The sequence below is a fragment of the Equus przewalskii genome, chromosome 30 (assembly GCF_037783145.1).
Source record: "Equus przewalskii isolate Varuska chromosome 30, EquPr2, whole genome shotgun sequence".
In the NCBI taxonomy this organism is placed as follows: domain Eukaryota; kingdom Metazoa; phylum Chordata; class Mammalia; order Perissodactyla; family Equidae; genus Equus; species Equus przewalskii.
This window is the reverse complement of record NC_091860.1, coordinates 13,599,719-13,671,807: the sequence shown is the minus strand read 5'-3', so window position 1 is coordinate 13,671,807 and position 72,089 is coordinate 13,599,719. Positions and strand designations below refer to the sequence as shown.

General features: G+C 42.7%; 2 long non-coding RNA genes across 2 annotated transcripts; one reads left to right on the top strand and one right to left on the bottom strand.

The window, feature by feature from the left end:
* The first annotated feature begins 19,364 nt into the window (after nucleotides 1–19,364).
* Nucleotides 19,365–27,043, top strand: LOC139080469 (uncharacterized). Its single transcript, XR_011534999.1, has 3 exons — nucleotides 19,365–19,706; nucleotides 19,818–20,284; nucleotides 23,292–27,043. It is a non-coding gene; the product is annotated as an uncharacterized lncRNA (long non-coding RNA).
* A 9,353-nt stretch (nucleotides 27,044–36,396) lies between these two features.
* On the bottom strand, nucleotides 36,397–37,755 carry LOC139080494 (uncharacterized). The gene is made up of 2 exons (XR_011535044.1): nucleotides 37,278–37,755; nucleotides 36,397–36,734 (listed from the first exon to the last, which is right to left on the bottom strand). It is a non-coding gene; the product is annotated as an uncharacterized lncRNA (long non-coding RNA).
* Nucleotides 37,756–72,089: the final 34,334 nt, after the last annotated feature.

Here is a 72,089-nt window from a genome sequence, read left to right as displayed (position 1 = left end):
TCTTTCAACCTTGTTCTCTTGATTTTTCCTTGTGTTTTTTTGTTTGTTTGAGGAAGATTAGCCCTGAGCTAACTGCTGCCAGTCCTCTCCTTTTTGCTGAGGAAGACTGGCCCTGAGCTAACATCCATGCCCATCTTCCTCTACTTTATATGTGGGACGCCTACCACAGCATGGCTTGTAAGTGGTGCCATGTCCATACCCGGGATCCGAACCAGCGAACCCTCGGCCCCCGCAGTGGAACGTGCATGCACCCTTAACCACTGTGCCACCGGGCCAGCCCCTCCTTGTGTTTTATAAGCTGCCTCAAATCCATTTTGGAAGAAAGCAGGTTATAAACAATTTAACATTAAAGATAGCCAGTGGGGCGTCTGATTCACTGAGGTCTTCAACAACACCCGTCGTCACAGCAAAAGGAACGATCCCATTTGCCCATCCTGGATTTCAGCCCGAGGTCTTGAGGATCCCTCTCTCCTAGACTTCATTAAAGTTGCTCTTCTCCTTAAGAGCTTCACTAAGTTTCTCCAAACGATCAGCTTTCAGCAGGTCCCACTAGAAGCTAAAAGAAGAATGGTGGGCAAGGAGAAAGGGGTGCCACAGAGGCTAAGAAGGCAAGAGAGCTGGAAGCTGCTTCTCATTCTTCCCACTCAGCGCCAGGCTTGACACGGTAATTGGATCATGATGATGACAATTATGAAAAATAAAAACCTTAATTTTTTTTCATAATTAAACCCACATGCAGATGATAATTGCTGTGACGAGTTTAATGCCCAGACTTGTTTCTCTTCCAAAAAAAAGTGAAAAAGCAGTCAGGCTATAACTTAGTAATGCTCTTAAACCTGACTTAATTAGGGGCAAAATATCTGATTTTCAAGGTATTTGGTGTCTTGTTCTCTCCAGCTGAAAGTGGTTTTATTTCTCTCTCCACACAGGATATTTCTAGGGAGACTATCATCAAAAACAACCCGTGGAAGGGCGGGTGTTTACTTTGTGTAAGATTTACATGTGTTCCAAGATCAAGTTTTAATTAACAAAGCATTGTATGGTCTTATCTGGCAAAATCGTGAAAATGCAAGTTGGCCATTAAAGTCATCCCTCATTGAAATTGCACAATGATCTTACACTCTCACACCGCCTCACGTCAATGCAAAGGACTGCATTTAGGAAGAAAATTTACGGCTGGGGTTAAAATAAACATGAGGACCCTGAGAAATTTACTGAAATTTACTGAGAAAGTAACTTTAGGGACTTTTTTCCGAAAATGGTTCAAGCCTTAAGCAACGGCAATTACACTTTTAATCTTACAGTAAATACTGTCTTTATAATTAAGAAAAACATCCCTTGTGCCTAGTCTTTTAAAAGGACCCCTCCTCATTTACCTAAATCTAGTGAAATCATAAGAAAAACTATGAAGGTGTCTACCTTGTGAAAGAAAAGCACGTAGGCATCAAAGGTAGAATTGAATATTGACAGAATCGGAAAGACAGATTGCTTTGTGTTGTTTCCTTACAGCAGAAGAGAATTTGAATCACTTACATTCTTGGCCGTTTTTCCACCCACACAGGGAACCAGGAGGAATGCGGGAATCAAAGAGAGCGGCATTCCTCTTTGCCACAAAGTGCTCACACTTGGCAAGTTGCAAAGATTTGGGTCATCGTTTTTAGAAGACTGCCAAGGAGTGAGGAGCTCAGGCTGAGCGCAAATAACAGTCTCCATGGTCCCTTCCAGCACTTGCATCTGTGGCATCGACAGCAGAGCATGTTGCAGGAAACAATCCAAATTTCTGTGTCCAGAGGGGAGGCATTTATTACTCAGGAGCACCCGCTTTGACATCGTAAGTAGGACAGGAGCCGTTCGCTTGGGCAGGATTCTGATGTCCTTTAAAATGTTTTCTGCCTCTAGTCCAATCGAATGAATGTGGAAGTGTATTTATTGCAACCACAAGGATGTGCAAATTTATTTAGAGTATTAACGTCCTTTCCGCAAGTCCTAGCTGTCAACGACTGCTTATTTTCCTGGAGTGCCTGAGGAGCCAAGAATGTTTTGTTTCTTAAACATGGTACCTGGAGAGTTAAAATAACAATCTTGTTAATGAGAAGACAATGGGGCTCCTGCTGTTCCGGGGTGTTTCCACAGGCCATACCTTTTAATTGCAGAGTGCTGGCAACTTAGCAGACTGTAATGAATACATTGTTCCTCTTTTTTGCACACAGCCCCTTCAGCGCGTTGGAAGGAGTTTGTTTTGTGTACAGAGCAGAGAAGATTCTTATTAAAAGCTGACGGAGGCATTTGGAATGAGGAGTTTATTTTGACTGGTGAGGTATGTCTTGATAGCTTGCATTCAGATGCAAGAGGAAAAAGACAGAAAGTGGATTAGCCTCAATCATCTGGGAGATGACATTTCTCCCCGTGTTTGAAGTATTTTATGAATTAAGAATGGGACTGATTTTGAAGCCTAAATTAATTTAATCTGTTTGCTTTTGTTTGATGCAGCAGCTGCAGTGACACACCCCACTTCTTTGAAAATCTTCAGCTTCAAGGGTCTAGGCTTGGAAGAGTGAGTGGGGCAAAGTGGCGGCGCCTTCCTTGGGTGGGGAAGGGAATGGGTTTTCAGTTCCCCCGGTGGACGTCTGGCATTCTCCGATGGAGTTTTGTCTCAAACGTCGAGCAAGTTCAAAAACCCTTTCCCTCCTAGCACATTTTCCTTAGGAAAAAAGCTTCAGGGGGAAGATGAAAGAGACAGACATGTTCCCATAGGTCATGGCCCATTGACAGTGACTGACACCCAGTTTGCCACACATTCGGTACTTCCCGCAGCATCTCCAGTTGTGTTTAGAATTGGGATTTCTTTGGTGTTGTTCAAGAACTTGATAATAACCATGCATATACGTCCCGCAATCTTCATAAATCCTCCTCGGAAGATAAGGACTGTGTCTTTCCTGGCAGGACGGAGAGAAAGTATCTTCACGCACTGTCTGAATGTTCTCGGGGAAATTTTCCAAAAACTCTCAGTTACTTAAGAAGACAGTAGGTTAACGGGTTCATCTCAATATCGATCAATCACCAAATCAGGTTGGCTTTTCACAGACTCATACACTGATGAGCATCAGCCAATTTCAGAGTTGAGGGAAGAAATGTGATATTTGCCTATCATGGTGCTTTATCAGATAACCTAATTCCCCCCCACCCCCCCAACTTGGTCTGGAAGGAAAACAGGCTGGCCGATTTGAGAAAAAGAGCTTCTAGAAATCCAGAAGAGACAAGAAGTGTCCAAGGACGGTCACATCAGACTGGGCAGCTTCTGGTGGCAGAACATTATTAAAAGTCCACATGGCATTTATGGGTTCACTCCTACGAGGACGTTCGAAGTTGCAAGGAGGATAAAAAAAACTTGATGAATTTTCTGATGAGTAACTCATTTGTTAGGCATTTGTCTTGTAAGGCAGGTCCAGCTGGACCTGTGTTCCGTGGTCTGCTACCTGAGGTGGACATGGGCCTGAATGCCCAGTTGCCTCTTTTCCACCAGGAGCAGCTGTTACAGAGATTCATAGCCCTGTCCCCTCCACCTGGGCCCAAGGTAAGCTCAGGACTTTAAGTGAGGTTAAAGGGGGGACCTTGTCTCCAGAGCAATTCAGCTTGTCCTGAGCAGTAATGCTCCCTGTGCATAATAAACACAACCCATCAGCAGCCTCCTTCTTAAAATTTTCTCTCTACATTGTGGAATAGTGTTTAATGTTGGCTTTTTAAAAAAAAATCACTGCTTACATCTTTGAAAAGAAACGATCGTTTCCTAAAATCAATGCAAACGTGTTGCCTTCGCTTTCACAAGTCTGTCCTTTCCAAGATACACATTCTTTCTCCGCTCAGACTAAATGGCACAGAAATTGGAGGCAAAAATATGTGAGCGAGCTTTTCTCCATTCTACAACTGGTTCGGGTAGACCATTGGCACAAACACCTCCACTGATCACGTTTTAAATGGTGAAGGATCGCCCCAAAATCCTACTGTAGGAGTTCAGGACAGCCACCCCCCAAATACGCTGCTTTGGTATGTTGGTTATTTTGAGCTGTAGGCACTTGAAAAATAGCAATCCAGGGAGAGGCTTTGTCTGAACTCCCTCATCTGCCTCAAGGCGGATCCTCCAAAAGGAACTCAGTTGTCATAGGTCCCCTCCCCGGGAGTTTCCTCAACCAGAGAGGATGGACTTGCCACAGGAGAGGAGCCTAGAAGTCAACACCACACTCAGACACACTGTCACAAGCTATCACACCTCCATCTATTCTTCTGAGGGCCCATTCATCTTTCCTAAACGTCTCTTACTCTCCCCTAAGAGCCCAACATCCCCTCTCCCCTTTCCCTATTAAGATGGTATTTAACTCTGAATTCCAATCCACTTCCGGGAGCCAGTCTTCCGTCCCTGAGTCTCTCCCATGTATACATGAGGGCTGCGCGTTAATAAACTTGTGTTCTTCTCCCCTTGTCTTTTATTACAGGAGTCTCCGCCAAGTACTCACAAGGGTAGAGAAAAAATTATTTTTCCTCCCCTCCAATGGGCAGTTTTATAATTCTCTGTTTCCTGGATCAAGTATTTCTACGTGGTGAGGAGGAGAGAGTAAAAACAGGAGTGGCAGTAAGAAGGAAAGGTGACCTGGTATGCCCAGGGTATCAGGCGTCGAAAACAACCATGAAGGGGGGCCGGCCCACCGGGTGGCATAGCAGTTGGGTTCATGCACTCCACTTTGGCGGCCTGGGGTTCGCCGGTTCAGATCCCGGGCGTGGACCTATGGGCCACTTATCAGGCCATGCTGTGGCAGGCATCCCACATGTAAAGTAGAGGAAGATGGGCATGGATGTTAGCTCAAGGCCAATCTGCCCCAGCAAAAAGAAGAGGATTGGCAGCGGTTGTTGGCAGTGGGCTAATCTTCCTCAAAATAAATAAATAAATAAAAAATAACCATGAAGTGGGGCCAGCCCCATGGCCTAGGGTTAAGTTTGGCAAACTCCCCTTCAGCAGCCCGGGTTTGCAGGTTCGAATCCCAGGTGTGGATTTACATCACTCATTAGCCATGCAGTGGCGGCAACCCAATATAAAGTAGAGGAGGATTGGCAGAGATGTTAGCTCAGGTCTAATCTTCCTCAGCAAAAAAATAATAATAATAATAACAATGAAGCTGGTGCAAGGGATGCTCCAGTCAGGCCCTGCTTTTTCTGCCTGCCTCTCTCTCTGTCCTGCCCTGCACGCCTTCACTCCGTCTCTCCCCTCCTCCTCTTCCAAGGAACTATTCGAGCAGGTTTCACTTCAAATAGCAGCTATGGCAAGTAACCAGACAGAGTTGGAATGTCTGCAGTGGGCTCAATCCTAACATGTGGCCAGGCCTGGCAGCTGCGAGCACTGCCAATCACTGGCCCTGCCCCAGTGCCTTTTCACGGCCACCAACCTGGCTGCCATGTCACCACAGGCTTTGGAGGCAGCTCCAGAGCATTCAATAGCAGTTGGTTTTAAAAGAGAGATTCCTACAGCTTGCAGGTCTGTTTGCCAAGCTTTAGGTCAGGAGCTGCTCTCTCCGTGATGTCAAGGGAAGGGCACGCCTGCTCCCGTGTTCCTCCACCTTCCAACAGAAGGGCGCACGGCTCTAGTTAAACGGCTCTTTACTGGCTAAGCAATCGCTTCATCGCCCAAGAACCATTCACGAGGTTTCCACAACGAGGAGATTCCTGACATGAAAAGCTCCACCCTGTATATGAAGTGTTTTGGATTCAGGTTTGGAAAGCTGTGTCTGCCACGTGGAATTGGAAAGAATCAGAGCCCCCTGACTTTTTGGACAGGCACTTTGGGCCTAGAAAGTTTGAAAACAATTTTAAGTCTCCTTAAACCAGTCGGTCTCCCTATGAGATGGCAAAATAACCCCAAATCTGCAGAAAAGGCCCTGAGAGGTTAATGACCTTCCCTCAGCAACGGGGACAACTCCCAAGGGAGCCCAGCAGGAATTCCAGGCTATTCTCTAGGCTCTTGCTCCCGTTTTCCTTTAAATCACACAATCTCTCTAAGCCTCAGTTTCCTTTTCCATGAAATGGAAATGATTGTTTCTGCATGATGGTTATTGTGAAGACACAGTGAAAGGCTTGTGTAAAGCAGTTAAAAGAGCTTTGCATTGTCAATGTTGTGCTGTAATTATTGTTACTGTTATACATCTCCTTCACTCTGGGAATTCATTTTTGAGGTTATATCTCCTTGTCTTTTTTTTTTCGTGAGGAAGATTGGCCCTGAGCTAACATCTGTAAGTGGGACGCCACCACAGCATGGCTTGATGAGTGGTGTGTACGTCCATACCCAGGATCTGAACCTGTGAACCCCAGGCCATCAAAGCAGAGCATGCAAACTTAACCGCCACACCACCGAGCTGGCCCCCTTCTTGTCTTTTTTTGTAAGAAAGTTATTGGCAAGCAACTGAAGGATAGCCTTAGCCAATACAAAATGAGAAACAGTTCTTGCAGGAACACGTACTCCGCCATCACTGGATTTTAATAGCAGTCCCACATTAGGAAGTAAAATACTCCCAATTAATACTCATCCAAGATTGTAGCGTTTGTCCAAATTTGCTTTTCTGTTCTCTTTGTGTGTGTGTTTGTGTGTGAAGGATATCAAGTCAACGAATTTTCTGAACACCTACTGCGTGTAAAATACCATAGATAAATGTTAGAGAAAGCTGTCTTAATTCAATGTTTGAACCCCCCATCAACATAATATAGTCCCTGTGCTAGTCTGTCATTTGCAAGTGACAGAATCCAATTGAGACTGGCTTAGGAATAATTTATTAGTTTGTGTACCCCACGGAGCAACAGAGGAGTTTGCTGGAGGAGAGAAGATGCTCCTAGAAAGAAGACAGACCTCAGCGCAGGCGGTTACAGTCCATCATAGCCCCCAACTCATAATATCGTCGTCATCATCATTCACACACACCACACCAGGAGTTCAACGAAAACAGCACGTCAACAAGAAATTCTTTTTTTTCTTTTTTATCTTTTTTTTTTAAGGTTATAAAAGTTAACATCCTTGTGAAATTACAGTTGTACATTATTATTAGTCATGTTGTAGGTACACCACTTCACCCCTGGTGCCCTCCCCCCACCCCCCTTTCCCCTGGCAACCACCGATCAGTTCTCTTTGTCCATATGTTAACTACCACCTATGAGTGAAGTCATACAGAGTTCGTCTTTCTCTGTCTGGCTTATTTCACTCAACATAATACTCTCAAGGTCTATCCATGTTGTTGTGAATGGGACGACTTTGTCCTTTTTTATGGCTGAGTAGTATTCCATTGTATATATATATACCACAACTTCTTTATCCAGTCATCAGTTGCTGGGCACTTAGGTTGGTTCCATGACATGGCTATTGTGAATAATGCTGCGATGAACATAGGGGTGCAAGGAACTTCTGGAATTGCTGATTTCAGGTTCTTAGAGTAGATACCCAGTAGTGGGATGGCTGGGTCAAAAGGTATTTCTATTCTTAACTTAAGAAATTCTTTTTTAAGTTGATAAAATAATGATACTTGAATCTTCAGGGAATTAAATCAAAGTGGACAAACGATCTTCCATAGGGAACAGTATTTCAATGCTTCTGCTCAGCCTAATTCTAGAAACCTAGTACCTTTGAACAGAGGGAGAGATGGGAAGAACAAAGATGTGCTGCTTCTACCCTCGGTGGTCTCATGGAGCTGCCGACGGCCGGGTTCTTGCTCCTCCAGGCCCCACTCCAGGCCAGCTGCTGCCCTGCCCGGCCCATACTGGGCCGTGGATGAGGCATTTTTTCCCTGTCAGCTCTCCCTCCCAACAGTAAGCTCTACGAGGGACAGCAGTGAGTCTGGCCTGCTCACAATTTAAGGAGTGCCTACTATGTGCCAAGCAGCACCAGAGAAGAGGAGGAAACACAGCCATTTGTTCTTAGGGAACTTGCATTCCAGGGTATGCAAATGGGCAACCATACATCTGACATGAGAGGTTCTAAGGACGTGGAAAGACAGATGTGGCATCTTTAGGCAGGGTGCTAGGGGGGAAGCTCCAGAAGGAGTGGTACCGGTGGGAGAGGACACAGCAAACACTGCCATCCGGAGGCAGGGCCCCCTGGCCCATTTGAGGAGCATCATTGGGTGGGGGTCAGGTTAGAGGAGAGAGGCCATGGTAAAGATTTGGATTATACGCTAAGCAAAATGAGAAGCCACTGGAGAGTTTTGAACAGAGTTTTTAGTATTAGGTCTTGGGACATTAATTAAGGGGAACAGGATATGCCACCCCAGATGACGCCACTTTGATGTAAGACTTATTTTAATCCGCAGGCATTTGAGTTACCGAGATCCCTTAAACTCCTAAAAGCAGAGGCGACCCAAACAACTTAATTGTCAGAAATCCTTTCCAGAGAGCGACTCTGATCTCTTCAAGGAGACAGAAGCACCACTCCCAAATGGACATGTCACAAAACTATCCTATTCCCATCTCCCAACTATCCTACTATGGTCCCATTTATCTTTCAAAAAAGTCACTTGTTCTCCCAGAAGGTCCCCTTTGTCCCTCCCCATTCCCTATTACAGTGGCATGGAAGCCCCCAATTCTAACCACCTCCTTGAGTCCCCTCTCTTTGTGAACTCCCATGCCTAAGTGGTCATTAATTGTTTTCTCTTGCTAATCTGTCTTTTGTCAGTTTAATTTGCATGCCCCCAAACATGAACTAAACAGGATAGAGGAAAAGTTTTTTTTCTCCCTGACACTGCCTTCTCCTCTTTAGATGCCTCCTGTTCTACCACTGGGCCATTCATATTTAGGCCAAATATGTGAAAACAGGTTTGTTCTGAGAACTTGTGAAATGATATATTAAAGTACAAATTCCCACCTAAAACCAACAAACGTATAACAATAGTTTAATTCCTCGAAAATGTCTTGCAAATAGTGGGGGTTTTTTTTATTTCAAAAGTTTATTAAGAAGCCTCGGTGCTCACAATCTTTCTCACATCTCTTTCTCGACTAATCTTATAGATGGAGACAGTTCTTTGACGGGTCTACCTCCGCTCTAACCTTACAACTGCTGAATTTCACCCTCTCAGTCTGTTCCTCCTTCTTCAACGGCAGGGGACCAGGCTCCTGCTGGCTAGAGCGATGGGAGAAGGGCGAAGGGAGGGCCCCGAGATAGATGAACCCAGGCCTGGGGCCAATGAGCAGTCTAGGATGGGTTTTTTTCTCCTCAGAATGAATAGCCACTGGGTAGAAGTTCCTTAGTCCTGCATTGACGCATAATCACTGTCACATTCCACTCCAGGAGCAGTCCGTGTAATAACGCTTACACTTTCTTAAGAGGAGATTGAAACCCTCTTCCAGAGACGCCCTGCATTGTCTCACTGGGGAAAACCAGGTGGGTGGAAACTCTGAGGAGTTAAATACTTGACTGAGGTACCCAGAGGTCAGTAGCTGACACCGGCAGGGATCATAGAAAGCAATTCAGCGAGCCTGGTTCCTGTCAATCGGAGACGTTTCATCGTGCTTAAATTACGTTCTTAGTGTCTGTGTAACCATGTCAAGTAAAACTGCACACTCTCTTGGTCATAGTCCTTACACTATTTATTTATCCACTGGGCCCTTTGATGTCTTGATTATATCTGACTTGCCTGGATTTAAAGTTCAGTGGCCAGAAGCCAGGGCCAGGTCTCCCTATGTTCCGAGGAACCCAGAGAGCAACACGATTACGGGGAAAGCAGGGGGTCCCAGGAAAAGGGCTTCCCTGGCCGACTCCTAAATGGATGATTCCCAGGGCGGCATGGGGACCAAGAAAAGGGATCATCTTCACCTCTGCCCCACCTCCACCCCTTCGCTGTAAAAGCCTTACTTCTTCTTACTTTAATTAAGTTTCTGACGTCATCGCTGGTGTAGGCTTTGTATTCATGCAGCCTTGCAGAAAACAGCCCAGAACCCACAACAGCAGCAGTAAACACGAGACCTCAGTCCCCACCAGCCATTAAAACGTTGATGTTATTACATGCAACATGGCAGGCTCAAACTTTACCTGAGGCCATGGCACCTGATTGTGTCTGTCTTGTCTTCCTGTTCCTCCTTCCCCACCCCAAGGTGTCCCTCCACCCACGCAAGGATTGACACCCTAGCTTCCCCAAACCTAGCACAGCTGCTCTCTCCTTGCAGGGACAGCCTTCAGCGGTCCCTGTTGCCCTGGTGGCCCAGCTCAGGGATCACTGCCCGGAAGTGGGGTGCTGAGCCCCACGGAACAGCCATTGGAGCGGGGCCCCCCATGTCCTGCCCCCAGACAGAGCAGAGACAGGGCTGGTCCTGGAGGAACCCACCCTTGAAAGAAGCAAAGTGCGTTTCAGGGCACAACAGTGAGTTATCACGGGGAAGTCGTTTGTGGATCTCTAACACGGGGAACTTGTTCTATTTCTGGCTCTCACCAAAAAGAGCCACTGGTCCAAAGATCTCACGTGGTTTTCTACTAAAGACAATAGAGATGCTAATTTTCAATATAATCCATGAGAAGATCTTCAAGTCAGCAGGAGTGACTCGGCTCTTGAATCTGATCCATAGGAATAGCTTGAATTTCTAAAGAACATTCTATTCTAGCTCACGAAGCACTTCCTGAACATTTCTGCATCAGGCCTTGGAGGCAGGTGAGGCAGCTGGAGGAGGCCAGGTTTGACCAGGGCTTCCAGCAGCTGGTGCTGTTACTGCCTCTTAGTTAATATCAGCCCTGATATCGGTTCCCCTTCAGTGAACCTGTCATGTATGGGGTTAAAACTAAAAACCTGCATTCCTGGTTCCCTGGGCCTTTAGTTACACTCATATATAAATGTTTGTGTCTTTAGTCTCTGACTCTCTGAGCTCTACAACCAAATAGAAGTTACAGATTGTTAGGGGCCGGCCCGGTAGCGGAGTGGTTAAGTTCACGCGCTCCGCTGCTGCGGCCCAGGGTTTCACCAGTTTGAATCCTGGGCGCGGACATGGCACCGCTCATCAGGCCATGTTGGGGCGGCATCCCACATGCCGCAACTAGAAGGACCTGCAGCTAGGATATACAACTATGTACTGGGGGGATTTGGGGAGATAAAGCAGAAAAAAGAAAAGATTGGCAACAGTTGTTAGCTCAAGTGCCAATCTTTGAAAAAAAAAAAGAAAAGTTACAGATTGTTAAAGCCCAGATGGCCTCACGCTGGGCTCCCACTAAAGCTGTCGCTGATCCCAGGACCTTGAAGCTCTTTTGCAGAGAAACTAATGTGCAGGGAATATCAAGAAACCGAAGCTTCCCAAACCCAACTCCTCAGCTCCCTGACATCAGAGTCTACCTTCCACCACGGAGATGAAGAGTCAAGGACACTCCTCTGAGAAATCCTTTGTCTCCGCTGGAAGCAGCCCCAGCTGCAGGCAGATGGGAAAATGCCAACCAAGAAGGCCATAGCCCCCGTGCCCTACCTAAAATCCCAAATAAAAACCCCTACCTGTTTCTTAACGGGGAGCAAGCAACTTTTTGGGGCACTAGCCCTTGCTTTGCTCCCTCTGCCTGGCAAAGACTTCCCTTTTTCTGCCACGACTCTTTTCTCATTATTTGGATTGACGTTGGGATCAGAGACTGACTTTCGGTAACAGGGCGGCCTGCTGCTGGAGTGGGAGTGTTTGAAGGGCACTCGTACTAACCAAGTTCCATTCCAACAAAACTGCACAAAATGCATAGCTACTTTTAAGACTTTGCACACTTCATTCAACAAATACTTATTAAGCCCCTCCTATATGCCAATCTCTGGCTGGGCACTGAGGATACCGTCAAGAAGAAATAAACGAAAGGCATGGTCCCCTTAAATTCTAATGGACAAGATACTCATTAATCTGTAATCAGGCAAAATAAAGGTCAAGTTGCAACTTCTAAAGGTATAGGATGCTGACTTAGTCAAGGAGAGCTTCCCAGAGGAAGAGACTCCTGGGCTGAGATATGGAGGGCTGGGGCAGGGGGAGGGGAAAGACGGGAACAACATTACAAGGAGAGGGACCCTGTGATAGGCAGGCTGTGGACGGTAAAGGGCGCTAAGAAGACAGCCTGGGGGAGCACAGGGCACTGGAGCGTGGGGCGGGCAGGATGAGGCTGGGGAGGGAACGGGGCACCAACACGCGGGGATTTGTAGGATGGCTCACAGAGCTGCGTCGGCAGCATTAGGGTAACAGGAAGCCGTTGATGGGGAGCATCACGATGGGATGGATATTTTAAAACATCGTGCTGTGGGATTGTGAGAGGGAGGATCAGAGCAGGGAAAGGTAAACGAGTTAAGGTGTTATTGAAGCAATTCACGTGAGAGAGAATGAGAGCCAAGACGAGAGTGGTGGGATCGAGAGGGCGACAAATGGGACGATTCCAGAAGCAGGAGGAAAAACCAACAGGAGTTAATCCATATCGCTTGGATATGGGAAATGATGTCAAGGTGTCCTTTTTAAAAGAATACTTTGTGCTTTGATGATATTCACTTAAAATAGTTTTACATATATGTAGACATATATATATAAACAGGTGTCTGGTTTCATGACTGATGCTCCCAAAGGCAAGTTGTATCAGGCTCTTTCTGTGAACCGTGGTGAAGTTCTCAGAGTCAGAATCTGTGAAGGGCTCCAGCAGGTTCTCACAGCTTATGGAGCAGCCATTACCCTCCAGCATCTTACATATCTCGAGGCATAACCATATCAGAACTGACTGGCTCTTTAACGCTCTGAGTGTCTAAGTAACTGGCCCAAAGTGATGACGGAGCCATGATTTACTGCTAAAGACAGAACCAGGGAGGAATTGAGATATCTCGGCTCAGGAAGGACATTACTATTCCCAGAATCTAAGAGTTAATATCATATCAGTTTACAGAGGAGAAGTAAAACGGCATTCAAAGGAATGTTCATTAGCATGCCAATGAATCACTGTTGAAGGAGAAAGATGAGGGGCATTAATCACTTCGAGGAGAAATATTTTTATGCTTTAAGGTATTTAAAGATACTTTAAGGTATTTAAAGCCTGAATGTGGAAATCAATCCAGTTGCGTGTTGAAGAATAAAAATTTCCTCAAGTTCAAACCGACATCATGAAGCTAATGCTTTTTATTTCCTTCAGCAAATATTTATTTAAGTGAACTACCTCGGGAGAGTTGCTTAACATTTTGGGTCTCAGTTTCCACATTAGTAAAAAAAGAGATAATAACAGTATCTGTTTCATAGGAGCGTTGTAAGGATCAAGTGGGTTAATTCACGTAGCATACTTAGACAGACTAGCCCTGGCGCCTGGCTGCCTCTTCAACACCATCTTGGGCCACTCTCCCCAAACTGTCACCTAACCACATTCAGCCTTCTTTTTCTTTCCTCAAAGCCTTCTGATATGCATTTGCCTTCATGAAAATGCTCTGTCTCTGGCTGGCTTACGTCCACCCTTCACATGTTGTCAGAGCGAGGACAGTGGAAAAAGATACAAGGGACAAAGCTGACCACACACACACACACAGAGGATGTAAGCCTGTGTGTGCGTCTGCACACATACACACACTTACATATGTGTATACACCAGCAGTACAGCGCTGTTAGCAGCAGAGGCAGTGTCTACACGAAATCCGGGTGTTCCAGTAAAAGCATGAGATCCTCATGCAGGAAGTAGCCACCCTAATTTCCTCTATATGAACCTGACCTTTATAAGAATATCTCATCCTGTTATGGTCCCTGATGTGTTGGGTTTTTTAAAATGCAATTGTGAATGTGTTAGGGAGTTTCCAAAAAAGTGTACCATAAATTATTAAAAGCATGAAAAATCAGTCCTGTGAAAGAAAGTTGTAATGATTGGAAGAAAGACAAGACTAACAGATGACCAAATGCCTCCCTTTAGAATTACAAGTAGATGCCGTTTCTGGGAATGCTGTGTCTGTGGAAGACAGAAGGAGGCAGCTTCCTCGTGCAACAACACAGACCATTTTTTAACAATACAGCGCACCAACAGCGGGATTCTTGGTATCTAAAACATCTAGATTATCTTCCCTTGGATTTAGAACCTGCCAGCCTAGGGTTGTGTGAGTGAGTCAATAGCAGAGCCCTACCACCAACCAGCTGTGTGACATTGGACAAGGAATTAATCTCTCAAAGTCTCAATTTTCTTTTCCGCCAAATAGAATAATAATATCTACCTCATAGATTTTTGTTAAGTTTAAATTAGATAATCATTCGTTCTTGGCTTTTAGTAACAATTCAAGGAAGCTGCCTCCATTATCCACTTCCTACCTCACTCCCCTCAAAGTTGTTCTGTTAAAAACAAGACAACAGGCCCCAAATGGAGTCATTCATGCTGAGCCCCAATCACCAAACCAAGACTTAACTTAATTACAATTTTGGCTCTCCCAGAAACGGAATCTTAAACCAGTCGAGCAGGAGTCCCCTGGTCAGCACTAGCTTGACAATCTGCCTGATAGACCGTGCCATCCCCGAAAAGGAAGCGACCTTGCAAAAACCCACCCACCTTTTTCCGGTGGAACTTCCTTGTTCCTGCTCCCCTCTGCCTGTAAAAGCCTTTCATTTTGTCCAGCTCCTCGGAGCTCCTTTCAATCTGCTAGATTGGATGCTACCCAATTCACGAGTCACAGAATAAAGTCAATAAGATCTTTAAAGTTTACTCAGTTGAATTTTGGTTTTTAACAGGATTAAGAAATTGTGATCAAGAAGTACATTTTATTTTTACATAAGCTATATCTAAGAATCATGAGGGCAAAAAATACTGTATCTTTAAGGAAATTGATCTGCAAATGATACATTTGGAAAGAAGATGAATTTGTTCCAGAAGGATCATTTTAAAGAAAAAGAAGAGGCTTAAAAGGTAGGAAAGTCATCCTTGATGGACAAGCAGTAGTCCATAGATCAATAAAAATGTTTAAGCCGTCAGCAATCTGGCTAATTCACACGGCTGATTGACTGGGAGAAGGAAGGTTGAGGAGTTAAATTTAGATAAAGACACAGACTCTTCCTTAGAGAAAGCTTGAACAGAAAGATTGCACCACACATTTTTGAGTGATGGATCGAAACAGAAAGATGCAAGCATCTTTTGTCCTTATCTTTTAAGTAAAGCTGTACAAATGGTACATTCTTAAGGAATAGAGTAAGTGGTGATAAACCATGTGTTTTCTGACACAACCTGGAAAATTAGTGTCAACGTCTGCCGTGGGGCCTCCAGACCCTGGGAGGATCCATAAAGCTGATGTATCAAAATCACAACCGATGACAGAGTTGATTGGTTTCTTTGACGTCAGGTCCATTGTTCATGCAGAATTCATTCCTGGAGGTCAAACAGTCAAACATAAGTTGAACTTATGTGGAAATTCCAAACCATTTGATAGATTCTCAAAAAGAGGGAAATTCTAGCTTAAGCTCCAACTCAAACTGTGCCTTTGTAAAGTACTTTTGATTTAAAAAAAAAAAAAAAAGACAAGATGCCCTCCTTGACCCAAATTTAGTTAGGCTTCTCTGAACCTTTTTCTCAACTAGGCCTCAATCTTTGGACATTCATGCTCATTTTTCGCAAAAACCCTGCTAAGTCGGTTTAGCAGGAACCCCACCCTCAATATCTGATCAGAGTCCTCATGCCCTCCCCTTGGCATCTGATCATCCTGGCCTGCCTTCAGCAAGAATCCTATTAAGTCAGTTTAGCCAGAATCCCCTTTATCCCTAGTGTAATTTCAGTGATTTTCCATCCCCTGGCCCCCAAGCTATGACTTGGCCCTGCTGTGGCCAGAATTGAGCTCAGTTCTATACTGAGATCTCTCTTCCCCTATTGCTATAATAGTTCTGGAATAAAACCTATTTTCACCACTGTAAATTCTGTCCAGCTTTAGTTTTCTTTAACACTTCCCAGGCTGATCACACACCTATTCCCCAGTCTTGGCTCCAATTACTTCTAACTGTTCCTCCAAATCAAATACATCTCCCTTTATTGGTGAGATTCCCCACCCATAAAGACGTGTGAAAGTCTGTCTGCGCTGTAGGCTTAGAAAGTACAAACAAAAGAGGAGTTGTGGAAACCTTCACATTGGTTGAACAAATGATCCCAGGTGACTGCTTTAAAGGTGACAATGGTTCTTTGACTGTTTGCGTTTAGTTTTTTAAAGATTATACTGCTTCCTATCACAGCTCTTGTACACATTAGGTAAGTCACGGATGCATGGCATCCAATTCCTTGAACTAACTTGACTGAGGGTCTTAAGTGGAGTCATCTCCAGTTTGACTTCCTAGCTCACTTCTGCAGACTCTCAGCCTTTAAATAAAGCTCCTTTTTAACTCTTTGGTCTCTGACAAAGCGAAGCTGTTTCTGTGTGAGTTCTCCAGTCTTCTTTACCCTCACTTTCTTTTAGGCCAACCGCAGTCTAAGGAGTAAGGGAGAGATGGAGAGACACGGGGGTGGGGGTGGGGGCAGGGGCATATTTTTACTAATATGCATACTGATCACATCCCAGGATCTCATACCTTGCCTTAGACTTTCTCTCTCTCTCTCCCCTTCTCTCTCCCTCTCTCTCCCTCCCTCTCTCCACCCCCCCATCTCTCCATCTCTCCTTCTTCCTCTCTCTCTATCTCTCCATCTCTCTCTCTCTCCCCTTCTCTCTCCCCACTCTCTCCCTCTCTCTCTCTCCCTCTTTCCACACCCCCATCTCTCCATCTCTCCATCTCTCTCTCTCTCCCACTCCTCACTCTCTCCCTCTCTCTCCCTCTCTCTCTGTCTCACTCTCTTTCTCTCTCTCCGTCTCTCCATCTCTCCGTCTCTTCGTCTCTCCGTCTCTCCGCTTTTGATTCCCCTGAGCTGCCGCATCCTGTTCACAGTACGTCTGTCTCTTTGCCAGCCTTTCCCCCACCTCCATCAGCAGTTTGTCCCGAAGTTTGGTGAGCATCTGTCACTCTAACCACCCTACAGATCTTCACCCTCAGCCATCCCCAGTCATCCACTGGGCCCTCAGTCTCACATGCTAGGGCCCCTGGGCCCCCTAACTCCACTCTCCGGTCACTTCTGCCCTCAATCCCACCCCCACTAACAAGGCAAAGCACCAGAGGCATCGTTCTTCTCAATATAACCATTAGCCTTTTGTGAACTTAATTTTTCTTTCCTTTCTTAAAAAAAGAGATTTTTTCACTATAAGCAACCAGGGTTTAGATTGCCCATTCTGTCCGAGAGAAGTCCAGATGAGACAATACGGGGACAAGAGTTCATTTGGTCAGTCTTGGCCTTCCGAACGTCAGGTGCTAGTTTAGCCCAAGGTGAGCCAGCGCTGGGCCAGGCTCACGCTATCTTCCAGCGGTCCAGCCATGAGCCCGCTGGCCTCTTCAGGCTGCTCAGACCCTCAGGCACAGCCTGGCCCCTGGAGTCGAGGCTCCAGAAGCCACCCAGCCAGTGGGAGCAGCAAGGTTTGCGGTAAGGTGAGAGGGCTGCCAGCACTGAGTACATCTAAAGCCCCTTCTGTTGTTTTCCTTCAAATAACTTCCAAAGGGGAATCTCTTAGAAAAATCGGAGAGCATTCAAAGAACAAAGATGTGAAAGGGGCTGGGAAATAGGACCCATGAGGAATGGGAAAAAGAAACTATGATTCTTAGTCTGAGGAAGAGAAAACTAGAGGCCATTTAACAATGCCCGCAAGGTTTAAAGGGATATTCCTCAGAGGCTGGAGACCAGCTGTTCACCGTCTCCAGTGAGGACGGAACAAAAGGAATGGCTTCAGCTTCCACATGAGTGATTTCAGCTAGAAAACCATCTCTGCCAACGAGGACGTGGGACTTAGGATAAGTTATCCAGGGAGATCGCGGCCTCTCCTCCCCATCGAAAAGCCAAGGGGCCCATCTTCCTGGGCAGGTCAGGGGCGATCCTGTCAGCCAAGGGGAGGAGAGGACCTGTGTCCGCTGTCTCACCAGCCACGTGAGTCTATGACCCTGTTTTACAAATAGCGGGCGCTTTTGTCCTCGCAGTGTGTCCCACAGCATAATAGTTTTTTGGACTCTGGCATTTGCAGAATTGAGTCGGGGAAGAGGTAAAAGAGAAGGCATGCAAGGAATGAGAAAAAGGAAGAGAAATTGATTCATTTTCCATGGGAGAGGGAGGGAGAAACGGCAAATAGCTAAACGTGGGCCCTTAGTAACTGTCCATTTCTAAAGTAAGAATCTCTTACTTTTTCATATGAAAATTACCTTCCACCTAAACACACTAATTGGCCATTCTTTCAGGTTTCCTGGCACCCCTTTGTGTGCCCTCTTTACGCTTTGAATATTAGCTTGTTGCAGGTTCCTGCACAACAAAAGCCACTGACAGATTCTGACTGTCAAATACGATGCTGTACAAATCCAGAACCGAAATCTTTGGTATGCCATTACCCATCTATTAAACTCAAACCCAGCACCTCTTCCTAGATATTTTTCTTATTTTTAATTCCTTAAGACCCGTGAGTGTCTCTCCGGCCTTCAGCCTTCCTCATTAAGTCCAGCCCCAAGGGCTGACTCCTGTGTCCCCAGAGTCAGCATCTTTGATCTGAAGGGCATCCAGGGACTGCCATGTCCACTGGCTGAAATGCCACCTCTCCGTGGACAGCAGGGCCACTCCAGAAGCTGGCCAGCGGCCACAGCACTCATGGAATGGGGGAATGACATTGTCCGTCTCTGGCACCTCCTCTCACTCAGAGCAGGCCCTGAGGATGATGACAGGAAGGAAGGGACGTTGTGTTTGAGTCTCATCCAGTGTCCAGTGGTCTGCCTCTGGGGCGGCCACACTCAGGACCACCTTCCCCAGGCAGCTGCAATTGCAGGTCCCAGGCTGGGACCCCACCAGAGCTGGACCTTCTCTGTCTTGTCCACTGTGTGTTCTCCCTGGCGCCCAGAACAGTCCCTGGCACACAGTAGGAGAGCAATCAATATTAATATTCACGGACCGAACAAACAGATGCCAGAGCAGGAACAGGCCTTGGAGAGCTTCCATTCCCACCCTCATTCCAGACAGAGAAAGTTCGGCTCAAGACCTTTCCCAGACCTGTCAGAATCCTTGAAGATCTATCTGCACTGTCTCATTCCCTCGCCACTGGAAATACATACCTTTCTGAGGAATTAGTCCACGCTAAAATGTTAATGGGGGCTAATGGCTTAGTGTGTGGTTTTCTCTCTCTCTGACTCTAGGCCTGAGGCTGACCTCCCCCCAGACCCTCTTGCACCAGCGCCCCCCCTTGCCGGGCAATGGGCATTTACCCCCAGACACAGAGAAGAAAGGAGGCTCCTCCTTCGCCGCGCCTGAATTCTTGAGTTGATGCCAAGAAACAGCCAGCTGGAGCAGAACGGGTTGAGATTAAAGTTTCACACGTCTGCCAAGGACAGATTCTGCTGGCTGCCCCAGGAACTCACACAGCCTTGCCTAAGTAGAGTGAACACAGAGCTAGCCCTCACAAGATGCAGGAAGCAAGAGAGTGACATGCAGGGGCCGGAGGAGCCCTGCCATCACCTGCCCTGGGACTGCCAGCCAGCCCGCACCCAAGGAGCCAGGCGGTGCTGAGGTGAGAGACACAGGGAAAAGCAACTGCGTGGTGGCACTTTCAGCTCCCAAACCTGGTGCTGCATGTCCCAGAACCACCTGGGAGCTTTTTAAAAGCCGATCTGCTGTGCCCTGGCCCAGATCCACCAAGTGCATCAGAATCTCAGAGGTAGGCCCCAGAATCTGTGTTTTTAATACTGTAAGTCATTCCGTACAACCCAGTTTGGGAATAACTACCCCACAGGCCAACGGACCTGCCTCCTCTCCCCGTCTTCTACAGCTCGTTTCTCCCCACGGGAAGGGAACTGGACTCATCAAGTTACACCAGCTGACTGTCCGTGTCACTAAGCCTTTTCTGTGGTTTCCAGGATGAGCCCAAGTCTGTGCTCACATGTGAGTGGACAGCCCGAAGCCAGAATCTCCCCTGAGGAAGTGACGTGAGTTTGACTTCTCCTCTGTTGTGAGTTAGGAGATGAAAGGCAAGTGCAAAAAATTATTCAATTCAAGACATGCCAGCTGCCTCTCTATCTTGGAGAGGGGGGCAAAGGTGAGCAAGCCACGTGCTTAATCTCGGGAGCTGAGCATGTACGCGGCTGAGCAGGAAGAGGATGCTGGTGGAAGCAGCAGTTCCTGGGTGGAAGCCATCTTTGTTGGGACTGTGCTCTGGGAGGAGTACACTCAATCAGAACCTGAAAAGTAAGGTTCCTTAGACTGTGCCTGCAGGCCCTGCTCCCAAGCATATTCCAGGTGAGGGGACAGCCAAGGATTTCTGGGGTTAGCTTTCTCAGTTTCTCTGCTCGGCTGGCTCCAGCCCTCTCCAGCGCCCATTCACCCACAGCTGGGCTCTTGACTGATTCCATGGGTTGGAGCCCTTGTGCTTAAGCTCCACTGGAGGATCTGAGGCTCCATCTCCTTGTGTGGCCGAGATGTTGTTTTGACACCTGCCCTTGACTCCAGTTCCTCCTTTGGCTTCTCTCTCCCCTTCTAGGATTCCCTGAATCCTAGTCTCTCTGCCTCACAGCCTCTAATCCACTGCTCCACTTCATCTGTGGCAGGCTGCCAATTCCCACTGTCACTACCCTCCCCCACCTGTTGCCTCTTGCTGGCTCTCCATAACCCTGGCCACCTGCCCTCGGAAAGGTCACTCTCCCCCGCCACCCCCATCTCCTGATACTATGCTCTGCCTGCTTCATTTCCTGCTGTTCCCTTCATCTGTCATTCCTCCCTCCCCCACCCCACATCCCTTATTCTATCTCTAATGGGAGCAGCTGATAATATGAATCTTCCATTGAAAGGGCACGCTTAGAGGATTTTATGTTATAAATGAACTCCATGTCTTCTTTCTTTACTATTACTGCCATGCAATTAGTTGCCCTTTTAACCAAAGATTTCTCTTAAAACAATGCCCTTTTTTTAAGCAATGCCCTCCTAATGTTTTCATCTCTGTAAGTTTTCTATTCTTTGATAATAATGGCAGTTGCTGCTTCGTTTATAGACCTAAAGAGCTCGAGAATGTTCTTTTATAGGAATTCTCAACCTTCACGACACCTCATAATTACCTGGGATGCTTTTAAAAAACACAATGCCCGGCCTCCACCTTCAGACGCTTCAGTCAGTTGGTCTGAAGTTGGGCTCTGCATCAATATTTTAAATATACTTTCCAGAAGAGGCTAATGTGCAGCTAGGCTTGAGATTCACTGATTTCTAGGAAAATCACTCATGATAAATGTATATTCAAATAGTCAAGTCCTGGAAGTCTTGATTTAAAGCAGCGCTTCCTAATCACATCCTTTTGAGGCAAGGCAAAAGATCCTGAAGCTCACCCTACCCCACTCATTCCCAATTACCAGTGGGAAAGAATTCTGTGATAAAGAATTGAAAGGTGACAAAGACGTGGTTTCCCATTCTAAAGCAATGCTGTACGTACCTTCAAGGTAACCCCCCGACTTTATAATTTGCTAGTGTTTCGTAAGTTACATAAAGAACACAAGTTATTCAGCGAACACATTCACTGGTAGCATATCACCGATGATCTGTCCCTGGGCAAGTAAATGTGAGGGAGATTATATATATTCGTCAGCTTCAGCAATAGGCATGTGGATGCCTAGCGCTGGAATGATAGCACATCCACACGTGGATTAGAGACTAGCTACTGGGAAATAATAGGCCAAAAATAATGATGATGAGAACAAGCACCATGAGCGTTATCAACAGCACCAAACATCACTTAAACTAACAAGACTTTATTATTTAAAAGCATGACTAGCAGCCATTTGAAATCACAGCCACATGTACACAAGCTATAAAAGGCATCCTTTGCCCAGTTTGCAAGCATTCCTCGAGTGCCTGCGCAGTGCTTGCTTAATGTTACGACACAATCAGAGCGGCAGACAACATCTTAGAATATGGATGTGGTAGCATTAGTAAGTGCTGGAAATGAAATAGACTTAATATGAGACATAACTACTCAATTACTCACTAAGTAGTTAATGGCCAGTAGCTTTATAATTGAACATAAAAATGAAAATCAATGAAATTTTGCCTCATTTGCCCAAAAGAATCCCCCCAAAAGCACATATATTTTTTAATCTGTATCAGTCCATAAGGAGAACTCTCCTGGTCAAGGATCACACTATGAGATTCCTAGTTTTTTGAGGGATGTAATTTCTGTCTTTTGAGACAGGAAATAGGGTTTTTTGGGTTTTATTTTAATGCACATTCAGGTATAAATTTGACCTGCTTGGTTATAAATACCCCCAGGAGCAAACATCTTTTATTCTAATGAATATATTTTTATTCACCTAATCTTTCAGACAAAAAATCATGTCTTTAATCATTGAGAAGGTGTACATACCAAGTGATAAAAAAAAATCACTTTGAATAGAAAATTTTCCAAAGGGAAATTTGGCATAGCCTGAAGAACTTATCCAAGTCTTTGATGGAAAACAATTTTTCCCCCAAAATGGCAATTTCTTTTCTTTTCTTTTTTTTTTTAAAGATTGGCACCTGGGCTAACAACTGTTGCCAATCTTTCTTTTTTTTTTTTTATGCTTTATCTCCCCAAACCCCCCCCCCGGCACACAGTTGTGTATCTTAGTTGCATGTCCTTCTAGTTGTGGGATGTGGGACGCCGCCTCAACGTGGCCTGACGAACGGTGCCATGTCTGAGCCCAGGATCCGAACCCTGGGCCGCTGCAGCAGAGCGCACAGACTTAACCACTCGGCCACAGAGCCAGCCCCAAAATGACAATTTCTGAAGATTAAGAAATAGAAAAAAAAATCAGCCTAAAAAAATAGAACCAGTATAAATCAGTATAATCCAGATCAAATAAGACCAGTAAGATATGAATATTAAAAAATCCAGAAAACCTTAGAAAATCTAGAGTTTCTGAGCCCCTTTGCAAAGATACTAGAATTTTAAGACTTAGCTGAAATGGAAAAATAAAAGCTTAATTTTTGTTCATTCTCATTCTTCACTTTTCAGAAACAAAGTAGCCGCCAGGTCCTGAAACTTTAAGAGCCTGCAATTTGTGCGTAATTACTTTAATAAATATAAAACATATCCTATAAAACCCTCACACACTGCTGGTGGGAATGCAAACTGGTGCAGCCACTATGGAAAACAGTATGGAGATTCCTCAAAAACTAAAAATAGAAATACCATATGACCCAGCCATCCCACTACTGGGTATCTACCCAAACAACTTGAAATCCACAATCCAAAGTAACACATGCACCCCTGTGTTCATTGCAGCACTATTCACAATAGCCAAGACATGGAAACAATCCAGGTGCCCATCGACTGATGATCGGATAAAGAAGATGTGGTATATGTATGCAATGGAATACTACTCGGCCATAAAAAAGACAAAATCATCCCATTTGCAACACCATGGATGGACCTGGAGGGAATTATGGTTAGCGAGATAAGCCAGACTGAGAAAGACAAACACCAGATGATTTCACTCATATGTGGAATATAAACAAATATATGGACAAAGAAAACAGTTCAGTGGTTACCAGGGGAAGGGGGGTGGCACAGGGGGTGAAGGGGAGCACTTATGTGGTGACAGGCAAGAAATAATTTACAACTGAAATTTCACAATGATGTAAACTTACGAACTCAATAAAAAAAATTTTTTAAATAATAAAGCTGCTGGACATTTGTGTACAGGTTAAATATGTATATATATATATATATATATATATATATATATATCCTATAAATACAACACAATTTAAGGCATTCTAATTCTGCAAGTTTAAAACTAAGGTGAGAATTGCTATTTTTAAGTTTCTGGAGAACAGGAAGTTCGTACGGTTTTTCTCTCAGGACCTTCCAATACCTGGCACAATACTTTTTATATTACAGATATTACCGAGACGTAGTGCTGACGTGGCTTAGTGCCTGCGGAGCAGGAAAGATCCTAAGCATAACGGACCCCAAAGAGCCATCTTCCAGAAGTCACCATCAGCACCACAGTTTGGAAAGGACACCCGTCCCAGGGAGTCAGGATGGCGGAGCAGTCTAAGGAACCCGGTCCCTTCTGGGAAGGAAGGGACTCCTGCAGTCAGTTCCTGGCACCTGTATGTAACAGAGCTTTGCCTCAGAGCTCACCGGAACAAGCAACCCCACATGTTTTGTGGGACTCATCGCGACTACTGCTTTCCAACAAGGACTCTGTGACGCAGCAACCGAACCCACATCTGAAAGGAATAAAGCTCGAGCTTTCTAGGGTTTTGCTCCTTTTATAAGATAATCGAACCCATTCTCTCACCGCTCACCAGTATTTGCCAAATGACTTAGTCAGCGGGGCTGCCATAACAAAATACCACTGAGTAGGTGGCTTAAACAGAAATTTATTTCCTCACAGTTCTGAAGGCTGGAAGTGTAAGATCAAGGTGCTGATTCGGTTCCTAATGGAGGCCCCCTTCCTGGCTTGCAGACAGCCACTTTCTCACTGTGTCATCACAGGGCCTTTCTTCCGTGTGTGCACATGCTGAGAGAGAGGGAGGTCTCTGGTGTCTCTTCTTATAAGGACATTAATCCTACTGGATCAGGGCCCTGCCCTCATGACCTCATCTAACCCTGATGACTCCCAAAGGCCCGTCTCCAAATACCATCACATTGGGGGTCAAGCTTCAACACATGAATTTTTCAGGGACACAAATATTCAGTGCATTACACCAAACTTGACTGATCTTTAGGAATCCCCCAAAACATTTGGTTCAAACAAAACCAGATTCCCAGTACCTGCTCATGGATGTTCTGATTTCAGAAGCTTGAGGTGGAGCCCTGGAATCATCCAGGGTGATTCTGATGGTCAGGCAAGTTTGGGAAACACTGACCTGCCCTACAGTGTCTACAGTGGGAGTTAACTTTCTCTTCACTTGGACTCTTTTCCTCATGCTGCTTCTGCAAACAGGCAGGCCGGACTGTGTAGTCACCGCCACGCAGGACTCTAACATAGTTCAGAGCCAGGCACTGGTCTTACACTGGTCACCACAGCATCCTGAGAAGGGTCAGCAGTCTTTGTGCATCGCCCAAACTTTAAGTTTTCTGGATGGGCTGGAGGAGGTGACAGGCTAAAGGGGGCTTTAAGGAAGAGGCGACAGTTGTGGGCTTTGTGTTACTGGGTGGCCTCAGTGATGTCCACAGCTCAGAAAGGCTTCTGAGAGTCCTCAGAAAGCTTCTTTTTATAAAATCACAACGTAAGAGCCTTTCCTTTTCATAACATAAAATTTACCATTTAACTGTTTTTAAGCATACAGCTCTGTGGCATTAAGTATATTCCCATTGCTGTGCAACCATCACCACCATTCATTTCCAGAACTTTTTCATCTTCCCCAACTGAAGCTCTGTACCCATTAGACACTAGCTCCCCATTCCTCCCTCCACAGTCCCTGGCAACCACCATTCTACAGTCTACTTTCTGTCTCTATGAATTTGACTACTCTAGGTACCTCATATAAATGGAATTATACAATATTGTTCTTTTGTGGAATTGTACAATGTTGTTCTTTTGTGATTGGCTTATTTCATTTAACATAATATCTTCAAGGATCACCCATTTTATGGCCTGTATTGGAATTTCCTTCCTCTTGAAGGCTGAACAATATTCCATCGTATGCATACAGCACATTTTGGTTATCCATTCATGGACTGATGGGTTGCTTCCAACTTTTGACTATTGTGAATAATGCTGCTATGAACATGGGTGTGCACATATCTATTCAAGTCCCTGCTTTCAATTATTTTGGGCATATACCCAGAAGTGGAATTGCTGGATCACATGGTAATTCTATCTTTAATGTCTTGAGGAACCGCCATACTGTTTTCCACAGCAGCTGCACTATTTTGCATTCCCTCGAGCAATGCACAAGGGTTCTAACTTTTCCACATCCTCATCAAGATTTGTTTTCTTTTTCTTTATAATAGTCATCCTAATGTGTGTGAAGTGGTATCTCATTGTGGTTTTGATTTGCATTTCCCTAATTATTAGTGAAGAGTCTTTCTTTTAGGGAACAAAAAAAAGGAAAAATGTAACTCCAAAGATTTAGGTTGAAGGGTGGTCCCAGGAAGTGGAAGCAAATGTGCAGAACCACAATAGAAGAGAGAGAACGATGTGGGAATGCAGCTCTGCAAATGTTAATCTCCAAAACATTCTTTAAAAATAAGTGTATTGTGGGGCCAGCCCCACAGCATAATGGTTAATTTCGGTGTGCTCTACTTTAGCAGCCTGGGTTCGTGGGTTCGGATCCCAGGCGTGGACCTACACCACTCATCAGCCATGCTGTGGCGTTGACCCATATATAAAGTGGAGGAAGATTGACATGGATGGAAGCTCAGGGCTAACCTTCCTCACCAAAATAAATAAACAAATAACACACACATACGCACAAAAATAAAAGAATAAATGTATTGTTATCTTCAACAAAACAAAATTAGGAAGATATCACTGAACCCAAGGTATAGAAAGAAATTGAATCGCCATGAATAAGCTTACAACATACACAAGCTATATGTAGAAAAATCAAGAAATAACTATGGCAACATTTCTCCAATATATTAAAAAAAGGATCCGTTTATTCATTTACCACTTAAAAAATTCAGAGGAAATTCAATCTACCATGAGACTACTTTCACAGTGATGAATCAAATTGATCAAAATCTTGCAGCTCTGTAGAAGATAGGAACAAAAATTCCTTGTGTCACTTTAAAAATCTAAACCTTGTGGTTTGTCAGGCAACATTCTTTGCCCAGAAGATCTACAGGTGTGGGGTTAAGCAAGACTCCCCAAGGGAGGAATCAGGATAAAGGATTAGCAATAGGAAATTTGGCTCCAGGAGAAGGAATGTGCTGGAAAAATGTCAGTATCTAACTTCTTTCCCATGTACACAGAAAGGAGTGTACATCCGTTACAGGGCCATAATCTTTAAGAATGTGGACTAGTTTAACCTAACGGGTAGGTAAACGCACTTAGAATCAGCATTTGAAAACTTACTCTAAAGGAAATCGATTCTGTTAATTCTGTTCAAAATACAATATAAAAACTGTATTGCATTTTCTGTCATATATACAAAATCAGCCTTATTTTTTGTTGTTTTTTTTATTTCTAAGAGGCAGTCGGCTTGCAATCTACATTATTTGGCCAGAAATTGAATTCTCATGCTTCCCTCTCCCTTCTCAAGTCACATTATTGTCTTAAAAGGTCAAAAATAGAGCCTTAAGAATGTTCTGGGGTTTGCACCTCCTTGAGAATAACAGGCTGAAGTTCCAGAGGAATCATCATTAGAGCTGCCATTTGGGCTCAATCTGATGTTAATTCGACGTTCTCCTGTTCCAAAAGGCTGTCCGCTGGGGTGTCAGGATCACACACCTGTGATTAATCTGGCTGAGCGCTGGGCCTGCAATTGTTTCCTCACGTGGCTGCAGCTGAAACAGCGGTCTTTGTCAGTAAATTAAGTGTCACCCCCTCGAGTGCCTGGATGGGAGGATAATTACGTGGAGAGGTGATAATGAGAGGTGAGGACCCTCCCAGTGGTCAACGAGATTGAGGTGAATGTGAAAAGTCAGGGAGAACCGGAGAACCATTGAACTGAGGGAAAAAATGGTCTCTCCTTTCTAGGCAAGCATTCGAATTCATTTACCTTCATCAAAACCAGCTTCGTATTTTCTGAGTCCAGCTCCTGTTGCGTCCTCCCTCCTTCTGAGACCAGGAGTTCTGTTGGGATAAACTTCCTAGAGCCAATGATTAGGAGTTTTGTCTGAGCTCTTTGAATAGCACTTTCCTCGGGCATGTCTCAAATGGTCACTGCCAAAAGATAAACTGGGCATATTAAAAATTTTAAGAGTTTATTCGAGCCTAAATCGATTGGAATCAGGCAGCACCAAGCTGGAAGTGGTCAGGAGCTCCTGTGACAGGAGCCAGGGGAAAGACGTGTATAGAGAAAAGGCAGAAGCAAAGAAAGGATATTCTTCATTGGCTATAGCTTACAGCCTAGTTGGCTGTTTGTGATTGCTTGTCCCTAGGTTTCAATTTCATAACCTTGAGTCATTTACAGGCTTAGGTTTTGGTTTGCTGACATAGCCACCACGGCGTTAGAGCCACCTCAGTCTAATGGCCTCCTTGTTTAACTAATTTAACATCACTAATACTGAGCAGTAGGAAAACAAAATAAGTAACAGTCCTGTGAGGAGTACTATTTGAAATGCTAATCATTTGTTTAATAACCTATGCCTATAACATAAGAATGAGTTAATAAACTATCTTGACTGAGGGTAGGTACCAGACAAAAAGCAGCCTCGGTAAGACAGAATTCAGGGGAAATTCATACACCTGATTCTGCCTTCTCTGTGTACCAGGGTCATGACTATATTCATTAGATAGGCTACCCCATTTGAGAATCTTTTTTTTAAACAATGCTCAATAGAGTTTTAAACCTAGGACATAATGAAGATGCAAAATATCACCAGCACCAAGGATTTCCGTAAACACCTGGCTATAAGATGGCTCACTCTAAAATCAACTCAGGTATAGGCAAGGTCATCCCCAAAACAATAATTCTCAAACTTTCGGTACATTAGATTCAAGTGGTATATTGATTTAAAATTCAGATCCCCAGGCCTGGTCCCCAGAGACACTCATTCAGACCATCTCCAGGACTGAGCTCCAGTAATCTGCATTTCAGCCAGCACCCCATCACACCCACAGACACACAGTTCGCATGCAAGTATTCAGAGGCTTACCCTTTGAGAAACACCTCCTTGAAAGGTGGGATGATTCCCAGACCCCCAAGCTTGACCTAACCTGGCAGTCTGTGTTCCTAAGCCTATGGTGAGCCATAGAAGCTTTAAAAAAAAACAAAAAAAAGTAGACTGTCAGAGGCAAACATTGGCAGTGGCCCCTCAGCCTTGGCCAGGAGAGGGAGCCATCATCTGACCCAACACCTCTCCCTGCCCGGGCCAGATGGCAGGCATCTCCCACACGGCAGACCCTCTTAGCCTGGCATCATTAAACATCTGAATTATGAAACTAACTCCCCTTGTTCCAATTTCTGTGGTCACTAAGCAACTTCCTCTTATAAAAGTTGGCTTCCCGCGTAGCCTGCCTTTGCTATTGGCCAAAGGCTGCCAGTGTTCAGTCCCCCTTGGCCCTGTTAGTAATAATACATTGGCAGTCACTTTGGTTTCTCCATCATTCTTTGAGGTTGGTTCATAGGATTCCACCCCCAGAAACATTCCACTCTCCACAATTCACAGGTTGATGAATTAGGTTTCTGTGCTTCCGAGGCTTAAGAGCGTACTCTCAACTGTGAAAAACTTTCCAAAGAAATGACAAGTTCTGAGACCTGTGGGAGCATGCTAGCAACACCCAACCTCACCGATGACCATTCCCTTCCTACTGAAACCTCCTCACCAAGAAGCTGTTGAGAGCGATTGAATCCACTTTTCGTGAAGAGTCTCTGTGCCATTTACAACAAACTATCATCAAGGGCCAGAGGAGGTTCTGATGTTAGTCTCCTTGCTGATTCAGGGACAGGCCAGACAGGCTGGTGAGAGAAGGACAAATATCAAGTTCTCACATCAGTTCTGCTCCTCATTCAGGAACAGATGGAATCCCCAGGCCAGTGTGGCCAAGAGAAAAGGTGTATTGTGGTCACCATTGAACGTTTCAGGTGTCCTCCAACACTCGTGCCCCCCAGGGCTGGTTGGAGCCTCAATGCCCTCCATCCAGCTTAGGTGTCTTACTCTTTGCTGTTCGCTCCATTAGCGGCTGATACTGCTTCCATTCTGCTGCCCTCTTCCTGGCTGCCATGTTTGCCCTAAGGGATAAGCATTTGGCCACATACTGAGGCAAAGGGAAGGAGGAGCTAACCTCCCTTTAGTGGCAAAACATTACCTCTTGTTTTCATAGGACCATGACACCTTCTGTGTAAGACCATTAAATGTCCTCTCCCACCACCCCCCAACCCCCGAAGTCCAATAGTGTGAGGTTGCCCGGAAAATGTAAGCACATGTGGAGAAATTGACACGCATTCTCTTTATCGAAAGCACTGACGACTTAGAGGCAAGTGTGGGAGCCCTACTCCCCTACATGACACTCCGCGTTCCAACCAGGAGACTCATGGGTGGGCACATTCACGCCCTCCTTTGACTCTCATCCAGCAAGATACCGAGGAGGTGCTTCCTGGTGGATCTGCACCCTTTTGCTTTCTCTTCACCTCCAAACCCAGGGATAGAGGATAAGAGGGTGTGGGGCAGAAGGTGTGGGGTGGGGAGATTGTTCCCTGATTTCTGCCTACTTTCTCGCCAACTGCTGATAGCTTCTGCCTCCATCTCCGTGTTGCTTGAAGGCCCTCTCAGAGTCTGACCCTTCCCTTCAGGCCTTAGCTTTGTTGCCTCCCCCATTCCTTCCTTCTTTCCTGCTCTCAAATCCACAGATACCTTTGATAATCATCATAGCAGCCAACATGGACTGAGTGCTTACTATGTATCTGGCATGCTTTTAAATTCTTTACATGCGTTAACTCATTGAGTCCTCACAACCACCCTTTGAGGACACTTATTGTCATTTTCTTCACATTAAAGCTGAGGATACTGAAGCGCAGGTGTGTTAAGGCTCTTGCCTGAGGCCACACAGACACCTGTTCTCAACAAGACAACAGACAAGCTTCCTTGTTCAAATAAACAAGTAAGAGTTGATCACAGAAGGGACAGGCCTACCTAGTAACTTGTAAGGGTTCTAATCCACTACTCTGGGGTTTGCCCCATTTGAATAAGTCATTTCAAATTTTGGGGGCGAGGCAGGGAAAGTGGAAAGTATATATAAGCTTTGAAGTTGAAATCACTGTTAAGCCACTTGCTATGTGAACATGAACAAGTTATGTAGCCACTTTGAAGATATGTTTTTAGGTGTGAAATGGGGATAATGTGACACTATCTACCTCACTGAGGTATTGTGACTTTAAAAGATCCTGTACGTGGAGCATTGGGTACAGTGACGGGCACATAGAAGGTTATCAATAAATGAGAGAGTTTTTTTCCATCTACACACACACACACACACACACACACACACCCTTATATAATTGCTTTGTCCTCTTATTTTATTTTTTATTTTATTGAGGTCATATTGGCTTATACCATTGTGTAAATTTCAGGTGTACATTATTATATTTCAGTTTCTGTATAGACTGCATCATGCTCACCACCAATAGTCCAGTTTTTATCTATCACCATATGTATGTGCCCTTTTACCCCTTATGCTATCCCACAACCCCTTTCCCCTCTAGTAACCACTAATCTGTTCTCTTTGTCCATGTGTTTGTTTAGCTTCCACATATGGGTGAAATCATACAGTTTCTCTGTCTAACATATTTTGCTTAGCATAATACCCTCAAGGTCCATCCATGTTGTTGCAAATGGGACGATTTTCTCCTTTTTTATGTCTGAGTAGTATTCCTTTGTGTACGCATATAGCACACCTTCTTTATCCATTCATCTGTTGACGGGCACTTGGGTTGCTTCCACATCTTAGCTATTGTGAATAGTGCTGCAATGAACATAGGAGTGTGTAAATCTCTTTGAATTGTTGATTTCATGTTCTTTGGATAAATACCCAGTAGTGGGATAGCTGGATCATATGGTATTTCTATTTTTAATTTTTTGAGAAATCTCCATACTGTTTTCCGTAGTGGCTGCACCAGTTTGCATTCCCACCAGCAGTATATGAGGGTTTCCTTTTTTCCACAACCTCTCCAACAATTGTTGTTTCTTATCTTTGTAATTATAGCCATTCTGATGGATGAGAGGTGATATCTCATTGTAGTTTTGATTTGCATTTCCCTAATAATTAGTGATGTTGAGCATCTTTTCACATGCCTCTTGGTCACCTGTGTATCTTCCTTGGAAAAATGTCTGTTCATAACCTCTGCCCATTTTTTTTTATTGGGCCATTCATTTTTTTTGTTGTTGAGTTCTATGAGTTCTTTAAATAGTTTGGAAATTAACCCGTTAGATATATGATTTGAAAATAATTTCTCCCAGTTGGTGGGTTGTCTTTTTGTTTTGTGCATGGTTTCCTTCACCTTGCAGAAAATTTTTAATCTGATGTAGTCCCATTTGTTTATTTTGTTTGTTTGTTTCCTTTGCTTGAGTAGACGTGGTATTCAGAAAGATCCTTCAAGGACCAATGTCAAAGGGGGTACTGCCTATATTTTCTTGTAAGAGTTTTATGGTTTCAGGTCTTACATTCAAGTCCTTAATCCATTTTAAGTTAAGTTTTGTGTATAGTGTAAGATAATGGTCTACTTTCATTCTTTTGCACATGGCTGTCCAGTTTGTCCTTTTAAATAGCATAGCACATTGTGCCTCTCTCTCAAATGGTACAAACCATATCCTCTAGTTTTCAGGTCATTCGTACTCATGATTTATCCACCCCCTGCCATACTTCCAGAGACAGGAAACATGTTTATTCATCCCTGATCTTTCAAGGATACCCAAAGTATATTTTTGAATGAAAAAGTGCAAAATACAAGGTTAAAAATAGAGAGAGAGAAATACCATTTATTTGTGTTTTTAAATAATATACACATGCATCCAAAATTTTGGGAAAGATAAATAAGAGACTATTATCAGGATTTACTCCTGGGGATGGGAAGGAGGAAGGACAGGAGACTTTTATTTTTTCTGTTTTCTCTTTATTTTTACCATGTCATGTATTAATTTTATAATTAAAAAGAAGTTACATACATCATAACACATAAATGTTAAGATCACTCATCTGAAAATACAGCTCAAAAAGAGGAAATCTGAGAATCTCTAAATCCATTCCAACCGACCAGGACACAGGGAGGATGGCTGGATGGGACTGTAACCAAAAAGGCTGCAGCTTAGACCTCGATGATGAGGATGTTTTAGCAGAAGAAGGACATTCAGCATGGAGACCAGAAAAATCAGTTCTAAGAGCAAGAATTGTCAGCGTTTATCCAGTACTGTCTGGGTAGAGAGACACTAGCTATGAGAACATAAATACACGGTTTCTGGAGAGCTGGACTCCATTGTGGGGAAGGAGAAGTTCACCAGATTTACCACTATGGATGGAACATTCTTCATGGTTACTTAAATCCCTTCACTCTAATTTTAGGCTCATCAAATGTGTTACTTGGGGTAAGTTACTCCAGCTGCTGTAATGGATAACCCTGAAATCGTATTGGCTTAAAGCAATAGAAGTTTACATCTCCGTCATGTCACATTCCAGTGAAGGTTGGGACACAGGTAGGCTCTGCTCCACGCAGTCATTCAGGGACTGAGGACCATTTAATATTGTGGCACCACCTTCCCCAGGGTCCTTGGAGTACTAGCCACTGAGCAGGTGGATGAGGAAGGAGAGGGTAGAGAAAGCACACCCACTCTTAAGACTCTTGGCTCAGAGGTAACACCTCACTTTTGCTCACATTCCAGTAGAGAGAACTCTTGTACAGCCCCATGCCAAGAAAGAGGAGGAGAACATGGATATGAGTGAGCATCAACAGTTACTCTCATAGCACGCAATTTTCCAATGATTAATTTGGTTTACTTAGGACCCCAAATTCAGAAAGAGGGAGTCTTGAACAATGTATATGGGCATTCCCATCACTAAGGAGCTATGTCTCCTGTCTTCAATTAACACATCATCTTTTTATACTTGATCTTAGTCAAAAGACCAAGAAGCGATAACACATCATCTTTTTAGTTTATAATTCTCTCTGTCATGACTTTACCTTTTTTGCAAATTTTCCAGTAGGAACTTATTCACTTTTAGGTGCACTAATAAGATGAAACTTTCTGGATTTGTAAACCTGAGGACAGAACTTTGGATTATGGTGGTCTCACCAGGACACTATGGACCTGTGAGTTCCCTTCTAACTGGCCAGATGGCCAACCTCTATAATCTCTCTCTCTCTTCTCTAGAAAACTTTGAAGAAAACCATTTCTCTAGAAAACCATTTCAAGAACTGTCAGCTCCTGCCCACAGAAAAGTATGCTTTGAGGTTTACCTGAACAGGGGAATAACTCTTCAAACTTCAATTCCTCTCAAGTGATCAAGGGGCAGGCAAAAGGTGAAGTCTTCACACAGGCCAAGTGCGTTAGCCTGGTCTGGAAGCCTGAATCCTGAAACCCTGGTGTCAGCAGGGGCATGCTTCCTCAAAGGATCAAGGAAAATCTCCTTCCTTGCCTAGTCTAACCTCTAACGGTTCAAGGCGTTCCTTGGCTTGTGGGAGCATCACTCCAGTCTCTGCCTGTCTTCACTTGGCCTTCTCCCTTGTCTTTCTGTAGGCTCCTTTTCCGCCTCATTAGGAGAATGTCATTGGATTTAGAGCCCACCCTAATCTCATCTCCAGATTCTTACGTTAATTATATCTGCAAAGGCCCTTATTCCAAATAAGGCCACATTCTGAGGTTGCAGGTAGACGTATCTTTTGGGGGGACACCATGCAACCTCTATACTAAATAAAAATATTCCTTGCCCAATGTCACGGTCCTTTTAGATAGGCCCTTAGCAAATGCTGACTGAGTGACCCAGTGTTTCTTGCGTAAATGGTGCTATGTGTTGACTGACGTTGGGAGGGGTACTAAGGTTTGAAAGCAGTCCTGCCAGAACACAGGGCAAACTCCAAACCCAAAGGGCTTTTCTTTGCGTTCTAAATATTGAAATTAGTTTTCACTCTCTCAAAGTTCAAAAGCTGCCCTGAGCTTTCACATTTGGCTGTGGTGTCAAATCTCAACAGTGTACATGGCAACCAACCTTGGTGTAACTAAGCACTTCCACGTCCATTTAGGGCAGGAGATGCTGACCATAAAAGTCTTGAGAGCAACAAGAGAGGGAACCCTGCACTGGGCCACACTCAGCAATCCTTGTTTGTAAAGAGAATGGTGCTATGGGCAGGCAGGTGGCAAGGAGGACAATGGGGAAACATCAATAAATTGGATGGCAATCGTGACTTGAGATTTCAGGGTCTGTCGATGGAAGCTGAGAGGTCACCTGTCACCTATTCAGACATCATATCATCACCCTATGCCAGGCAGTTTTCCACACCGTAATGTTCTTTTCATCCTATTTTATTGATATCACACCATCAAGCGTAAGGAATCAGCCAGATCGCTACCTGGTACTCACAGTTATTGGAAGTAGTAATGAAGAAGAAAAACACGCTAAGCTTAACGTGATGTGACACTTCTAATTGAATTGTATTGCTTTTTCACACCCTTCTCTACCATTTAGGTCAAGATACCTTGATATACAAACAGAGAAGAAAAGAACGATATTGATCTCTGTAGCCAAAGAATTCATACCTTCTCCCACGTGTCACGAAAGCTTTGTATTTCTAAATTTGCTGTATTCTTACCAGCCTAAGTTTTTCTAACCATTCTTATATAGTGCTTTTTTCCTAAGAACTATAATACTTAGCACACAAAGGACCTCATGGCATCCTAAAGATAGGACAAATTATTACCATCCTTTCAGACAAAAATAAAAGCATGCATGGGGGTGGGAGGCAGGCATTTATGTATAAAGAACATAAGTGACTTGTCCAAAGTAACACAGTCAATAACAGGACCAGAACTCACAGCCTGTTCTCTAGGCCAAACTAAAACGTCTGCTGAAAGATCTGACACAGATTAAGTTAAGTGACACCACAACAAAGAAATCTAACAAATCCAAGGTATAGTCATGAGATAGGACAAATGACGTGGTTTGACCAATAAATCAGTGAAAGTCAGGAAGAAGGGATGAGCACTGATATAGTGGGAAAAAACATGTAAGAGACATAAAAGTCAAATGCAGGGGGCCAGCCGTGTGGCCAAGTGGTTAAGTTCAGGTGCTCTGCTTCAGCAGCCTGTGGTTCACCAGTTCAGATCCTGGGCACAGACCTACACACCACTCATCAAGCCATGCTGTGGCGGCCTCCCACATGGAAGAAGTAGAATGACCTACAACTAGGATATACAACTCTGCACTGGGGCTCTGGGGAGAAAAGAAAAAAAAGTCAAATGCAATGTGGGGACCTTGTTTGGATACTAATTTTAAAAATCCAATTGTAAAAATACATTTTAGGAATCATCAGGAAAGTCTGAATACAAACTGGGTACCAGATAATATTAAGGAATTCTTATTAATTTTGTTATATGTGACAATGGTATTGTGGTTCTTTAAGAAAAATGTCTTGGGGCCAGTCCCATGGCCAAGGGGTTAAGTTCATGTGCTCCACTTCAGCAGCCCAGGGTTTCGCCAGTTTGGATCCTGGGCACGGACCTAGTGTTACCAAAACTTCAGTCTCTGATCCCAATGTCAATCCAAATAACAAGAACAAAGTTTTGGGAGAAAAAGGGAAGCTTTATTTTGCCAGGCAGAGGGAGCAAAGCAAGGGCTAGTGCCCCAAAACTTGCTTGCTTTCCGTTAAGAAACAGGTAGGAGTTTTTATTTGGGGTTTTAGGTAGGGGAAGGGGGCTATGCTCTTCTTGGTTGGCATTTTCCCATATGCCTGCATCTGGGGCTGCTTCCAGCAGAGACAAAGGATTTCTCAGATGAGTGTCCTTGACTGTTTATCTCCATGGTGGAAGGTAGACTCTGATGTCAGGAAGCCGAGCAGTTGGGCCCGGGAAGCTTTGGTTTCTTGATATTCTGTGGACATTAGTTTCTCTGTAAAAGAACTTCAAGGTCCTGGGATTAGCTACAACTTTAGTGGGAGCCCAGCGTGAGGCCACCTGGACTTTGATAATTTGTAACTTCTATTTGGTTGTAAAGCTCAGGGAGTCAGACGTTAAAGAAACATATTTACATATGCATGTAACTAAAGACCCAGGGACCTGGGAATGTGTGCTTTTAGTTTTAACCCAGATATGCTGGGTTCACTGTAGGGGAACCAATATCAGGGCAGATATTAACTAAGAGCTGGTAACAGTAGCACTGCTCGTCAGGCCATGCTGAGGCGGCATCCCACAGCAGAACCAGAAGGACCTACAACGAGCATATACAACTATGTACTTTGGGGAGAAAAAAAAAAAGCGGAAGATTGGCAACAGATGTTAGCTCAGGACCAATCTTCCTCAAAAAAAAAAAAATCCAAAAAAATGTCTTTAGTTTTTGGAATACAATGGTATGATGCCAAGGCTTTTCTCTAAAATTCATTTCTTACTTAGAAAAGCTTCAACATAAGAGGGTTAGTCAGGCTGGAGGGGAGGGGACATGCCTACCTGCTGAGCAAATGCCGTGGTCCTTAGCTTGGAAGTGACCGCATCAGACTGTCATTTCAGGGAGCTCACCAGCTGCCACACAGAGGGGGGATTTGAAGAGAAAGGTGCCAAAGAGGTGGGGCCAGATCAGAGCCCGTAACAATAGTCTAGGTGAAAAAATGAGGAGGTCCCCACCTCAAGCAGTGGTGTTAGAGGGGATCGTACAGAGAAAGAGACTAAAAGGCAACATAGTTAGAAGAGGAAAAAAAGAAGGGACTCAAGGATTGATGAAAAATGTCTTTATGTCTCGCGCATCCCATGGCCAGTTTGGGAATGCCAGGTGGGTTTGCCCCCGCTTCCAGGCTGAAAAACGGCAGTCCTTCAACACATGGCTTCCAAGGCTGTCCAAGTTGCGGCCAAAACAGACAGACAGAAAGGTGGAAAGAACTGCGTCTAAGGCCAGAGATTCCCTCTCACGCAGGTGAACCGGAAGCTGCTCCCAACATTTCTGCGCATGCTCCACTGGGGAGGGCGAGTCACGTGGTCACACTTTGCCGCAGGGTCGGGAGGGGACGGAAACACAGTCCCTGGAAATGCGGCCAAGATCCCCACAACCATTCTAATACCGAAGCAGAACAGCAGCATGGAGGGTGGCGACAGCCAGCAGTTTCTCTTCACCTGATGGATGCCTCCGTGATGAACACCTGACTCTGCCTTTTTTTGTTTTGCAAAACAAAATGCCCAACTTATTGCTAGACCAGATTAATGTCTATTCCAAATTGTGATTAAGATATAAGAATTGATTAAGTACTTACTTTATATGATGAAAATTACCATTCCCTGTTAGCATATAATGTTTTCTAAATTTATTGATACCATGTTAATATGGAAATAAATAGATATTAATAGGCGGTGCATGCACTTGCTGTAGCTTTGGTTTCTTTCTGTTTTAGGATAGTACTTAATTCTTTAAGTGTGTATGTGAGTGTAGGAAGCAAATCGTAGTAAGTTAAAACAATGACATATGAGAGAGAGAAATATAGAAAAGGATTACATTTCATTCGTTACATTCCTACCAACTATTTTTAGTGGGAGATACATAAAACAATTTTTAAAGTTATAAAAAACACTTTGCTAAAGACTCATTTAATTACACCATAGATTTTTTCTAAGGCAATTATAATATTTTATATTTTCTTACAGTAATTCTTTTCTTCCCTTTTCCTTAGTTTTCTTTCATATTTTTCTAATATATTCTAAAATTATTTCCAAGCATAAGATTGCTTTGTAAAAATACCTACATACTGTGTGAGGTGATCATTATCATTTTTTTTCTGACTACCTTCTCATCAAATAAGGAAAGCCAAGAATGATGAAAAAATTGCCAAAGAAATGAATGGCATCTCAGCTATTTTTGTGCCGGGATGGATCCTGGCTTGCTGTTGTTAAAAGGTAATAAGATAGAGCCAAGAAGCTGTGCTATTGCTGCTTAGTTGGAAAGAAATTTCAGGGCACATAGAAGGTTCGAGATGACCTTCAAGGAGAACACAATGTCAGCATCCTCCAAGTCACACACAAGGGAATAAAATGTAGATCACAGTGAAAATCTTAATTCCCCCCAGTAATTTGTGCCACCTCAGTCACAAACAGAAACAATAGCACAGGAAATATCTAGTCCTTTAACCCCTGGTTATTGCCATTTCCTACTTGGCTAATTGCTTGAGCTTCTGAAAACCAGGAACTACTTCAGAAACCTCATTATGAGAAGAGATATTTGCAACTTACAGGTCAATGAAGCAAGTATTGTGTGTGCCCAGATGTGCCCAGGGCTCTGTTAACACAAACTCTGGCGTGTGTAACAGGCTGTGTGTTATCCTTTGAGGCAGTTAAGAATGCCCCAGCTCACCACAATGCTGAGAGGTTCCTTGGGGAAAGGTTTGAGAACAGAGATGAAAGATGCTCCCTAACCCACAATGCTATCACTGCAGTTGTTAACGAGATAAAGTAAATACTCTACACCTAAACTCTCCGTGAACTTACTTCCCAGTTTATTGAACTGAGTTCTCTGACACATCGTGCTAGGTGCCCGGGATGCAAAGATGAACAAGGCCCAGGTCAGTGAGGAAGATGGTTACAGAGACAGATGATGACAGTACCCAGGGAACAGTCTAGGTCAGATTCCAGGGAGAAGACGAGATATCTGCCTGAAGACCAGGAAAGGTTCCAGCCAGGGATGCTCGAGCTGAGACAGACAGGGAGCGAGGGGATTCCCATAGTCTGCACTGAACGAAGAAAGCAACTAATTTGCATGTGACTCATGAGATAACCTTCATTTTTTTTCAGCTTTGTCGGAAAAGTTGCATAATAGTTATAATGACTATCATTTATTGAGCTAGGCACGTGTAAGCAATATATGTGTACAGACACATATATTGTATCAATCTGCTCAGGCTGCCATAACAAATTACCCCAGGCTGTGGGGCTGAAACAACAAACAGTGATTTTCTCACAGTTCTGGAGGCTGGAAGTCCAAGATCAAGGTGCAGGCAGGCTGGGTTCTTCTGAGGCCTCTCTCCTCGGCTTGCAGATGGCCACCCTCTTGCTGCCTCTTCACATGGTGGTCTCTCTGAGCCAGCGTGCCCCTGGCTCTCTCTGGATGTCCTATTACAAGGACACCAGTCATACTGGATTAGGGCCCATCCTAATGGTCTCATTTTAATTTAATTACCTCCTTAAAGGGCCCCATCTCCAGATACAGTCACATTGAGACACTGTGGGTTAGGACTTCAGCATACACATTGGGGGGGCATGCAATTCAGTTTATAACAGATATACACGTATGTATGTATTTAAACATATAACTTAATCTCCCGCACACCTGGAATGCTGCAGCTTCCCATTTTACAGATGAGGAACTGAAGCTTAGAAAGGTTTAACAATTCACCCAACATCACACTCTATGTGTCAGGAACTGAGAACCCAGGACTGTCTGCCGGCAAAGCCCATGCTTAATCACCATGTGATCCTTTTCAGAGAGAGAAAAATTAAGCAGCAATTATGAAAATTCTTCTGTGTTACCTGATATCCATTTGCACACCCAGCCATGGCATCCATTGAGCCAACATGAACTGGGCATGTACCACCTGTCCCAGGTAACAGTGGAATGGCTTGGAAGCAGTGACTCTTCTAGGAGAGAGCTGCAGAATTAAGTTGGAAAGAGTTTTCACGTCTGTAAGAATTGTGAGCTTCTCCCAGACAGGAAATCTATCGGGGCAGGGCGGGCGGGGGGGAGGAGCGGAATTGACAGCGTTCTGTCGATTTGAAGGGTCTTTAGAGCTAAGAGAAGAGATTAGCATGCAAAATCCAATCAAAGGATGTCGGGTTATCTACACTGTAAGGAGATAGAAGATTTGGTAATTACTTGAATCTAAAGGATATGGAATTAGGTGGCCACCTTCTTTAAGTTACAAGTCACTGACACAGCAACTAGGCTGGGGTCAGATTACTCCAAGCATGTTGCAGATAGGGATTCTGCTGTATTTGCCCCAAAAGATTATCTGGGGAAGACAATCCCTAACTGTGATTGCTCTGAACCTTGGGGGGGATGTAGCATTAAATGTAGAATGAAACTTGTATTACCAATATCTTGATATTAAGGACTCTGTACATACTAATAGTGCAGAACTCATAATACTTAGAATTTGGCCTTTGAGAGTTATTTGTCAACCTGTAGTTCCTATTTTAGATATATAATTGAAAAGTGAATTTAGACTTACAATTTTAAATTGAAATTTTATGAAATTTGTATATAATATTGACACAGAATTAAGGCTGGCCATGTTTATGCGTTTAATTATCAGATTTATAGGAATTAAACATTTAGGAATATTTAACAGCCAGACATCTAAAGTACTTTAAAAAGGAATCAACATTTTTATTGGTTATGATTACAGTTTCAAATAAGTAAAAGTTTAGATTTCTAAATGGGACCAAATATTAATCAAGACACCCCCACTTAAAGTGTGGAGATTTCCTAGATTTATAAATAGAATAATATTTTTTAATTGACCTTAAAAGAGAGAACTTGATTTTTTGATACTTAACCTAAATGAGCGATAGTTTTTAAAATCACAGTAAACCCCTGAATGGGCTTTTCTGTGGACAAAACTCCCCTCAGAGACACCGAAAACCTCTTATTTCACACCAGGAACAGTACTAGGCATAAAGGTACAATGATGAGAAGGGAGTCCCTGCTCTTGAAACTCCTGAAGTATATTAAGAAAAGCAGACGGTTACAACACAATATTGGCTGTAACGGGTACATGTACGAGTGCTGTAGGAACACGAGGAAGGAGCTGCTGGGAGACCTGGAGATGGGCATGAGTTTGTCCAGGAGATTAAATGGGGAAGGCGGTCCATTCCAAGCAGAGGTAAGGAAACATGACAGCAACGGCTCCACTATGTTCAGCATTCCTGAGTCACAATGGGTAAGTAGGCAGGGGCCAGAGCATGACGACTTGTGTCCCAGGAAAAGACGGTTCTGTTTTAACCTGCAGGCCATGGTGACACATTGAAGAATTTTCATCAGATTTGAGGGAGAGAAGCTGAGGCATAAATTGAGAGGCTTGGACTTGATGTTTCAGACATCAAGAACAACCAGAGGGTAATTGGAGCCATGGGTATAGATGAGATTTTTCCAAAGAGAGCGTGTAGAAGATAGGGGGAAAGAACAGGGCTAAGGATGAAGTCAGAGGAGAGTCCACATTTCTGCAGGGAACAGAAGAAGAATCAGCTCAAGGTGATTGAGAAAGTTCAGCCCAAGAGGCGGGAGGTAATTTGGAGAGTGAAGGGTAAAGTCTCCAGTGAGGGAAGGCTTTAAGAAGGTGGAGGAAAGTGAGCTCAGATGTCAGAGAGAAGATCGACAAGACAAAAACTAGTATTGTATGGATCTGCCCCACCCCGTGTGTGATCAACCTACCCTTACCTTTTAACATTCCTGATAAAATAATAAAGGGGAAACGGGTTTTCTCTGCTTTTGAGTTCCCTTCTTTTCTCCTCCTTATCAGCCCAAGATCCATTAAACTCCTTGACCAACACTCACTCGTCAATGACCCTTCTACAGCGTTTCAGCCCCATCACCACCTCTGCCTTAAGAAACTCTGCCCTTTTGTGGCCCCATAACAAAGCCTTTTTGTGAGTTTTTCCCTCCCTCTCTCTTACCCCTCCCCTCCCCCGCCTTTCTTTTTCCTTCTCTCACCCCCTCACTGCAGGTATTTCTCAAGGCTGAGTGTTCACTGCTCTGCTGGGCTTGTTCTCCCTGCCTGGAATAATTCTGCCAGACTGATTTAATTTCCTTCTTCAGTTATAATTTCTTGGCTCATATTTCCATGAAACCACAAAATGCTGTTGTTGCTGTTCAATACATCGTCGCAGGGAAAGAACTGCTACATGTGTATGTTCTGCCTTCAGAATTACAGATACAAAGAGCTGCACCTACCCCATCCATCATTCCTCTAGCCTCTTTTTCTATTCTTATTTTCAAGGAGCTCTAGGCAGCTTGGTGCTTCCAAGCTTCTGGGACCGTTGGCAGGAATATCAATGACTTAGCCAACTGCAGCAACCAATCCAACCACACACCACTATTTCTGCAAATGAGCTGAAGATTGTGTATTGTCCTGCCTGCTAGAGGTCACTTGTGAGTGTATCTACTTCTAGGACCCACCAAGGAGCCACACTGTCAGCACCGCCCATGCAAGTGGGTTCCATAGCATTAGCCTCTTATTTCTAGAAGTAGCTCTACAATTTTATCATATTTCTAAGACTTACATACTTTTCACGTTATAACTTCTCAGAAATTGAGATGCATCTTACAGTTGTAGTTAGCAGCATTTTTCTTTGTTATTGGAATATGAAATAATGATGTGTCGTATAATCTATGGTATCATAGATTTGATGGAATTCGGGTGTTTGAAGAATAAGATGCAGAAGTAAATTAGTTTTGCTCTGGGAGACAATGATTAAAATGATTAAAAGGTGGGCTTAGAAATCACAGACTGGGTTTAAATTTCAGCTCTGACACACACTAGCTCTAACAACTTGGAAAAGTTGCTTAATCTCTGAGTCTCCTTTTCTAATGTAAATAACGAGACTAAAGGATTAGTAATATCTCCCCATAGGGTTTTGTGAGGTTTGAACGTTACTATGTGACCTGCTTACACAGTGTCTGGTAAATGCTAGAACATCACTACATTCCAGTCCTCTTGCTTTTTCAAAAGGAAAAGCTGGAAGAAGCACATGAACAATTTTGAATTCTTATTTTGAATGAACTAGATAAACAACTCTCTCATCATTATAATCAAAGAAAAAATCAATAACCTGCAATTGAATTGAACAGAGTCATAAAACAGGCTAAGCAGATTCTCATGCTCGTAAATCCTGAGCCAAGTTTCTGCAGAGGATAGATAGGTCAATGCTGTTCCTCTTCCCTACCTCACACCACTAACAGACACATAGAGCGTATGAGCACGTTAAACCCAAATTCACGGGGTAGGAGACCCACCATCCCAGTGGGACAGCCCAGTCTGGCTTCTGCAGCTACTCAAGTGGCCACCTTACTCAGTCAAATTGAGATATTTACCAAAATATCTGGTTTTTCTTTTAAGGAAGAAGTTATAAAACTATATACAATATAGTCTAATTTTAGTGAATATACATATATTCATAGAAAAAGAATTGGAAGGCTATCTACCAAATTGCTAACTGGATAGTAGGATTATGAGACTTTTTTGTTTTCTTTTTTTTCACTCTATTTTTTAATTTGTCAATAAGCAAAATGAATTGCTTTTGTTAAAAAAAAATGTTAATCTTTTTCTTTCGTGAAGGAAATAAAAAATGACTTGTTTTCAACAGGATTTAGGAGTGATTCTCTTCAGTCGATGTCCTCGAGGTTATTTATATGAATTTAAACACACTTAGGAGACATTAATTTGGTCTCTCTTATGAGGGCTATTAAGGAATCCCCTACAGGCTATTGCAGGGTGGACCCATAGCAGTGAAATGTTCATACCAATTAATGAAAACCTCACTCTAGCAACTTAGAGGGAAACAGAACTTTCTAAGAACGCATGAGTGATCCCAGCGTGGAAGACAAAATAATCAGCTTCCACAGACACAGTTTGGGATAACTACTTTCTTTTGGAGTATGCAGGAGAATTGTTTTTAAAAAATTATCTAGCAACACAAAGCAATATTAATCTGTCATCCAACACGTCTTATCAAACAGACAAACAGCAGTAGCTGAAACCAGAAAATAAGCTGCTTTCCTAATCTTGTCTGCATATTAGTTCATATATAAGCTAAGCCTCTGTAACAAAGGAATCCCAAAATGAAGACTCAAATGATACAGTTTACTCCCCCCTCCTGTGGTTCCCAGAGGTAAGTGGGTGGCAGCTCTGCTTCAGGAGGCCGTCTCTCTCATTGTTCTACCATCCAGAAGGTGTAATCTCACCCCAGTGGCCAGACTGGCTCACCATCACGTCAGCACCCCTTCCCAAAGGAAGGGAAGGGAGAGGAAGTAGAAGGCAATAGATTTCTCTTCAAGAAAGTGATGTGGAAGTTGCCCACATCACTTCAACTCACACCCAGTACTGAGAACTCAGTCATACAGCCCCACCAGCCACAAAAGATGCTGGGCACTATGGTCTCTACCTGGTCACCACCGTCCCTACCTGCAAAAGCTCCGGGAGGGGGGTGGACACAACTAAAAGGAAAGGGGGTGCAGGCTGCTAGCAGATAGTTGCACCTTCTGCTGCAGACAGCAATTCTTCATGGCGTGTTTCTGTCTGAAAACTTTACATTCTTTTCTGTCCACCCACTTTCAAAATATGATTGATAAATATTTCAGGTGCAGCAGCCAAGCAGAGCTGGCAGCCACCAGAAGCAGGAAGAGACAAGGAACAGACTCTCTTCTCGAGCATCTGGAGGGAGCGTGGCCCTGCCAACACCTCGGTTTCAGTCCGGTGATACTGACTTTGGAATTCTGGCCTCCAGCACCGTGAGAAAGTAAATTTCTGTTGCTTTAAGCCACCCACCCCCTTGCAATCTTCACAGCAGCCGCAGGAAATTAATACAGTGCCATTCGCTTTGCCTTTGGTCTTAGAAGTTTTTTTCACAGCTGTAGCCCTTGGCCAAATGTTCTGATTCTAACATTACCTGTAAATTGGAGTTAGTGATTTGAATTTAACTGAGCATTTACCTAAGACAAATAAATCTCTAAATCTCTCTAGGCAAAAGGAGTGGTCTGTAATTGATATTCAGAGTTTCATAAAAACCAGCATAAACAAGGGTGCCCTCTTTGGGGAATCCGGGGTTGGAAAGAGGAAAGAAAATTCCCAAAGTTCATTTTCGCTCATTAACTGATTCAGTAAACATTCATTGGACACCTGCCACGGGCCAGGCACTGTGCTTGGAATTGGGAAAACAATGACGTATAAGATAAAGTTCCCCAAGGGACTTTGTCTAGTTCAGCTTTCATAAAGAGAAAAAAAGGAAGAAGGCCTAAGACGGCATAAATAAATCTGAGAAGCCCACTTTGTAAAAAGATGCAGAAAAACGTGAAATACTTCATAACACCTCTCCAAACATTTGAATACTGTCTGTGAACAAAATAAATGTTTGATGAAAAAAGGAAGCCTTCCTGAGTGTGGAAATCAAGCCAAGAGAAGGTTGGCATGTCACCTGACACAGAACAAGGCCCCAGGGCAGACATAGAAATGAAATATCCCAAAACACAAGATATTACGAGGAAAATGAAGGCAGAGCAGATGTATTTGCTTTCTATTATGTCATATTTTGCAAAGGATCTCAAAATCATATAAAAGACAAAAACGTGAATAGAGTTTCTTAATTTCTAAAGCTGAACTCTCTTTAACAGTTGAGTCAAATGAAATAAAAACTAAATCACCATATTCATCAACCTACGTAAAACAATTTTCCTATATTTCAAGCCTACCATAATCCAAATTCTACTATAGGTTTAAAAGTCTGAAGCTGACACAATTATCTTCATATATGGAGGGGAGGGAAGTCATAATAATCTAGGGGGCAAGCCTGAATTACACCAGGGAGGTGACAACATAATCAAATTATCCAGTTCAAAGGGCAGGTTGTATAATTCAAGACCATAAAGGAAAAGAAAAACCCTCCTGTATCACTCAATAAGTTTCCGTGGCTTAATATTTTCGTGTGAAATTGCCTGGATTCTTCATTTTATTTTGCATTTTTAGACACAATCAGTGGGAATTTTTTCATTGGAAAGTGGCGAAGTGACAAGCATTCTTGCTAAAGAAATCTAATATCACACATCCTGACAAATCTCTTTGGACTCTCCTCACTTCATTCAAAGATTCAGAAGTGTCTGACAGACTGGTGGGCAGGCCAGCAGGAACTTTATTTGCCTGAGGGCCTGAATAGCTTCCTGGGAAATTCTACCACCCAAGGGATGCTCTCAAAGGTCAGGAATAAGCTTGGCCCAGGAACAATGCCTCCCCGGTCCCAGAGGAAGGGTGATTCTGAGTGCAGCCTGGTCTGTGAATTAGATTTGTCCACCAGCCCAGCCCCCATGGACTCAGGTCAGACCCCTAGAAAGGGACATAAAAAACTACTACAGCATTTTTGACTAAGATTTGCTGATCAACTGTAACATTACTAAAAGGGGACAGCCAGACATTACGTGTCTCTTAACAAGATGCATGAGGAAGTACTCTGCACCACCTACCACATATTCTTGCCCCCCCAAATCTGAACACTTATAACTGAAGCAGGATCTAATCAAGCCTCTAGACCTCATTATTACCAATTTCCAGGAAACGTGGGGAAAAGAGGAGCATTTTGAACTACACCATGATGACATAATCAGCCAAATCCAGGACGTGGAAAATTCCAAGAGACAAATTACCAACTTCCTTTAAGCAATACATAGTTTTTAAGAGGAGGAGTGGGAATTATTAGAAGAAACAAGAGACTTGAGAGACAACCAAATATATGTGTGGGCCTTCTTTAGATCCTGATTCAAACAAATCTTCTTTACAAAGACATTTTTGAGACAATTGGATAAAACTGAACATGGAATGAGAATTAGATAATATATGAAGAAATTATTCTTTTTTTAAGATATACTAATGTTATTGTGTTTATATTGGGGAAAGAGGCCCTTACTTTTTAAAGATAAGAACGAAGTACTTAAGGGTAAAATGATATGATGTTTGGGATTTGCTTTAAAATATTCCAGTGGGAGGGGCTGGCCCGGTGGCACAGCAGTTAAGTTCGAACGTTCTGCTTCAGCGGCCCGGGTTCGCCGGTTGGGATCCTGGGTGTGGACATGGCACTGCTTGGCAAGCCATGCTGTGGTAGGCATCCCACATATAAAGTAGAGGAAGATGGGCACGGATGTTACCTCAGGGCCAGTCTTCCTCAACAAAAAAGAGGACGACTGGCAGTAGTTAGCTCAGGGCTAATCTTCCTCAAAAAAAAAAAATTGGGGGGCTGGCCCATGGCCGAGTGGTTAAGTTCGAGCGTTCTGCTGCAGGCAGCCCAGTGTTTTGTTGGTTCGAATCCTGGGCACGGACATGGTACTGCTCATCGAGCCACGCTGAGGCGCTGTCCCACATGCCACAACTAGAAGGACCCACAACTAAGAATATACAACTATGTACCGGGAGGCTTTGGGGATAAAAAGGAAAAAAATAAAATCTTTAAAAAAAAAATTTTTAAAAAAATATTCCAATGGGAGGATGGGGGGAAGAAGATGATGAAGAGTAAGGTGGTTAGAAATACAACAATAATAAAATATTGATAATTGTTGCAGCTCGTTAATATTGGCAGGTGATTCATTATACCACTCTCTCTATGTTTGGATACGTTTGAAGTCTCCATATAGAATTTTCCAAAAATATGTAAAGCACCATTGTACCTTTCCACTCTTACCTCTCACTACCCTGCAACAGAAAATCTCCACCCTAGATATCCTTGCCAGCTCCACCCATCTACAACCACGGCAACACGGTCTTGCAATTCTCTCTAAAAGCACTTTTCCGAACTGTCCTTCAACACCCAGCTGAAATCCCTGCCTCCTCACCAAAGGCTTCCCTGAGTGTCCGCAGATATCAGGAGCCTTCTCTCCCTTCTCTGGACTCGCAGAGTACTTCAAGTCAGTGGGTGTTTGTCAGTTTGCTTTATTTTCTCAGTTGACTTTACAGAGTTTTGCGTCCCTGATTGAATTGAGGCTCTCATAGGGCAGGGCGCATGTGTGTTTATTATTCTCTTGGCTCAAACTTCACCTCAGAAACTGTCCTAAATAATCTCAACTAATTAGTAAATCATGGGGACGCCTCTTGAAAAGTCCTGACATAAGGAATAACACGTTGAGATAAGAATCTGGAAACCCGCATTAGTCCTTGCATTAGTCAGGGTTGCAAGCGACAGAAAATTGGAATGTGTTGATTCAAATAACTGGAAAGTTGAGGTGTCCATTCAGACCCCTGCTGGTATTTCAGTTCCCCCTTCCCCTCCCCTTTCCCCTCTCTCCCAACTTTGCTATTTGTGACAGACTTGGCTCTTAACAGTCTAGTTTTGAAATGCTGAAAGAAAGAGAAGGTAATTTTTTTCCTCCCAACATGCCTATATACAAGCCTCAATGAAAGATTCTGATTGGTCCAGATTACAACTCGGTGCCCATCCGTCAACCAGTCACTGTGGCTAGGGGAAGGGGGCACTACAACTGGCCAGATCTGGCTTACCTGTGATCCCTGTGGCCAGCGGATAAGCAGACCCATGAGAACTGCATGAAGTGAGGGAGTGACAGCGCCCCAACGGAAGGGGAGGTACCATTACCAAAAGAATGGGGAAAGGAATGCTGGGAAGAACTCATCGATTCTCACCCCCAGAAAAGATCACCACAGCCCTGCTTCTCCCTCGAGAAATGGTCCTGAGCCTGCTATTTAATAATGACATAATAACTGTCACACTGTTGCACACTCACTATGTATCACTATGTATCAGCTAATGTACCAATACTTTGTAATGTAATTACGATGACACTTATAAAGTAATATATTTACATTATCTCTAGCTCTCTGAACAACTCAGCAAGGTAGATGTTATCAGGCCCATTTTACAGATGAAAACACTAAGACAAATAATTCAATGGACCTGTGTCTTAGTTTGAGCTGCTATAACCAAGTACCACAGACTGGGAGCTTATAATTTCTTACCGTTCTGGAGGCTGGAAGCCCAAGATCAGAGGGACAGCATGGTTGAGTTCTGGTGAGGGCCCTCTTCTGGGTTACTGACAGGTGACTTATTGCATCCTCACATGGTGGAGAGGGAGAAAAGAAGCGACCTCTCTCCTGACTCTTATAAAGGAACTAATGCCATTCTTTTTTTTTTTTTAAAGATTGCCAGTGCACTAACATCCATTGCCAATCTTTTCTTTTCTTCTTCTCTTCTTCTCCCCAAAGCCCCCTGGTACATAGTTGTATATTTTAGTCGTGAGTGCCTCTGGTTGTGCCATGTGGGACATGGCCTCAGCGTGGCCTGATGAGCAGTGGCATGTCCACGCCCAGGATGGGAACCAGGGAAACCCTGGGCCTCCGAAGGGGAGCACATGAACTTAACCACTCGGCCACAGGGTGGTCCCACTAATCCCATTCTGAGGGTTCCACCCTCATGACCTCATCAAAACTGAATCACCTCCCAAAGGCGCCACCGCCTAACACCATCATATTGGGGGGTAGGGTTTCAAGATATGAATTGGGGGTGGGGAGGATACTTTTCACCCATAACAACCTGTTGAAGGCTTTACCACAACTGTATCTTTGTGCTTCAGTTTCTACCTGGGGCTTCCCATTATCTCTCAACCTCACAGAGATATTTTTAACATGAAGGGAAAAGTATGCCAAAGTTTTGAGATTTACTCATTCTTCCCAGCATGCCCTGCCCTGCGTCTTCCCATGTGTGGCCTTCCAAGGCTCCAAGGCCGTGCCCTCCACAGAGCCCTCCTGACTCCTCCACGATAGCAGCCACGTCTCTTTGCTCTGGACTCCCTGCTCTGCACCCATGGTGCTCTCCTGACACGTCCACCTTCTCTTCCATATCATACACATGCGGTTTAGCTCCCCCACCAGACTGTGAGTTATTGAGAAAGGCGACCATTTCTAATTCAATTTCATTTAGAGCGTGTGGTTAGCCTATACGTGATGGGTTTTAAATAAACATTTTAAAATCAATTAATCCATTTTAATTAATCGATGCATGGCTGAAAAGTTCTGTAAATGCAAAGCACAGTGATTTGGACTTCAAATAAAAGCACAGAATGTTAGAACCATAAAAGGTCACTGAAACCCAGGGCCAGTCTGCAAACTATTTGTCACTGGTCCACAACAAAATAGGTCAAAAAATTGAGAGTAAGCATTTAAAAACTTTTATAGCCATTTGGCAGATTAAGTTTATGTCTGTTGAATCTAATAATAAGGAAAAAGTTAGACTTGTATTCTGTATGTCTTTCCTTTTTAAATATATTTTTCTAATAATTTATTTTTACTATATTTTACAAAATATCAGTCCAAAATGAATTGGGAAGTATAAAAACTAATGCTTTGCTAGAGATCATCTTAGGATCTTGTCTAAAGTCTCACTCAGAGCCTTTTCTCTATTTCTGGCCAACTAGCCTCTTGTTAACACTTTCCCATGGAACATTCGCACCATCCAATTTCCTCTTGCAGATTGTTCTGTAACTTAATTATTTGTATTCTGACTTTTGAAGGTTCTCCAGCTCTGTCAGAGAAGAAAGTAGATGTCTCCAGCCTAGAATGGATTTGAGAGGAGTGACAGGCTTCAGCAAGGAAAAGGGGAAATTTCTCTGACCTCGGTTCTCAGGCTCAGTTTTCTCATCTGCAGAATAAGAACCTTCCATTTCTGACATTTTATGATCTCAGGATTCATTCATGAGCTTTTCTATCCCTCCGAGATATAAGGCAAGTTCCAGCCTCTGAAGAATAGTCCACTGCAGCCTCCTCCCTTGAAAAAAGCTCCCTTTTTGACATTAGTGATTTGATTATACAACTATAGCACATCTTATGTATCATTTGTTTACATGGGATAAATAATATTAGATTATTCAAAATCCAAATAAAATAAAGGTTAATAGTTAGAGTTGCTGTAGAAAGTAGATCTCTGCTCTCTTATAAATTTTTAATTTAATAGTAGTAATAAATAATAATAACACAGCTAACAATTATAGCACACCTATCATATACCAGGCATTGGGTTAAGATACTCAGTGAATTTTAAACACATATACAAATTAATTCTAGAATAATGGCATCTTATAACTATAAAAAACTGTAGATGAGAGGCCAGCACTGTGGCATAGTGGTTGAGTTCGCGCACTCTGCTTCAGCAGCCCCAGCGTTTGCAGGTTCACATCCCGGGCACGGACTTACATACTGTTCATCAAGCCATGTTGTGGTGGTGTCCCACATACAAAATAGAGGAAGATTGTCACTGGCACAGATACTAGCTTGGGGACAATCTTTCTCAAGCAAAAAACATGGAAGATTAGCAACAGATGTTAGCTCAGGGTCAACCTTCCTTACCAAAATAAAAAAACTGTAGATGAAAACACAAAGATTTAAATAGATGAAATGGAACAGGACATACATTTAAAAAAATGAATGCAATGCAAAACAAGTTATTTGTGCTTCAGAAATAAGAATACTCTATTTATTAAGCCCTATAAGGAAAAAATATAGTAGCAACAAATATATTCAGATGACTTCTAAAATATAGGGGAAATTAAAATTGGATGATATTTGTAAATTAATCACATAAAATGTCACAGATAACAACACCAGCATTATCACACTGAGAATAAATTTTAAATGTGGAGATAATTGATTTTACAAGTCATCTATGAAATCGTTTTTTAATTCTGGATGATATGGGAATTTCAATACATTTTGTAATTGTCCAGAAACAAATTTGATCATGTTTTTTCAGTAATATATTACTCAAAATAGTAAGTACCTGTATACTTGTGATATAAAATTAAGGTATCGGAAGTTATCCTGCCTGATCTAAGCAGGCTGTCCCTGGTTAAATAAAGCCGTCCTCATGTGACGGCTCATGACATGTGAGTGCCCCAGCTGAGGTCTGTAGAGCTGCCCCAGCCACCCTCAGACACATGCGTTATAAACAGTTACAGTTTCACGCTGCTGAGGTTTTGCGGTTGTTTCTTGCACAGCATTATTGGGATAATATTTAAAAGCTGTGGTAGGTTTAAAATATGTCCACAGATTCTGTGAGACTTCGCCCCTGAGGAGGTGGAGCCTAATTACCCTCCCCTTGAGTGTGGGCTGGACTTCGTGATTCACATCTAATGAACAGAAGAAAGTGGAAGTGATGCTGTGTGCTTTTGAAAGGCAGATCATAAAAGACACTGCTCCTTCCTCTCTCTCTCTCTCTTAGATTGCTCCCTCTGGGGGAGGTCAGCTGACATGCCATGAGGACTCTCGAATGGCCTATGGAGAGGCCTGCATGGTGAGGAACCGAGTGCTCCTGCCAATGATCGTGTGAGGGGGCCATCTTGGAAGCAGACCCTCCCTCCCCAGCCAACCATTCAGGTGACTCCAGCCACTTCCAACATCCCCACCACCATCACAAAAGAGACCCTGAGCCAGACCTGCCCAGCTAAGCCTGACCCACAATTACTGTGAGATTTTAAAAAAGGTTTGCTGTTTTAAAACCACTGCATTTTGGGGTGATTTGTCATGCAGCAATATATAACTAACATACCACTATGTCAGGACACGTTACACAGCAAGTCGAAAAGTAGAGAATACTAACTACATTTGTCATCCATAAAAATATAATTTGTCTACTTGCAGCCATGATGGAATAACTGGTATTGCACTAACCCTCCACAATAGACATCTATTAAATGGGACAAAATGTATGAAATAACTGTTTTCAGATATTGAATAACAGACAGTGCAAGACAGTGATCCCAGGGAGCAGAGAAACAACTGAGCTGAGCAGAGAAACAACTGACCAACCTAGCTTTCTGCCTGGACACACTGTCCTGACTGTGGCACGGTGAAGGAGGACCAAAGAGAGCACAGAGATCTGGCTGGGTTGAGGAAACAGAGACTGACTTTCAAAGCTACTAAAGTGACTAAAACTTGTGGGGCAGGATGCCAGAGAGGAAGAACTACAGAAATCTACAGATGGGTCCCCTTGAGTATCAAATGAATACCAAGCTGTGCACAGAAGGAATGAGACTCCACAAGATCAGTAAACTTGAAGACGGGGCAATAAAAACAATCAAAACTGAAACACAGGTAGGAAAAGGCTGAAAAATGAACAGAGCCCTAATGGCCCATGGACAATATCAAGTAGTTTAAGAGATAATTAGAGTCCTAAAGGAGAGGAGAAATTGGGGCAGAAGAAAATTGTTTGAAAAAAAAATGACCAAGCACTTATCATATCTGATGAACAATATAAACGCACATATCCAAGAAGCTCAAGAAAGCACAAGTGAGAAAAACACAAAGAAAATCCCATCAGAGCCTCTCCCTCTGCATGTGCTGTCTCCATGTATCTGTCTAGCAGGTAGCCAGATTTCTTACACGGCAGCTCAGGACCCCAAAGGTGCGAAAGCTGAAGACTCTTGGCCTTCTGAAGACACAGGCCCAGAACTGGCAGAGCATTGATCCCACCACACTTTACTGGTTAAAATGAGTCACAGGGCTATCCCCAATGGGATGGGTTCACATTGGAGTCGTGGTTCACAGGAGGTCATCTTTGGAGACAAGCTACCTCTTTAATGAGCCAATAGAGAGAAGATAAAATACAATAATACAATACTAAAAAATAATCAATTAAGTCAGAGAAAGCAGGAAAGGAGGGAAAATAATAACAAAGAATAGATGGGACAACCAAAAAAATGGCAAGATGGTAGATTTAAACCTAAACATATCAATAATTACATTAAATATAAATGGACTAAAAAATCCAATTGTAAGACAGAGATTGTTGGACTAGATAAAAAAAGCAAGGCCTAACTAAACGCAATCTATAAGGAACCCACTTTAATATTAAGATATAGATTAGTTAAAAATAAAACAACAGAAAAAGATATAGCATGAAAGCACTAGTCACAAGAAAGCAGGAATGACCATATTAATATCAGCCAAAGCAGACTTTAGGTCAGCATATGTCATCAGAGACAAAGACAGACATTTCATATTGACAAAAGGTCAATTCATCCCAAAGACACAGTGATTCTAAATGTGTATGCACTTAAAAACAGGGCTTTACAATACATGAAACAAAAACTGACAGAACTAAAGGGATAAATAGACTAATCTACGTTTGCTACAGGAGATTTCAACACTCCTTATTCGGTAATTGATAGAACAAGCATCTGAAAATGAGTAAGGATATATAAAACCTCACTAACAAAATCAGTCAAATTGACTCAGTTGACATTTATGGAAGCTACATCTAATAACTGTAGAATACACGTTTTTTTAAAATGACATGGAACTTTCATCAGTAGAGGTCATATGTTCGGATATAAGATAAGTCCAAACAAATTTTAAAAGATTGAAGTCATGCAGAGTATATTTTCTAACTATATTAATTAAGTTAGAAATTGATAACAAAAAGAAATATGTGAAATATCTGATTATTTTAATATTAATAAATACAACATAAATAACATGGCTCAAAGAAGAAACTAAAACGGAAATTCAAAAATATTTTGAAGTGAATGATAATGAAAGCATAACATATCAAAAGTCATGAAATGCAAACTAAAGCAAGGCTTAGGAAATGTATAGCTCTAAATGTTTATATTAGAAAGGAAGGGAAGTTTAAAAGCAGTGATCTATGCTTCCACCTTAAGAAGCTGGGAAAAGATGAGCACATAAAAGTAAGAAGAGGAAGGAAATCAAGATAAGAACAAAAAGCAATAAACTAGAGATAGGCAAAGAATAAAATCAAAATGGTTTTTGAGCAAAATAAATAAAATTTATAAACCTCTAGCTAGACCTATCACAGAAAAAAGAAGACAAAACACAAATTATCAATATCAGAAATGAAAGAGTACCTAACACCACGGTTTCTACAGATATCAAAAGAGAATATTATGAAAATATTTATGCCAGTGAATGTGACAACTTACGTAAAACAGAAACATTTCTTGAAAGATATAAATTATCAAAATTAACACAAAATAAATAGAGAATCTGAATGATCTTGCATCTATTAAAGCTGAATTTGTAATTTAAAACTTTTTCATGAAGAAAATTCCAAGATTTCACTGGTGAATTCTATCAAACATTTAAGGATGAAATACAACCACTTTTATACAAATTCTTTCAGAAAATAGAGGAAAGGAACATTTTCCAACTCATTTTATGAGGCCAGCATTACATTAATATCAAAACCAGGCAAAGAAAAAAAAACAGGCAAAGACATTGCAAGAAAAAGAAACTATGGATTAATATCCCTCGTGATCATAGATACAAAAATCCTCAAAGATAAGCACATTGAATATTAAATGTTAAGGGATATATTAAAAGGATGGTAGCATCATAACCAAGTAAGGTTTATCTTAGCAATGCAAGATTATTTCAATATTTAAAATTCAATCAATATAATTCACCACAATAGCAGAATGAAGAAGAAAAATCATATGGTTGTTTCAGTAGATGAAGAAACAGAATTTGACAAAATTCAACAACCATTTATGGTAAAAATAAATGCATAGGAAAACAAATCAAAGAACATCTACAAAAAACCGACAGTTGACATCATATTTAACGTGAAATGCTGAATGTTTTGTCTACTCTCACCACTTCCATTCAACATTTTATTGAAATTCTTAGTTATTGAAATAAGACAAGAAAAATAAATAAAAGACATACAGATTGGGAAGGGAAAAAAACCATCTTACACATAAATGAAATAATTATGCACATAGAAGTCGTGAAGAATCCATAAAAATATAATTCTCTCAGTTCAGTGCTTCTTGGTTTTGAATAAGCCAACTTTGAAGTGTTGGAAAGGCACTTGCATGAATAAACTGAACAAATTTTTCAGGCATTATCATCTGGAAATTCTATTCTCAAGTGCAAGCCAATCAACTATATAAATGCTTTTTATCCCAGATATATTTACCCAAGCATCTATAGGTTTAACTAACATGAACATGCAAGTGAATAAATGGATCTATATGTGGAAATCAATTTTGAGAAATTCCATGCAAAAATGTAGGGAAACGTCTAAGAACTCTGAGTTTAGAAACCAAAATTCAGACATCCTAGGGGGCCAATCCCGTGGCCTAGTGGTTGGTTTGGCATGCTCTGCTTGAGGGGCCTGGGTTTGGATCTTGGATGCAGGCCTAAACCACTGGTTGTGGCCATGCTGTGGTGGTGACCCACAGACAAAACAGAGGAAGATTGGCACAGATGTTAGCTCAGGGCGAATCTTCCTCAGCAAAAAAAAACAATAAAATAAAACGTGAATCTTACCCAGTAAGCCTTGATTAAACCCTTCAATAGTCCTCTTCACCTAGAGAATAAAGACCCTAGTTTCTAAAAAAAATAACATTCAGGGATGCTAGATGCTTCCTAGGTAGTATGCCCAGAACAAAACTGATAGTATCAGGTAAATTAAGACCTAAGCAACAGTCTTTGGTTTATGACTGTGCATGGAAAAGGAAATAACCTTGGAGAACAGAGTAGATTCCATAATTGGAGAACTAGTTAAGCCCTTTCTTGAAACATTGTTACACATTTTATTAAATATTTAAGAAACATATGTAATAAGTTAACTAATAATATGTCATAGGCTTTACCACAACTAAATAAACCATTAAGTATAGAAAATTTATTTTACAATAAAACACATACATACAGATTCAAGAGCCTATCCTTAAACCTAATAATTCTATTCCTGGGATTTTAGCCTAGAGAAATACAAAATTCATAAATTGTTTATGGACCAAAATGCTCATTGTAACATTTTGTATAATCATTTAAAAAAGTGGATTCTGCCTAGATGTCCAACAAAAGTAAACCAGAGTTCAACCACAGGACGGACTATTATGTAGACATATAGGATGCTCAGGCAGATGCAATAATGTGGGGAAATAATCATTGCCAAATTTATTGAGTACTTTCTGAAAGCCTGGAATAGTGTTAAGAGTTTCGCACACACTAGCTCAGTCCATCTTCATAAGAATCCTGTTAGAAATGTCTTTGCATTGTCCCCTTTTTAGAAATGAGAAAGTAAGGTGTAGAAAGATAATAACTTGTCTAAGTCACGCAGATATTAAGAGGAAGCTAGCATTTGAACCCAAGCTGACATTGGACTCCACAGCCTGCACTTTACCATTGCGTTAAATGAAAAATATAGGATGTAAAACTAAAGAAAGAGATCATCTCGCCTACATTTTCTAAAGGGGAGAGGGGTACAAAGGGGAAAAAGCATCAGAAGATTTTAACAATGGTTTTCTCCAAGTGGGGAGACCATAGGTTTGTTCTTTCCTTTCTACTTTCTGCATATTCCAGTTTTTCAATAATTTAAATACAGACGTCTGTCACTGGTATTCATTTTAATCCACCTTCTAGTCCTTGCTTAGGCATGATCTTTTGAGTTAAAAAGATTTCCCTCCCCCAAGTCTGCCCTCCAGGCCCACACCTGGGAAGACTTGTTGCATCAGTTCACGGCGCCCAGGAAAAATCTGCCGGGAGACGGTGTTAGAACGTGGTCCTCAGTGCTGAAGTTTCATCCCATTCGCCTGCACAAAGTCCTTCCCTCTATTTCTACTTTCCCTGACCCTCTCTGCCACACCCCTCCCTCCCCCACCACCATTCCCCAACCTCTGAATCCCTTTGAGGAAAACCACCTAATTTAATTCACCTTTCTGTTCCTCTCCAGATCTATAATTCACATATAATTCCCATATGATTTAATAAATAAAAATTTATTAAATAAAAACTCGAAAAGCCAAGATGCTATGTCAGAAGAATTTCCCAGAACAAAATACGAGGCTATACACTTCAAAGGAGAAGAGGATTTCTTTGACCAGTTGCATCAGATCCAACTCTAAGAAGGCATGAGGATAATGTCTTTAGCTTTGCAGCGCCTGTTACGATGCAGTGCCTGGATTCCCTCTGGTGGCATGGCTTGGGGTGGGGTGGGGTAGGGGACAGGAAGGGCAGGAGAACACAGGCATTGCTCCTCCAGCTTCTAGAAATACCGGCTGCTAAAGGTCACAGCTGAATCTCTCCCCTCTGCCAAAGGGAAGCTGCCTCACCCAAGGTCATGACCCCTTTCCAGAGGAAAACACATCCAATGACTGGTCCATGTCCTGGTACAAAGACTCAACCCCCCATGCCTCAATGAGGGACAATTCCAAAGGGCCATCCCAGCTCCTGAGCTCCCCTTGAGGTTGGCTGAGGCCTTTGCTATTACTGCATTGCAGCTCAACTTCGCCCTCTGCTCAATCCTGCTGCTTGCACTCCTCAGAGCTATTGACACCAACAGCACTCGATAGTGCTACATGCAAATCTCCATCTCTGAGTCTGGTTCCCAGAAACCTGACCCAAGAGATCTGCTGGAAAACAGCAGGTCCCACCGGGGCCTGGTTGTTAATAAGACAGAGATATCTGGGGTAAGTCCAAGCCAGGAGTTCAGCCAAGTGGGAGGGCTCCCAATGGCTTTCCAAGTCTTAGGAAGGCAAGGGCCAAGTTCAGGAAGGCAGAGAGTGGGGACTATCGGGGTACAGATGGGGAGGCATGAGCAAGCACTGATGGACGTAGCCAGATAGAGCCTGGTAGGTAAGAGGGGCAGGGAGGGAGGGAGCCACTTTAAAAGAACCCCAGTAAGGAGGCTGGTTAACCATGATCCTAAGACAAAAACAGATTTCATACTGCCTGCTAGAAATCAGCAATAGTGGTCCCAGGGGTGTTGATCATATAGTCACAAGGTCAGAGGCTCCAGAATAAAATTGTGCCTGATTGAGGCAAATAGAGAAATGTTAGCATTACCTCTCAGAACTCCATAAAGACTCTAGTTGCAGTGAGCATGCAACAGGAGCTAACGTCTTTTTCCCATTAAATCCAGGTGCTAGCCAGACTCTGATAATTCCTGAAATTACTGTTGACACCTACCCACGGCATATCATCATTTCACACAACACTCAGACAACACGTATGTGAGGCACCAACACTACCCCCTCTACGCCTGTGTCATGAAACCACAGCCATTTAGCTAATTGCACGGCTAAAGTTTTCCAACCACAGTATCTAAGGCACATGAATATTTATATCTTCTGCCTCCACTCAGCTGTCCCCACACACTCACAGGCTGGTCTAGGGAAAACCCAGGGCCTGCATGACTAAAATCTGCTTATCCAGATGGGACTATGGCCCTTCACAGCCCCCAGGTACCACTACAGCAGCCAGAAGCTTCCAAGGCAGACAAAAAGCAGACCCCTGAGATAATTTGTAAAAGCAGGAAATGTACCAAGTGCACAGAAAAGGCTATCAGATCCTGTCGATCAACTTAGAGTCAACCAACCCCACAGCAGTCGAAAGCATTACAAATACCCTTGACCCCACTTTCAGAAATTTACCACAGAGTGACTCTGCACATGTGTCCAAGAATGATAAGCAAGGATAGTCACTGTGTGTGTCACCAAGATGTCAGCTAGAGGCTCCCAATGTCTTGGGATTCACGTAAGATCAGATGAAAGACCCATAGAGGACCAAAGCACCTTCGTATCCATCCCCCAAGAGTTCTTCAAACTCCAAGGAGGTCTTATATTCTTCCGGCCATTTCTAGTTTCAGCTTCCTGCCTCCGCATTTTGTTATTCTTTTATCTCCATTCTGAAAATAATGTAGTGAGGGCCACAGCCCCTTATACTAAGCTTCTCTCCATGGCAGCCACTGGTAGAATAAGCAACCTTTTACCAAAAGTTTGTGGGTCCTGGAGAAGGATCACATCACTCATAGCAAACAACTTAGCTCACGTTTTATTCACTCTTGTTCTTAAAAGTCACCCTATCTAGGAAAAATGCACTGTGTTTTCCTTTACTCTCACACTCACAATACTTCCGACACCATGTGTGTGGGGTTTTTCCCACACTAACCAATTCTCCGACACCAGCTGGGTGTCCTACAATTCAACTCAATTCTGATACTATCCACCTGGAGTTAGCATCAGATCGCACAAGTTGAGGGCTCGTCCCACAAGAATGCCCTCACTTCAGATGCCAATCTCAAGTCCAAGGCTGTCACCTGTACTTCTGACTCAGATTCAATAATTTACTAGGTTCGCTCACAGAACTCAGGGAAACACTTACTTACATTTACCAGTTTATTATATGATAAAGGACACAGATGAGTAGCCAAATGAAGAGATATACAGACCAAGGTCCAGAAGAGTCCCAAGCACAAGAGTTTCTATCCCTGTGGCATTGGGGTGCACCACTCTCCCAGCACGTAGATGTGTTCACCAACCCAGAAGCTCTCCGAACCTCACTGTTCAGGACTTTTCACTGAGGCTTCATCACTGGGGCATGATCAATTGTTAACTCAATTTCCAACGCCTCTGCCCTCTCCAGAGTATAGGGAGCTGAAAATTCCAAGCTTCTAATCATAGGTTGGTCTTTCGGATGACCAGCCCCGACCAAGAGTCACCTCATTAGAACAAAAGACTCTCCTATCATACAGGAAAGTCCAAGGGATTTCAGAGCCCTGTGTCAGATGCCTCTATCACCTAGGAAATTACAAGTATTTTAGGAGCTCTGTGTCAGGAACTGGGGCCAAAGACCACGTATTAGCAGGCACTGGGGGCAGAGACCAATATATATATTTCTTATTCTTTCACATATCCTATGGTAGATCTCTCATTGGCTGCCTCGTTTCATGCTACACCCAATCCTGCCTGATTTCAGTGAATGTGTGCCAAGCACTGTGCTAATCACTTTGCATATTGTATCCCCTGTCATCCTCACAGAAACCCTATAAAGAGGAAATTACTTTTATTATAAAGAAACTAAGCTTAGCATAATGATATACAGTCACACGCTGCATGGTGAGGATTCAGTCAACAACAGATCACATATATGACAGTGGTCCCATAAGATTAGCACCATATAGCCTAGGTGTGTAGTAGGCTATATACATGGTAGGTTTGTGTAAGTACACTCTATGATGTTCGCACATGACAAAATTGCCTAACCACACATTTCTCGGAACATATCCCCGTCATTAAGCAACGCGTAACTGCAATTTATCCAAGGTCACACAATGTATTAGTTAAGGGATGAGCTAAACTGCTATAACAAAAAGACGCAAATATACAGGGGCTTAAATAAGTCAGAAATTTATTTCTCTCTCACCTGACAATCGGAGGTAAGAGGTGGATCTGCTTTCCTCACCACATAGCTTCCAAACGTGCTCCAATTATGCCCATTGCCCAGCCAGTGGAAAGGGTGAGAGAGTTAGAATCAAGGTCATTAAGATGATCCAGAAGTTGTACACATCACCCCTGCCCACATCCCACTGGTCCAAATTTAGTCACATCTCCAGAGTTAGCTGGACTATATAGCCTGTATTAAGAAACCACATAGCAGGTGAAAACTCCAGGACACGCTTTTACTAAAAGGAAGAAGAGGAAATGGATACCAGGAGAGTTAACAGTCTCAGAAGATCAACTAATAAGTAAAGAGCTGTAACTGAACCCCTGGCCTGTTTAGATCCAGAGCCCTCTTTCTTAACCACATCAAAGTGCCTCTCTAAACACTTGAAAACCTTTCCTTCCTTGGCATCAGTGATTTTCCTCTGACTGTTCAGGTTCTCTTCAGGCCTGAGGGAGGGGATCCCACTGCCTTACCCTCCATTCCTTCCACCCTCCACCCTCCCCCTGTAACTGTTACTGGTTCCTCGGGTACAAAATTATCCTGTGGTTTTCCTATACCCTGCCCACACCTTTGTAAATAGTCCTTTAATAGATTCTCTGCAAAGTTCCCAGTTCGAATGTGCCATCTGTTTCCTCTGAATGTTCTGCCTTGACTGATTCTCCTCATTCGTGGTCCACCCCGCAGGGCAGTGGTCAGAGAAGGCTTTTAGGCTCATCAGAGTGAAATATCTACAAAGCTTAGACATGTCTCCTGCTAACATTGACCTGCCTTCCCCAATGGACAATGAGCTCCAAGGGGACCGTGACCCTCTCTTTTACTATTTATTCTTAGAGCCCAGCGCAATGCCTAGTACGCACACTAAATATTAGGTATAAATGGGTACTGAGTCCTACATATGGTAGTTTCTCAACAATTGTGTGTCTGATATTAATTGAATGACGTCAATCTTTGTTATAAGACTTTAAACAATTCCTTATGAAGCCGTAAGAGATTTTTTTTTTTTTTTGGCACAGAAAACACTGTGGAATATGTACCTTATTTAGCTATGATGCTCCTACAATCTCAAATCCTCTTGCACCTTTATAGGTTTTAATACTTCCTGTCATTGCAACATGTTTACCAGACTTTTCAGGCCCCCGTTGTAATGCTTTGAAGTAGAGTATGATTGAAAAAACCGTTGTTTGAACTTGAACAAAGTTCGTAGTAAACAGATTGCATACAATTTCCTTTAAATGTGACCTTAAAAGCTAGGAATACATTAAGCACATCAGAACGAGGAATTTACCAAGAAAAGGACATGAGATTCAAATTTTCAATCCAAAGCAAATACTGCCATATTTCATTAAATCTAAGATACCATTGATCTTTAGCTATCCCATTATGTACTACTAAAAAAGGAGAAAACAGTGCCATTTAATGCTTTCTTATCATTTAGAATTATTTTTTACATATGAAAAGAGGTCTTTTAGACTTCTTTGGTCATAGATTTTCATTATATATCACACTGCTCTTTTTCCACGCATTTAGGCAAATATAACTTTTCCTTTCAATGCCAAATTACACTGAGATTATTTTGAAGACATTGTAAATGGCAATTAAATGCATATAACTCAATTAAAGTGACAACTGAATGAGCAGTTATGACCAGATTCCTGCAACTACATCACAACTGTGACTTGGACGACAGTAATTGTAAGATGCCATCAATTGTAAGATGCATCTTGCCTTCAGAGATGTTAAAATGAGGGGATAGAGGGTGGAGTAAGTGTTGGAATCAGTGAAATGGGAGACTCAGCCCAGAAGCAAGCTTTGGGGGCTAAGGCTCTTGTTTCTAATTGTATCCTTGGTAACGTCTCTAGTTAGGGAAGAGTCGGGGAAGACAAGGAGGATGGGTCAGGGAGGCAATACTTAGATAATGCAAATACTCTTTAGTTGCAAATTCTTTAGCAAGTCAGATTACATATTACTCTTTTAAAAAGTTATTTACTAAATATTACACATTAAGTATTTGCTGGTTAATGATTGCTTAAGGTGAAGTTCAGAACTGAAGAATGATCCAATGACTGAATCAGTGGAGAGAGCAGTCTAGACCACAGGGGATGCCCCAAGATGCTCAGTAGGAAATGCTTCTTATGCTCTAACGTAAGCCTAGGTGTTTCCAAAGTTAATCCTCAGAAAAGATGGTAAAATTTTATATTCGAGTCCTGATGAAGTCTGTCATATCATAAAGTACTCTCTCCATTACTTTATTTTGAACCACAAAGTATTATTTGAGGAAGACACATTAGCCTAACTTTAATTAATACTAGTTTGGATGCTTATAGATATAACCTAATGAAATTGATTGTTTAAAGGGCATATTGTTGTACATTAATTGTGCCTGGAGGTGTGAAAATGATAAGTGTTGGATGTCATTGTAATCAAGCCTTTCAAAAATCACCTAAAGCAATATAGAAAGTAGTTAGGCTGTAGTGAGCGTAGATGAGTCAGGAGGCCAAGAGGAGAAATAAAAACCCATTGGCTATAACATTATATGAATGACAACTTGTGACTTGGGTAGAATTTCCGGTGACTCTCATCATGCATGGATTCCAAAATGCTCTATCTCAAACAATTTAGACAGAAATACAGATAAAGTGCTCTGAAAAACTGTAACCCTCGTAATGATGAAAGAAACAAGATGCCGAAGATGTCTGTCATCGTGTAAATTAAAATTTTTCCATCCATATTTTTAGTTATTTTATGTGATTCTAAATATTACATTTTAAATATGTAATTAAATTAATAATCAAATATTATGAGCAGACGTTGGACTATTTCCTCTATATCCCTGGAACTGTGTATTTTCAAGTTGACCAAAACACAGCTTCTCATTGTGAAAAATGCAAATAGCGTTACATTCAATGTTGCCTTACATTTGACCATATATACTTTTTGTCCTGAGTTTACTGGATAATTTCCCAAATTCTTTATTTCACTTGGTCTTGTAAAATGTCCCTTTGCCTTCAAAAATTATAATGAAGACTTTAAAGAGAATGAGCATGAAATGATTAAACAGGAGAACTCCTAAGTGACTGCAGTTAAAGCTACATCTATTTATCATAGCATCTAATTTATCATACCATCCAATTTATCATAGCATAGAATCCGTCTAATGGGAAATCTTGTCAAGTCCAACTCAGCCTAGAAGTTTCTCTTTCCACCAAAATAAGCAAGTATATAGCTTACTCCCTTACACCCCAGTGTGGAAGAGACACTCATTCAACGACCATTGATGGAAGGCCCTCTATGGGCAAGATGGTAGTCTAGAGGCTGCAGATGCAACGGTGAACAGGAGAGACTGCTCCCTGCCCTCCTGGCTTTAGACGGGAGACAATAAGTTGACAGTTAGCCACACAATAAATTATTTAATTACAGCACAGGCTGAGCTAGGAGAGCATTTTGTAGAGTGGCTCAGAGCTTGTGAGCAGTTGAACAACCAAAAAACAACACCAGGAGGTGGGAGACTGCATCTGCCTAGAACTTAGAGCTCTTGCAGGTTTCGCAAAGTAAAAAGATGCAGAGTTAAGCCATTCCTGGCATCAAGTAGACAACAGGCACTTAGCCACGCCCATTGGAGCATGCCTAACAGCCTTGACTCGTTAACAAGGACTCTGTTCTTTGAGCTCTAAGGAGCATTTTTGCAGTATGAGATGTTCAGTTAGTAGCAGAAAAAGAAAAGGCTCCTGATAGGATGAAGCACCATTCCAGTGCAAACTGGTGCAGGATAAGAGTGACATGGGACATTCTGAAAAGGTCAGCAGACAAAACAGAATCTGGCTGACAAAAGAGGATAAGGCACACAGTGGAGATCCTTCCCTTAGGCGCACACAGCTCAAGGTTTCACCAAGTCTCCAGCAGCAAAGGATTATAAATTATAGCAGAACCACACTGCAAGCTATTTGTAGTTGTTATATATAAAATGTTACTTATATCGAGTGTCGAGTAAATTGGATCTAGGTCCCCTTCCATGTGTGGGTTTGGGCATTCTTAATTAATGCTTTTATTAGCTCTATGAAATTCCAAGCTAATGAACTCTCCAGGTATTCTTACAGCCGTATTCAGAGAAACACTCTGACAACGACAGTCCAGTTTCTGGTGCCTCCAAGGGGTGGACCAGGTAAGCAGTGTCCCTTACTCTACAGAGTGCTCCCTTAATAAGCTACCTGAGTGTGCAGCGTGTTACAATTACTTAGAAATACTTTTCAACGAGTACTCTAGAAGAAAAAGAAGGATGAAATCAAAGGTTTTTAGTGCTGCCAACGTTTCAGGAGGAATCTGTCATTTTCTAGATGAGAAAAAAAGGATCTCGTAGACTTACAATTATTTTGGTCTTCTCTTTGTGCTCCCTCTGCTGCTGCTTAACTTAATACTTCTCACACACCCCAGTGGCCTTTAGAGTACAGACGAATCTCCCTGACAGTACTCAGCCCTCCAGTCCCCTATTCTCATGCAAATTCACCCTATACGTCCTCTTCTTTCTCATTCCATTCCTATTTTGAAACATAAAAAGAACCACCTCTCCCCAGGCCCTGTGGTTGCACCAGAAGGGGTGGAGGCTAATGACCTTTAGTCCGTTTTCCATCACTAATTCCTGATCTGATGCCCACATGTTCCCCCAATGCTGCTGCCTGCACCAGATCTGCAGTTTGAGCTTTTCACTGTCCTACCCAATGGCCTCAGCAATTCACATTCATAGAAAGTGAGGTTAAATGTTTGTAACGGCTCGCCTGGACTCGTAAATTTCATTTCTGCCTCCACTAGTGATTTCTTTTCAAGGGCAGATTTTTACCTCAGCAAAGAGAGTGATGTCTCTCTACCTGTAGGAATATTAAGAAACAGGCCAGATCTCTCCAACACAAAATAAATTATCTGGTGAGTTTAGTAAATTCAGCGAGAGAATCATTCATTCATTAAGCAAATATCTATCATCTATTTTATAGCCTGTAGGAAATACATACATATAGATAGTCTTTACATTCAAGAAACATAGGATCTAGCAGAGGAGATAAAACAAAATTTGTTTTTGTTTTGGTTTTTTTTGGGGGGTGAGGAAGATTTGCTCTGAGCTAACATCTGTTGCCAATCTTCTTTTGTTTTTGCTTGAGGAAGACTAGCCCTGAGCTAACATCTGTGCCAATCTTCCTCTATTTTCTATGTAGGTTGCTGCCACAGCATGGCTTGACGGGTAGTGTAGGTTGGTGCCCAGGATCAGAACTTGTGAACCTGGGCCACTGAAGTGGAGCATGCAGAACTTAACCACTACACCATGGAGCCATCCCCCAAACAAAACATTTTTTTAAAATACGAATGCTTCAAGAGCCACAGAAGGGGGCCAGCCCATGGCTGAGTGGTTAAGTCTGTGCGCTCCGCTTCGGCGGCCCAGGGTTCAGATCCTGGGCGCGGACATGGCACTGCTCACCAAGCCATGTTGAGGCGGCATCCCACATGCCACAACTAGAAGGACCCACAACTAAAATATACAACTATGTACTGGGGGGATTTGGGGAGAAAAAAGCAGGGGGAAAAAAAAAGAAGAAGAAGATTGGCAACAGTTGTTAGCTCAGGTGCCAATCTTTAAAAAAGAAAAAAAGCCACAGGAGTTCAGAGAAGGGAAAGAATGAAAACTTTCTTGTAGTTGCCTTTTGAATTCTTTTCAGTTGGCTCTGTATAGGCCTGTAGCAGAATATGCCACTTTGATATATTGATTATTCTGAGTTGCAGATACTCGAAAAACAGCAAATGCAGGGAGAGGCTTTGTCTGAACTCCCTCATCTGCCTCAAGGCGGATCCTCCAAAAGGAACTCAGTTGTCATAGGTCCCCTCCCCGGGAGTTTCCTCAACCAGAGAGGATGGACTTGCCACAGGAGAGGAGCCTAGAAGTCAACACCACACTCAGACACACTGTCACAAGCTATCATACCCCCATCTATTCCTCTGAGGGCCCATTCATCTTTCCTAAACGTCTCTTACTCTCCCCTAGTAATCCCATGTCCCCTCTCCCCTTTCCCTATGAAGACGGTACTTAAGTCTGAATTCCAAGCCACCTCTGGGAGCCAGTCTTCTGTCCCTAGGTACCTCTCATGTATACATGAGGGCTGCATGTTAATAAACTTGTGGTCTTTTTCCCTTGTTAATCTGTCTTTTATTACAGGAGTCTCCGCCAAGTACTCAGAAGAGTAGAAGGAAAATTGTTTTTCCTCCCCTGCAGGCCCAAATGTGCCAAATTTGATCCCAATTTGTTGACTAACTCAATAGTCATCAAAGTCATGAAATATAAAAAGTTTGCTGTAAAGTTCTACAAACAGCATGTGGAGCAACAGTAGCCAAAGCCAACATTTAACACACGCTCACTCCGGGCCAGGTGCTGTGCTAAGGCGTAATGAGCTTTATGCACATTATCTCATTTAATCCCCACAGCAATGCTGAGAAGGAGACAAAGTTGCTAGCCCCGTTTGACGGATGGAGTTGTTAAAAACAAGACAACAGGCCCAAAATGGAGTCGCTTAAGCTAACATCACGTCATCAAACTGAGACGTAATTATAGCTTTGAGTCTCCCAGAAATGGAATCTTAAACCAGCCAATCAGGAATCATCTGATCAGCACTGGTAAGGTAATCTGCTTGATAGACCCCTGCTCTCCCCTAAAGGGAAGTGACCTTGCAATAACCACCTTCTTTTTTGTTAGTATAACTTCCTTGTTCCTGCTCCTTTCTGCCTATAAAAGTGTTTAATTTTGTATAGCAACTCAGAGCTCCTTTCTATTGGCTAGATTGGCTGCTGCCCAATTCATGGATTGTTGAACAAAGCCAATAAGATCTTTTTTTTTTTTTTTGAGGAGGATTAGCCCCGAGCTAACTGCTGCCAATCCTCCTCTTTTTGCTGAGGAAGACTGGCCCTGAGCTAACATCCGTACCCATCTTCCTCTACTTTATACATGGGACACCTACCACAGCATGGCTTGTCAAACGATCCCATGTCTGCACCTGGGATCCGAACTGACAAACCCCAGGCTGCCGAGAAGCAAAACCTGCGAACTTAACTGCTGCACCACCAGGCCGGCCCTGCCAATACGATCTTTAAAACTTACTCAGTTGAATTTCGTCTTTTAGCAAAGCAAAAGGAGGTTCAGACAGGCTAAGTAATTTACCCAAGATAGATGGCAATGTGGGAATTTTAAAGCACTCAATTCTGTCTGTCCAAATCCTTACCAAGGCGTGCACTGCCTCCTCTTTTCCCAGCAAGAAAGTTACATCAAGGGGAAAATACTTTTTCTCTATCCTCTCATGTATGTGATTGAGAGCCTGCATATTAAACTGCCAAAAGATGTATTAGCAGGGAAGAAAAACCCAGATTTTTATTTATGTGTGTACATGGGAGTTCATAGAAAAATGTGACTCAAAGAGTGATAAGGATTGGGATGGAGAGGAGTACAGGGGCTACTTCTGGGAGAACAAATGACTTCTTTGAGGAGGGGCAGAAAAGGCACTTGAGAAAACACAAGTGAGAGGCCGGCCTGGTGGCATAGTGGTTAAGTTTACACACTCCATTTCAGCGGCCTGGGGTTTGCAGGTTCAGATCCCAGGCACAGACATAGCCCCACTTGTCAAGCCACCTTGTGGCAGTGTCCCACATAAAATAGAGAAAGATTGGCACAGATGTTAGCTCAGTGACAATCTTCCTCAAGCAAAAAGAGGAAGATTGGCAACAGATGTTAGCTCAGGGCCAGTCTTCCTCACAAAAAAAAAAGAAAGAAAGAAAACACACATGACTTTTTTGAAAGATAAATAGAACCTTAGGAGAATAGATGGGAGATATGATAGAATGTCTCTTTGGGTGTGGTGTCAACTTCTGGACTTCTCTCTCCAAAAAGAGAAGGTTAGAGGTGCTTTAGGGGATTTCTGACCATTGAGCTCTTTTAAGAGGCTCTGCTTTTAGGCAGATAAGGGATTTCAGGAACTCAATGCCTTCACCTCAAAATAATTCTCGTGCTAAAGTGGCATATTTTGCAGAGGCGTATCCTGATCTCCGTCAGTTGCAATCTGTTAGAACACAAACACAAATAACAATAGTACAACAGAGGACAAGTTCAATGCCTTAAATGAGTGACTAAAATGCAATAAAAGTTTTCAGAGAAGAGAGAGATCACTATATGGATGAGGACATCAGGAAACATTGAATCAAAACACAGGCAAATGAGATGCATCTTAGGATTCCAGCAGTCAGAGATAAGAAGAGCATTCTATTAGGCTAAAAAAGCAACGTTTTCTCTATTGGGTATAGTGGCAGAAGTGTATAGAATCTATCTAGAGCACGTTACATAATCTAGTCTGGCTGAAATGTATGGAATACTTCAAAAATTTGCATGTTATCCTTACAAAGGGTCTGAGCTCCCGTATTTGAAATTTTGCTATGGGTTAAGACTGAGCAACAGGCATATTGCTATTAAATGAAGAACTGGTTTTTGCCAGGACTAGGAACTATTTGATTTTTTTGTAACAAAGAACAGGCTATCCTTTAATAGTGACTAGTTCTCTATTAAATGATAAAAATTCCATACCATCATAACTGATTGATGCAATTGCACTGGCCTAGTTGGGAACAAAAGGCCTCAGCTGGAGAGCCCTGACACCTGGGGTGTTGGCATCCATTTTGAGATGTAGCCCAAGGAGTTCGTCTCTAGTGCTTTTTCCAAATATTTCCCTTCTTGAAAAATACATGAGAACAGAGGAGAATTCGGAGGAGATAGTAGAGTAGGAGGCACCAGGAGTCTGGCTCCCCACCTAGACAATAATCACACTGCCAGAATCTGTCTGATGTAACTACTTTGGAACTCTGGAGTCTACTGAAGGCTTGCAAATTCCAGGGGAAGATTTGGATGGTGAAGAGCAGTTAATTTCAGCTCTTGGCAGAGGGGCAGCTATCTGTCCCCCACCCCCAGCCACATGGCGGGCAGCTGTGCACCGGTTCCTCGTGCAGTCTGCACACAGCTTAGGTGAGACAGGGTGGGCAAAAAGAACCCTGCCCTCCAAATATCAGGTGTCTGTGCTGTGATTGCTGATTGCTGCTTCTGATCCCAGAGGTGCAGACAAAGAGGCCGGCAGCCATTGATGTTGCACCTCCCCCAGTTGTTACAAGTCCCCCTCCCTCTGGCTGAAGTGACTTCCAGGGGATTAAAAGGACCAGAGCTCTTTCCCCCAAGCCCTTCATTTTTCTCTTTTTCCCCCTTTGGGAGTGAGACATTAAAAACTAGGACATTCAAACACAACTGCATGTATAGGGAAAACTAGAAAGTGATCAAGCATACCCAAGGAAAGGCTCACAAAAGACCCAAGAAGACCTTAACTGTACACCTCAAACTGATCCTCAGCACAGAAAGAGCCTACAACAATCAGAAAACAAAAACAATAACAGTGCAAACCCTGGGGAAGGGGTAGAATCTGAGCTCCAGAGTGACCACGTTGTTAGATTCAAATGTCCAGTTTTCAACAAAAAATTACAAGGCATACAAAGTAACAGGAAAGTATGACTCCTTCAAAGGAAAAAATAAATCAACAGAAAATGTCCGTGAAAGACACCTGATGGTGGATTTACTGGAAAAAGACTTCAAAATAAGTATCTTAAAGATGCTCAAAGAACTAATGGAAGGTGTGGAAAAAGTGAAGAAAATGATCTACAAACAAAATAGAAATATCAATAAGGAGTTAGAAAACCCAAAAAGAAACAAAAATAAATTCTGGAGCTGAAAAGTACTATAACTGAAATTAAAATTTCACTACTGTAGTTCAAAGACAGATTTGAGCAGGCAGAAGAAAAAAACAGTGAATTGGAAGACAGGGAAATGGAAATTATCAAATCTGAGAAACAGAAAAAAAAATTGAACAAAAGTGAACAGAGCCTAAGGAACCTGTGAGCCATCTTCAAGTAGAGTAACATATGCCTTGTGGGAGCCCCCTAAAGACTCCAAAAAAGAGAAAAGCACAGAGAGAATATTTGAAGAAATAATGGCTGAAAATTTCCAAATTTGATGAAAGATATGAATATAAACATCAAAAAAGTGCAATGAACTACAAGTAAAATGAACTCAAAGAAACTCACACCAATAAACACTATAATCAATCTTTCAAAAGCCAAATACAAAGAGAGAATCTTGAAAAGAACAAGAGAACAACTTGTTACATACAGAGGATCTTCAATAAGATTATCAACCGATTTCTCACTAGAAACTTTGGTAGCCAGAAGGCAGTAGGCTGATAGACTCAAAGTGCTAAAACAAAAAAAAATTATCAACCAATTATAT